Genomic DNA, 72,089 nt, shown 5'->3' with positions numbered 1-72,089 from the left:
ACTGGGATATGTCCACAGATATTGATTTTTTTATTCATCAATTTAATATTTGATTGTATGATTTTCAATGTGTCTCTAGGGATAAATCTGATCATCTTAAAGCAGAGCCATATAAAATGTGAAAACTGAACTCTCTCCACAAAAGGAATCTTTTATTTTTTGTTTTTTTAAACAGGCCTAGGTCCTGCACCAGAAAATATTAAACACAATATATCCATTAAGCACTGTTATTTTATAAAGTACACCACGCTGTTTAGTAACCATTTCTTCAACAGGACACTTTTGTGCTCTGGTTTCACTTCGCCCAAACTAATATGACTGAACTGACGCCATTCCTGTGACTTTTTATGTTGTCGTTGCAGCTCACTTTTTGTATCCTAGAAGTTCTTTGACTCATCGGTGAAATGGCTGACTTGTTCAGAGTGATGGTTTGAATTCCCTGTGATGATTTTGCTGATTTCTGGCTGTCTGTTGGGTTTCCATTCAGGTACTCCAGGTTTATGTTAAACGGCAGCTCTGGACTTTGGAATTTGTACGTATTTTTGCAAGACATATATTTGTAAAATAGTTTGGACACAACTGGAATAAAACAGAATCCTGTTTTTGAATAGTCTTATTCAGTCTGATTCTTTCTTACTCCATCCCCCTGGTTGCTCGGTCTCATATACTGGCACCCCAAGTTGGAAATTGTACAACAGTGTCATTGCCCGGGGTGTCACAGATTTCCAGAGCCATAAACGTCTGAAAACACTGCCTTAACATTGTAATGTGTATGTGCAAAAATACAGATCTCTAAAAATGCAGACTATAACCACACTTTGATTGGTTCATGCATATTATGTGTCCCTTCCCTGAGCAGATCTTGCGCATTTCAATGTCTCATTTTCTGAGTGGTCATCCTTCACAGAAGAAAACCATATTGTTGTGGCGATTACCTGTTAGGGTTGCCAACTGTTCCTTGTTTTACGGAATCGTTCCGTATTTGAAACTGACAGGTTTTGATCTGTAAAGGAACTCTTTTTGTTCTGGTATTTAATACAGTTCCAAAACTCCAAGGGACATTGACAGTACCAAGGGGAATCATCAGCCATAGTTCTTCAAAATCAAAGTCAAAGTGAACTTTATTGTCATCTCAACCATATACAAGTATACAGACAGACGAAATTGCGAAGCTCAGGGTCCACAGTGTAATGACATGACGTGCAAATAATAAACTAAAAATAGAATTAAAAATTTAAATTTAAATTAAAACACAAACAAGACAAGACATTGTGCAAAGACAAGACAAAGAAGTAGCAGCAATAATGATGTGTAAGATATGTAATATAATAAATAAATAATAAATAATAGATATAGATAATACAGAAATTATCAGTGTATGATAATAGTTGTTTAAGACATGTGTAAACAATGACAGGTCAGAATGTTTCACAGCAGAATATACTAAATATACAAAATACTTAAAGGTCAGTAGGAGATTTTCAGTTCTTTTCGACATGCACACTCATCTTTGCAGGACAGTGGCTCGCATGTATAAAAGTTCTGTTTTTAGAGGTGGTTGAGGACGTGTGGAAGGTCCCAGGGGGCAGCCTGGTGTTAAGGAGTCTAACAGCTTGGGGGTAAAAACTCTCCTGCAGCCTGGCAGATCTGGCTTTGATGCTGCAGTATCTTTTCTTGGATGGCAGAAGTGTGAAAAGTCCATGTGAGGGGTGTAAGGGGTCCTGCACAATGCTGCAGGCCTTGTGGACATTGCATTTGTAAAATATGTCCTGTAGTGAAGGGAGAGGCACCCCAATAATGTTCTCTGCTATCTTCACTATCCTTTGCAAGCACTTGTGGTCGGATATGTTGCAGTTGCCATACCAGACAGTGATGCAGCTGGTCAGAACACTCTCAATGGTGCCTCTGTAGAACATGGTGAGGATGGAAGGGGGAAGACTTGCTCGCTTCAGTCGCCTCAGGAAGTGTAGTCTCTGCTGGGCTTTCTGGATTAGTGATGAGATATTATGTGTCCACGTAAGTTCCTCAGTTATGTGCACACCGAGGAACTTGGTACTCCTAACAGTCTCCACATCTAAACCGTTGATGCTGAGTGGGATGTGGGCAGGATGTGATTTTCTGAAACCCTCATTCCAAGCACTCACCCATGTTGCTGCCTTCAGTCATTCCTTAGTTTTGTTTAGGAAAATTGGTGACCCTATTACCTGTATGCATCTAAATTATGTTTTGTACAATTTAAATGCACATATAGATGCACAAAAGGCAAATAAGTCACCAATCGCTACAGTTTTGAGATAAATTCTGTGGACAGTGGCATTAGCAGCACTTCAAGGATTTTTTTGTGTGCATGTCTAGTGTAGGCGAATTGTTGCTTCATATGCATTTTCAGCTGTTTTAGTGTGAACGGAGAAACTTTCATAAATGATGCAAAAAAGCTAGTATGAACAGAGATTCTTTTAATTATAAAACAAAGTAGTGTGGGCTTAGCTGGATTGTTATGTGAGGCAGACACACAGCCTGAATAAAAAAGCTTAAGGATGAAACCCAGGAAAAAAACTCAAGCAAAAAACTAAAATGTATTATGGCCAGACTCTCAAAAAGTGTCTACCCTTGGATTAACCTCCTTAGCGTTAGACCAGAGCATCACTCAGGCTGTGAAAACAGGGTTACTATTACAGTGTCACTCGGGCAACTGTATAGACACGCAGTTGTTAGACCCGAAGATTATTCAGGCTGTAAAAGTGCTAACCACATCAGTCTAGAGTGTTACTCGAGAAACAGTATAGGTGTGTCTTGTGTAAGTGTCAGGCCCGAGCATTACCTGGGTAACAGTGTAGACGCATCTTCTCATGGCCTCGTAATGACAATTAATAAGAAACTTGTTTCAGCAGCCCCGCACACACTTGACAGTGATACAAGCAGTGATGCTGAGGAGCCTCTCATCAGCAGTGATGACAACGTGAATCTGTCTTCAAGCAGTGAAACTGAAATGGACAGTGAAACCAAAAATGATTCCGATGAATTTTAAAAAGTGACGCTCGTGTTTGGGTTTCTGTTGATGCTGCTTCACATAAACCAGCACCACCTCGATTTGATTTTGTGGGGCAGCCAGGAATAAAAAGTGAACGTTGACAGCCATGATCCACTTACAGTACTTACTTGAAGATGACGTGATCAAAAGAATTGTTGTTGAGATGAACCATTATGCTGAACAGTGTTGGGTAAATGACCATACAACTAAGCAGTTTTCCCGTTCAAAGGTGTACCACACAAAAGACATATTTTGACAGTATATAGCATCATTATTATTATTCATTTCCTTTTATTATTATTATTATTCATTATTATTTGTATCATTATTATACCTTTTCACAGTCTTTGTACTTTTAGTGTTTTGCACGGTTCACAGTAGAAAGATTAGATTTAAAAAATGTAATTTTTCAAGCCAAAAAATGCAACATTTTTTATGTTTTTTTGAGAAAAAAATATTATACTAACGAGGTTAATAAATGGTTAAGCGCCACATGATCATCTGCTAAACCTGTGACCAAGACTCCATTATGTACAGTAAAATGCTATGAATAACTTAGCACTAATGATTCAGTGTTGTCTTACTGTATTACATGTATGTGTATAACTGATATTTATTTATAGCATGTAATTATTTTCTTACATATTTATTTTGAATTGCTATTTTTTTTTGTATTTTGTTCTTGTTGTGATGTTCTACCCTGCACCGTATAGCAGGTATCTGGACCAATAGCAGCAGCAAATACTTTTCGTTTTAGTGTAAGGTAAAGTAACAACAAATAAAACATTGCACTGCATTGCACTGAAAATTCAGAATTCAAAGGACAATAAGGATTCAATGTCAGTGTAGTGAGGATCCATAGTCATGTGACAGCAACAGTAATTAGGGGGCGTGGCCAAGGGCAGGACTAGTGACAGGAGGTGGACTGAGCAGGGAGGGTGTGTGGCAGAAGGTGGAAAAAGAGCCATTGAAAGGGATGAAGTGTGACAGCTGCCTTTACGAATTGTCTCACTAACTTGTTTTTTAGCCTCTTACAACAAAACAAAAGCAAACATTCTCTGGCTTTGAATGAAGACGTAGACATGTACTCCCAAGACAATAACAATGGAAAGCGTGAGAAAAGAAAGGGAAAATACAGAAATGCTCTTTCTGTGGAGTATATCGTAGGGAATTAAAAAATAAAATCAATCTGGGCTTTTATTTGTTTGTTGTCTCTTTCTTATGTTGTTAAATCTAGAAACTTGATCAGATAAGTTATTCAGAAGTTGATTAAGCAACATGCCAAAAATGGAAAAAAATGTGGTTAGTAATTAAAGTGGCTTCAGTGGAGACTTTTTCTTAAGAAAGACTGCATGTCCATTAATTTTGCAGTCAAGTAATGGTTGCTGTGCGCTGTTACTGTCACTGGACGTATATAACGAGAAGAGCATCTGGATGTAATGCTCAAAAATATTTTTGTGTCAGTTTAGGAAAGCAATGTTGTTAATAACACATTTTGTGTTCCCTTTATCTTCAGTAATGTGTATTGTTATTCTTTTCTTTAGGAGCTTTGGAACTGCTCCAGCCAAAGGAGGAAAAGGAGTTGCGAACTTTGCCCTTGTTTAACTATCAAGTTTTCAGGATCTCCCCAAGGATAAATCAATCATGGTTTCACATTACAATAATAATCTACATTCTTCATCCATGGCTCCCATGCATCTCTATACTTTCCTCACATTTAACCCATGCTGAAACTTCACATATGCTCTGGCTATGCAGCACACCTCAGACTGACAACTTAGATACATGAAACACAGCTGGTAGGCAACCTCACTGACCCTGAGTACAAAGGCATGGGCCCATATGGCAGTTGCATTCCCACTGCCTCCTTATAGATCTAATGTTCACAATAAGAAGGGGCTGTCCTCTCTTTCCCTTTGAATCATTCGCATTCAAGACTTAAATTAGCCCAGTGTGCGTAAATAACTTGTGACATTTCACATAACTTGAAAATTGCTAAATAGCTCCATTATTATTTACTCTTCCCTTCTTTAAAATATGTTTTTTAAAAGGTAGCAACTGAAGCAAGCAAAAGCAACTACTCTCAATATTGTCACCAAGGTCAGATGATGGATTCGACTCACTTATTATCCCAGAGTTCTCATTTTTCGTTAAGTCTTATAACCCATTCATGTTGTTGAAGTCTGCAGACTTTGAATATGTCACTATCATTCAATCAGCAGAATGGATTTCATTTATTTGTAAACTTTTTAAGTTATCCACTTCCAGTTTGGCAGACCTCAGCTCCTTTTATTCTTTTGGATTCATAACTTCTGACTGCTATAATCATTTATTTCTATTTACAGGTCTTGCTGCCATGAATTGAATTTTCATGAATTTCTTGATTTTGGGCTTTAAAGTCCAAAACAGAATTTAACATCTTCTCAAATAAAGTACCGTATTTACTATAAAGTCTAACAGTGTTTGTTTTTACTGACTTCAATCATATTTTTCAAACAAAATATTAGGCTTATTCCATAATAACACAGGTACATTTGAAAATGTTTTCATTTCAGAAGTTTTCTAATCAATTAAACATTTTCAGGTTATTCTTTTAAAGGTTTCTCAACCACGTTGAAATTGTAAAAATTCATACATCTTTCCTATTGGGGATGAACAGTGTCTCAGCTAAGAGCAATGTTTATTCAATGAGCAACCATGAAATAAACCATGAAATAAATGCAGAAAGAACAATGAAAACAAAGAGCACCAGAAGAAAACACTAAACTGGACTTCTGATTTTCAAGGTTCTAAATGTGTATAGAGTAACCAAAGTCATGAAAAATATATACAGGAGCTCCTACCAAAATAAATCTGCCCAAATATTCACGTTTCAATGGGCATTACAGGTCAGCCGAAGGAAAGAAGATAGGAGAGGACTATACCCACAATAAAGATGACATCACAAAGGGAACTATTACAATAAAACTGGTCAACGATTAATCACATGACAATTATACATCAACGTTTTTAAACAGCTTAATTGTTTTGAGGCAGTGCATCTGCAGTACATCTGTGTTAGTCTAGACTAGATTTTAGTTTTGGATTAAATTGTTAGGAATCTAATACATATATGAAATAGGTTGGATTTGAGCTAGATTTGCTGTTTCCCAGTCAGGAAGAGTTTATCTGTTTCTCTTAAAGCCTTCAAAATTCAGCCAAGAAGTGGGCCTGGATCATCAATGGTCTGTTTGGAAGAGACTCACTTAGTCCTGCCAGACCAAAATCCTAACTCCTGACTTTAGCTGGAGCAGTGTCCAAAAATGGGATGTTGAGAAAACAACTGTAAACATCACAAAAATAAACTAAAATCCCAACAAGGAGGAGGATTGTGGTAAACCTCCGACTTGACCACATAAAGGGCTACACAGAATGAAAGGTTTACTACAAAAAAAAGTACAAAAGATCAAAAGAGCCAAACAAAGCACTGTAGCTGCATTTTCCCAAAATTACCAAAGTTCAGCAGCTCTAACATAAAATATGGGATTCAACAAAAGCTTGACGCGTCAAAATTATTCCATAGACAAAATATCTTCGTTTTTAAAAGTTTTAGTTAAAATTCAAAGTAAAACAGTTCACACAAAAAAAGAAAAAATTAAAATAGCAAAAATTAGAAAAGTTCCTTTTAAGAGAAGCTTATAAATCTTGTTACATTTCTAATCATTACAAATCACTTCTAAACATTTCTGAACCATTTAAGAATGAGTACTGGGACCTGTTCTAAACAACAACTGACTCAATTGTCACCCATATCTTAATTAGAGCAAGAAAGTTCTACCTCATACTAACTTACAGGGGGGAAAGACTATATCATTGTCTATGGCTATAAATGAGCAAACACTAATATGAATTTAACTTAACTTAAAGCATTACTTTCTAATATTGGCTCTTACAAGGCACAAATGAGTTATCTGAAATGATAATCCACATTAACCAATTCCCAATACATTAAACAGAAGTCAAACTCCTTAAACAGAGTCCAAAACAATTTAAATAGCTAGAAAATCCAAAGAAACAATAAGTGTAAAGAGGAGTGCTCACCAACACCAAATGCATACAATGTACTGAGAAGGGATTGCAATTCTCATAACCCTTTATAGTGCAGGGAACAGTCCTTCAATGGAGACTAACAGGTAGCCTGACTTCTTGGGGAACCACCCCCTAAACACAAGGGACGTTCACTTATGCAAACCAATCAAAACTGATGTAAAAATGCATAATTATACAAAATAATACACAAACAACAACAATAATGTAAATCATATTAATCAAAGGAACAAAAATGAAGAAAAAGGAAATACGTAAATCAGGATAGTAACCTTGGATTAAGCATAACATTATCAGGCACCAGCCTGGGAGAGAAGCAGGAAAATGAGCAAAAAAGAGGAAAACCCACAATGACAATGGCAGATGTATTTGGTGCCCTAGACATGAACTACCTGCAGACATGAAAACAGCAGATGGAGAGGCCAGCAGATCTTCTGACTATTAGGGAGCTGCAGATGTTTTCTAGCCAGAAAAACCTAAGTTTGGTTATGCTGTAGGTAATGTATTCAACTATATACAAATGTGGACACATTTGTTGGTACCCCTCCAAGAAAAAACAAGAACCCACAATTGTCTCTGGAATAACTTGAAACTGACATCACTGTTTATTCCATATTTAATGAAAAACAGATTTTGCTCTAGAGTTTTGATTCAACAGAATATTTGAAATAATAACACAAATGAAAATGGCATGAACAAAAATGATGGAACCCTTAACCTCATATTTTGTTGCTGTACCTTTAGAGGCTATTGCTGCAATCAAGCGATTCCTGGAGCTCTCCATAACATTTCAGATCCTGTCCACAGGTAGTTTGGCCCACTCTTCCTGAGCAAACTCTTTCAGCTATGTCAGGTTTGAAGAGGGTCTTCTCCAGACTTCATGTGTTCTTTCCATAGGATTCAAATCAGGGCTCACAGAAGGCCACTTCAGAATAGTCCAATGTTTTGTTCTTAGCTTTTCTTGGATGCTTGTAGCAGTGTGTTTTAGGTCATTATCCCGTTGACCTACAACTGAGATGGAGCTTTCTGACACTGGGCAGTATGTTTCATTCCAGAATGTCTTGATGTCTTGAAGGCTTCCCGTGTCAGATGCCGCAAAGCAGCCCCTAAACATAACCGAGCCTCCTTCATCTTTCACAACAGGTATGTTGTTCTTTTCTCTGGAAGCTTTATTTTTTGTATTTGGACATAGAGCTAATGTGATTTGCCAAAATGCTCCAGTTTTGTAGCTTTTCAATATGCATTTTAACAAATCTCAGTCTGGCTTTATTATATATTTCTTTCAACAGTGGAGTCCTTCTGGGACTTCTTCCATTGACCCCACCATTACTCAAAAAGCGTTGAATGGTGTGATCAGACACTGATAGACCAGACTTTGGAGTTCAGCTTGAATCTCTTTGGAAGATGTCCTTGGCTTTTTTCTAACATTCTCACTATCCTTCTACCCACATCTGGGGTTGATTTTCCTCTTGGAGCCGCATCGAGGTATGCCGTCTACAGTCCCATGGACCTTAAACTTCTTAATAATATTTGCAACTGTTGTCACAGGAACATCAAGCTGCTTGGAGAAGGCCTTCTAGCCTGTCTGAAATTTTCTATCTGATCTCCTCAGAAAACTTTCTCATTTGTTTTCTCTGATCCATGTTCAGTATGGGACACCCGAAGATACCAAACAGCAGAGTGGCTACTTGCCTCCATTTAAATAGGCTTAATGACTGAATGCACGTTTGGAAACATGCATGATATTAATTAAACAAAAAAGCTAGTTTAAAAATTTACCCTAATCTAAATATTTAGGATCTTTTCTAGATAAATGTGTCCAGGCCATTTTAAAATATACAGTGGAACCTCGGGTCATGAACGTCTCAGACCACGTACAAATCGGGTTACGACCAAAAAGTTTGCCAAACTTTTGCATCTGTTCACGACCACACACTCGGGTGAAAAACAAGCCAGTTTCCATTCCGGTTTGTACGCGCTGATGATTTCTGCACATGTTCAGTCTCTCCCTGTGCATTCCCTGTGGAGCGAGCGAGCAAGAGAGAGAGCACGAGAACGCGAGCGAGCGAGAGAGATCGAGAGTGAGCGAGAGAGAGAGCGAGCGAGAGAGAGAGCGAGCGAGCGAGCGAGAGAGAGAGAGAGAGCCCAAGCAGAAGAAGTAAACATTACAGAAGAAGTAAACATTTAGTTTACTATTACACTATGCATTCTATGGTATACAGTAATCCCTCCTCCATCGCGGGGGTTGCGTTCCAGAGCCACCCGCGAAATAAGAAAATCTGCGAAGTAGAAACCGTATGTTTATATGGTTATTTTTATATTGTCATACTTGGGTCACAGATTTGCGCAGAAACACAGGAGGTTGTAGAGAGACAGGAACGTTATTCAAACACTGCAAACAAACATTTGTCTTTTTTTCAAAAGTTTAAACTGTGCTCCATGACAAGACAGAGATGACAGTTCGGTCTCACAATTAAAAGAATGCAAACATATCTTCCTCTTCAAAGGAGTGAAGCAAACAAATCAATAGGGCTTTTTGGCTTTTAAGTATGCGAAGCACCGCGGCACAAAGCTGTTGAAGGCGGCAGCTCACACCTCCTCCGTTAGGAGCAGGGAGAGAGAGAGAGAGAGAGAGACAGAGAAAAATCAATACGTGTCCTTGGAGCTTTTAAGTATGCGAAGCACAGTGCAGCATGTCGCTTCATGAAGCAGCTGCACACAGAAGGTAGCAACGTGAAGATAATCTTTCAGCATTTTTAGACGAGCGTCCGTATCATCTAGGTGTGCGAACAGCCCCCCGGCTCACACCCCCTACGTCAGGATCAGAGAAAGTCAGCGCAAGAGAGAGAGAGAAAAGTAAGTTGGGTAGCTTCTCAGCCTTCCACCAATAGCGTCCCTTGTATGAAATCAACTGGGCAAACCAACTGAGGAAGCATGTACCAGAAATTAAAAGACCCATTGTCTGCAGAAATCCGTGAACCAGCAAAAAATCCGCAATATATATTTAAATATGCTTACATATAAAATCCGCGATGGAGTGAAGCCGCGAAAGGCGAAGCGCGATATAGCGAGGGATTACTGTAATTAACTATTTTTGTGCTTAAAAATCTTTAAAAAAATATATATTTACATACAGCTCATATGGTCCGGAACAGATTAATTGTATTTACATACAATCCTATGGGGGAAATTACTTTGGGTCGTGACCCGAGGTTCCACTTTATATGTAAAGTAAGCAATACTTTATCTTGTTTCACACTTTCTTTGCTTTAATTCATGAGATAACAAGGGCATGATGGTATACATGGGACAATTGCTTTCATTTAATTACTTTTTCACTTTTTCAATGAGCTGTTAGGGTACCAGCAAATTCGCCCATGTCTGTGTTCACTATGTATGCAGTGGTTGAGTTCTGGGTCTCTAACGTAAGACAATGATGGATAAGCAGATAGCATGAAACTCCACAGCACTCCTCTGTTCACAATACAAATAAAGACCAATAAAAAGGTTTTCAGTAGAACATATTCAACCCATCTATCCATTTTCAAACCAGCTTATTCAGGACTTTGTTGACTTTTGCTTTGTCCTTTAATTTAAAAATTTGCCTGAACTTTGCCCTTGATAAGGAATTCGTCAAGGCACCCTGCCTTTATGAAGGCCTAATCAAGAAATTAGTTAAGGTTAGGGCAGGCTGTCACCTAATTTTACATAAATTAATCACAGGGTCTGCTGGGCGTTAAGATAATAAGGGCAAAAGGAATGGAGTGTGGAGAATTTGGCAAGGGGGTATTCCAAAGATGGTCTTAGCTTGGAATTCAGATGCATTGAAGTCCCCTTCTAGTGCTTTTGCCCCATTGGGTGATGCAAGTGTTGTGATTAGGCAGAATTATGTTGCACTGTAGGTCATGCAGTGGGTGGATGTTGTCAGTTTGCCAAGACTGAGAAGAAGATTAAAGTAAAAGGTCCAAAACACTGAGATGTTTATCAGCATTCTTTCACAATAAGCTGGAACTTTTAATGACTCCTTTTTAACATGGAGTTTGACCCAAGTGATATCAAACAGGGATCAGGGTGAATGGTGCAGGTGTTGAAATGGACAGTTCACTGTTCTGTGGGATGGTAGTAATGCTTATCTTGTGATTTATCCCATCTATCTATGAGTACTGATGAAAATCTGACATTTAAAGATGGAAAACTGTACTTTTATGGTCACTGGAGTGATATCGCAGTGTTGTTGACAGTGGAAAATAGAAAGTCCTTGGGAATTCCCAAAGGCTGTAATTGTTGGCCCAGTTCATCATGGACCAGAACTGATACATCTTTGTCACGGCATATTAAACCACACTATTCAGAGCCTCATTCCACTTATGTTAAGTGATGCTCCTCAGCACTAATTACACTGAAATTACATGGTGGGTGGGACTGGAGTCATAAAATGGAGCACTCGGGCCTTAGGCAGTGCACAAGTATCTTCTGGTTCCTGCCTCTCCCTTTCCCTTCTGATTCACTGATTCACGATAGCTCTGCTGGATAATTTTTGTTGGGAATTCCTTGCTTATTACATTTGTTAGTTGACCGAACTGTTAAATGCAAAAGCTTTCCTTCTTGGCTTAGCGGTTTCCTTATTTTTTACGATTGTATTAAGATTTTAATAGTTTTCTTTTGTCAAAATATGCTATGTATTATTTTTTTCATTATTTCTAGCTTATCTATGCTTAGCTTTATTTTTGTCAATAAAAAAGATAACCCTAATTTCACTATACTGCCCTAGCCTACTAAATATTCAATGTAATCATTAAGAAATAGTGGCTAACTAAGTAGTGGAAAAAAGCAATAGGATTTGTTTTTCTTAAACTGAGGCAACAGTGTGCATCTTTAAACTGACCCAATGCCTTTGAGTGTGCCCTCTGATCAGAGGAGGAGCCTTGGCTTGAACCATTGTTCAGACCCCACCCTAAGTGTTCTGGGAGAACCACAGAAAAATCAGTATATAATTCAAAAGCTTGGAAGTCACTTAAACTTGAACAGGCTCTACACAAAAACAGCAGAATGGAGAACAGACGAAAGTACAGAAACAGCTTCTGAGATTATGAATGATACAGAGAGAAATGGAAAGAGTATGCAATACCAAAGTGCAAAGTTCTATCTGATAGCTATCACAGCACAGCATGCCATGTCAAGTTAAATAACAAGATAGTTCAGGTGTGTTGGTGGGCTATGCAGCCACAATGGACTGAATCCTTCAGGTAGATTCCAGAACCTTCTCAATCCATTTCAGGGTTGGTGGGGTCAAAGGCTGTCTCATCAGGATTGGACAAAAGACAGAAAACAGGCCTGGAAAGGTCAATAACAGGAACCACTCACACAGGCCTGTGATATAGTGGGTCCACGGCTCAGAAGGAAAGGCCAGTTTTTAAATAAGTAATTGCCGCACTTGGGTGTGATAGTGTGGCTGGAGCAGTTCCCGGGCAAGATACTGGCTTGGGCATTTCAGCACTGAAGTGCACAGGTGTGGGATTGCCCATGTCCGTAATTGATGTCAGGACCTGCTATTCACAACACCTGTGCCACGTTCAAATTATAAATAGTAGGAGTGCGAGTGCGGAGGGGAGATCGAAAAAGAGAGTGGAGGTTAATGGAAAGAGTGAGAGAAGAAGGCAGGAGGCGAAAGAGCAGGTGCGGGACCGAGCTCGTTGGTGGTTGCAGGCAGCCGGGAAGTGAGCCCTTGCGGGGTGTTTGGCCAGCACTCGGTGGCGGAAAAATTGGGTAACTCCTGTTGAGTTTTTCAGAGGAGCAGGAGTGACTAGGATCAAGGAAGGCAGTGGGAGTTGTGGTGGCTTGGGAAGGAAAGTCCCAACGTGAGCACCCTGGTCATTAGTCCGCCGGATTACCCATATGGAACCAGGGGTCGGAAGGCTACTGGAGACAGTTTAGAAGACAGCTGCACCTGCAGGTAGGACAACTCCCCTGTTGCAGGGCCAGGATGGGAAAAACAGGGGAGCCGCCAGCTAAAAGAAGGCAACGGCCTTTTAAAGGACTGCTTTCAGCCATAGTATTTTAACCTTGTTTTTAAATTTTGGAATTATTTATTGGGATTTTAAAATCCACTTGTTGTTTTAATGGATTATTTATTTATGGATATTATGGAAACTGCACTTTATTTGGAGACTGTTTGGGATTTTGGTCTTTAATAAAAGCACTGTTTTCACTTTGCACCTACCCCTTGCTTTGTTTGGTGTCCTCATTGTCCAGCTCATCCAGTTACATTATTGATGGTGTCTTGTTCAAGAGGTTCCCAAAAACCCACATTGTCACAAGGCCCATAAACACACACATACACACACACACTAACCACATACTTATTATACACAGTGACAATTTGCAATTTTAAATATTATAACCTATATTAAAAAAAAAACTTTAGCAATTCCTTCTTTGCTTGAATATACCTGGCCATAGTATTTGTTTTTGAGATGGGACTTGCAAAATTGTTAAGTTATGGCAAATGCTGAGGAATAATAGAAGTTAAAGAAAAACTTTATAACAGGACCGTGAGTGAACATTATGGATATCAGGTAAATGTGGCACTGTGATGGTAAGTTACCATGCTACTGAAATAGCGAATCACTATAATCCGCAGATGATGCAGCTGTGAGACTGTTTTATCGTAAGTCTAATACTCGGTACATGTTGATTTATTCAACACTTACACACCACAGGGTCCTTCATTCATATCTAGATAAACTTTTGTTTTCCTCCCTTGCATTTTATACCTTTACAGTTATGAAGATCATTTAACTTACCTGTTATGACTCAAAGCATCAGGAGGAGCTTCTCTTCCATTTGCACTCAAGCATGTGGGAAACAGAAACAATGCAGAGGTGCGCTTAACTGAACTTGCAAATGTAGAATTGCTGCACACACAGAACCAGCTCGTGACAGTGACTTCCTACCCCGTGCACGCAGTCTGCTGGTGTTTCATGAGCTTGCACTGGAGATCTGTCTGCCATCAGTAGCAAGTATCAAAGGTGAAAAAGAGGAAAATATACAAAATATAAGTTGGTGTAACTGCTGTAAAGGTAGAATTGAAATAGTAAACCAATTCGTAGATGAAGTTAAATGAAACATTTCTCTGTTTTAAGATAGACTAGGGGGTTTTGCCCCCTACTCGCTTTGCTCGCCAACCCCCTGGCCTGCGCTACATGCCAGCCACTTTGCGTCTCTGCCACTCGCTTATGTGGATTTCACTTTCACCAAACAACAAATCTTTTAATTCTCACAGATACGTTTCTTCATTGGGAAGAAACACTACTTTTCCCTGATGGCAACATGAAACAGACGATCTACAAGTCTCTGACTTGAATATATTCAATCTCTATTCGCTGTTCCGTTATTTCACCAAGTAATAATTTCAATTCGGTGGCATGGTAGCGCAGTGGTAGTGCTGCTGCCTCGCAGTTAGGAGACCCGGGTTCACTTCCCAGGTCCTCCCTGTGTGGAGTTTGTATGTTCTCCCTGTGTTTGTGTGGGTTTCCTCCCACAGTCCAACAACATGCAGGTTAGGTGCATTGGCAATTCTAAATCGTCCTTATTGTGTGCTTGGTGTGTGTGAATGTGCCCTGCAGTAGGCTGGCGCCCTGCCCAGGGTTTGTTTCCTGCCTTGAGCCGTGTGTTGGCTGGGATTGGCTCCAGCAGACCCTAGAGACCCTGTAGTTAGGATACAGTGGGTTGGATATTGGATGGATGGAATAATTTCCATTTGTTTGCACTAATGCGATCTTTACTATAATTTTTTTGAGACTTTCGAATTTTAGTACTTTCATTATCTCTAACCTGCTCTGCATGTGTATTGCTCCAACGTTTTTGAATTCTTTATGACATTCTACTTTGTCATCTACTCTTTGTCTTTTATTTCCGGCCCTGGGCATTGTTAAATCTCTTGCCACAAAGTCTCGTCTCGCGATTATCTCTCTGAAAAAGTCACGTCTCGTCCCAGGCTAAAAAGTCTTGTCTCATCCCAAGTTTTTTTTATATAATAGAGAGACAAGCCTGCATATTTTCCAATGCTTTTTAAAAGGAGATGTTGAAATTTCAAAATTGTGTACAATGTGATCTATTTGAAACATCACAATAAAAATTAAACTGTCTTGACAATTTTTGCCACATTGTGTGCCACATTTCAACAATATCAGTCCATGGGGCAGAGTTGTTTCATGTAGTCGGACAGACTGATTGATAGGCAGACATGGCTATTGCAATAGTTGTTTATCACATTATATGCAAATGCACCTAAAAACAGGAAGAGTCTGATGTTTCAGCTCTGTATTTTGAGAGTGAATGGAGAGAAGGAAAAAATGTTTAAAAACATTATCCTGGCACGTAATTATTTACATAATGTAAGGTATTTTCAGCTGTTAGGGTAAAAATAAATGTGAAATAATTAAATAAAATAAAAATTTTAAAATTTAGTTTTTAGCAGTTCGTGGACTCTTTTGTCAAGCTACTTTACCTGCTGTTCAGTAGGCACACCGCCCACTTAGTAACTGTGCAAGCTTCTTACCACTTCATTGCCATATGACCTTTGCGAACCATGGGACTTATAAACAACAAATTTCTGCTCTGGTATGTAATGCATAGACATCTCTCTATCAGTGTCTCAAAGAATGATCAAAAAGGAGCTTTTATTACAGTACAAAAAATGACAGGAGAGTTGTTGTGAACAAAATGCAAACACCTGACAAATAAGCTGAACTATTGTTTCACAATGTTTTGTTGACCAGTACATTTCAGTTTCATCCTTTTGAATTACTCTTTGATATAGAATAGGTGCAAAGAAAACCAGCAACAGTCATAACTGATGCCAAGACAACGTGCAGTCTGGAATTCGGTTACAGTGCGTGCTGTTGGATCAATTGTTGCACATGTCTCTTGGGCCCAGTCACAATTAATTCTAATATATGGCCACTTATGAACAGATTAAAATACTGTAAAGGGTCATCAGTAGATGAAACATGCACCTTGAACCCAGGAGATCCAATGAATGGCACCTTTGAAAGTTGTCCAGCACTCTTGGAATACCACACACACATTCAGAAGAGTGTACCATTAGTCAACCACATGAAGGTGATAATTTTGCAAAATCCCTAGTACTAGAATCTATAATACTGTTACTGGCCATTTGTAAAGAACTGTCACTATTATCACACAATAAATTGCTTTCATCTTGACATGCTTTATGCTCTGATAGTCCGTATTTAGCTCTCCTGCTGCCTCAAGTGCTGTTTCAACAGTTGCCCTGTGCCACTACTTGCATTTCACTGGAGATGACTGTGTGTGTGAGACTAGCAATGGACAAGTTATCTCAGGGATAATGGCAAAGAGGTTAAATTTACATTGTTTCATAAATCTTGATTTATTTATAGGCTGTACTTGCGATTTACTGGTGCCATGTCCTTAGTTTGCTCTTACCTCCACATTGATTCTAAAGGGATAATCTCTAATCCAATGGATGATGGATGGACGAAAAGATTATCATATACCAGGAAGAAAGCTGAGGAAACCATATTATTTATATTTGGTGTAAACAATTATCCAGATCAATGACATTAATTTTATGGAAAGTAGTTTTCCTGTTTTTTTTCTGGCTCTGCTCTGTTACATAAATCTGTTCCACAATGTCAATGCACATGTCATATTCAGGAATCTGAGTAGCAGAAAGATTTTAAAGTTGGCATTATGGTCAAACAGCTCCTTGATTTGAGGAGTGAAGTGGAATTTCTCACTGCATTTTATTTAGTAGTTAAAAGACTTCCATTAACTCTGTTAAAGTTCTCTCCAACTCACTATGAAGACCAGAACAGGAGCAAAGGGAAAACCCTGGGCTCGAGTAGAGGAACTCTGTGTACCTCAAAGCAAGTCACTCTTTTTCTCAGGTGAAGATCAGAAGCCGGTCAGAGTAGGCCATCCCCAGGAAGGTCAACAAAGCCAGGATCTGTCCCATAATGTCTGCAGAGGGAGCGGACAGGGCTGCTTCTTCCAGTGATCCAGGATGGCTGCATAAAAGGACACAGTGGATGATGGCTAATTAGCTCTGGTTTGGCTACTGATGGACCAAGAGCTCCAGCCTTTAATAGATATGAGATATGTGACCAGACATCTAAAGATAAAGAAGTCTAGGAGAGACAGATTCAACAAGGACTTCTGAACATTGCATGTCCAAGATAGATTTGGTGGTAAAGCCTAAAAGGCTGAAGGTGCCTCCTTTTGATTTAGTTTTATTTATTTCTGTAGTACTAGAGTGTTGTACCATGTTAGCCATTATTGATGCAGTGAGAAGTCAAGCAAAATGACACCCTTTATTGGCTCACTAGAAAGATTACAATATGCAAGCTTTCGAGGCAACTCAGGCCTGAGTTGTCTCGAAAGCTTGCATATTGAAATCTTTTTAGTTAGCTAGTAAAAGGTGTCATTTTGCTTGACTTCTCACTATTTGTTTATAGATAGATAGATAGATAGATAGATAGATAGATAGATAGATAGATAGATAGATAGATAGATAGATAGATAGATAGATAGATAGATAGACACTTTATTAATCCCAAGGGGAAATTCACATACTCCAGCAGCAGCATACCAATAAAGAAACAATATTAAATTAAAGAGTGATAAAAATGCAGGTAAAACAGACAATAACTTTGTATAATGTTAACGTTAATCCCAGAAGAATGGAATTGAAGAGTCGCATAGTGTGGGGGAGGAACGATCTCCTCAGTCTGTCAGTGGAGCAGGACAGTGACAGCAGTCTGTCGATGAAGCTGCTCCTCTGTCTGGAGATGACACTGTTTAGTGGATGCAGTGGATTCTCCATGATTGACAGGAGCCTGCTCAGTGCCCGTCGCTCTGCCACGGATGTCCAACTGTCCATCTCCGTGCCTACAACAGAGCCTGCCTTCTTCACCAGTTTGTCCAGGCGTGAGGCGTCCCTCTTCTTTATGCTGCCTCCCCAGCACACCACCGCATAGAAGAGGGCACTCGCCACAACGGTCTGATAGAACATCTGCAGCATCTTATTGCAGATGCTGAAGGACGCCAGCCTTCTAAGGAAGTATAGCTGGCTCTGTCCTCTCTTGCACAGAGAATCAGTATTGGCAGTCCAGTCCAATTCATCATCCAGCTGCACTCCCAGGTATTTATAGGTCTGCACCCTCTGCACACAGTCACCTCTGATGATCACGGGGTCCATGAGGGGCCTGGGACTCCTAAAATCCACCACCAGTTCCTTGGTTTTGCTGGTGTTCAGGTGTAGGTGGTTTGAGTCGCACCATTTAACAAATTCCTTGATTAGGTTCCTATACTCCTCCTCCTGCCCACTCCTGATGCAGCCCACGATAGCAGTGTCGTCAGCGAACTTTTGCACGTGGCAGGACTCCGAGTTGTATTGGAAGTCCGATGTATATATGCTGAACAAGACCGGAGAAAGTACAGTCCCCTGCGATATAGAGTATGAAGTCCAACTTTCACATAGTTTGGCATTCGTTCTGTTCCAGGTGGTCTGTGTACCCCTGGTTCTTTTAAATTTGTAATAACATACTCTGTAAGTATAATCATTTTCTTAGTACCTCTCATCATTTAATTAGCATCATAAGACTTGCAATTTTGGAAGTCTTCCATGTTCCTTCTTTTTTCTTATGCTTTCTGTCACAAATATATTTTGTAAACCTTCTGTTTATTAATATATCTTAAGTTATTCACACTGGTAAGGTTGGCTATTTCCTGCTAGCAGCTGTTGATATTAAAATTCTGTCACGCAGACAACATGATTGTACAAAGTTTCATATTATTTGCCAATTATGTTTATCATGCAAGGGATAGCCAGTCCAGTTATTCAAAGGTTCTGTGAACAGGTTGCATGTGGCTGATGCTGTGTGATTTACTAAAATTATATCTGTAAATTGTAATGTGCAGCAGGTGCTCACGTGTTTAAGGAAATCAACAGTCTAAGGTAGGGATGTCGAATTCCGGGCCTGGAGGGCAGCAGTGGCTGCAGGTTTTCATTCTAACCTTTTTCCTAATCAGTGACCAGTTTTCACTGCTGATTAACTTTTTTTTCCTTCATTTTAAAAACCTTCTTTTTAAGGATTCAGTCCTTTGAATTTATTCTTTTCTTTATTAAATGACAGCCAAACAGAAATGAAATGTGAAACAAGCCAACAGATGACCAGCTCAACTGGGGCTTCAAGCTCCAACCAATTTCACTCCAGTCTCTTAATTGAGAAGCTTATTCTTGCTGTTAATTAAACCAGTTGTTTAATTCTATGGCTTGTTGTTCCTCTCATTCTTCCACAGCAGACATTTCCAAAATTGTTGATTTTTCTGTTTTTCCTAAGAACACCGTCAAAATGTTTTGATGACCTGAGAGATCAACCTTACACAAGACCTTCACCTTTCTTTATTTTCAGATATTGTGTGATGGGCACAGGTGAGCTGGTCATGTGGCGGCTTGTTTTGTGTCTCATTATTGTTTGGCTGCTGATTAAGGAAAAAGAAACAACTAAGGGGCCTGAGTCAAGTTAATTAAAAGTAAGGCAAAAGAAGTTAATTAGCAGCAAAAACTGGTCACTAATTAAGAAGATGGTTAGAATGAAAACCTGCAGCAACTGCGGCCCTTTATGATCAGAGTTTGACAACCGTGGTCTAAGGTGTACAACATGGAGGAGCAGATAACAAATGAGATGACAGAAAAAGGGAACAAAATATTCAAATATGGCCGAATACTTGGCCAGCGCATGGAGTGGATCAACAAGGTGATTACTTCAGGTAGCACTTTGATCTGGGTGGCATTTTTAAACAAGATTATTTTTTAATATCACAAACAAATAATATGAAAAATTAGACTTCATTTTTCAATTTAAAAGTTTTGAATATCTTAGAACTGCAATTTATCATTTTGCAAGGTTCCGAGCATCAAAACAGCACATGTACATTTTAAAGCTACATGTCAGTAACTGGGTTTGATGTTCACTCTTCTGATTTTTCACATACGGTATTGTGTATATACAGTATATATTGATTGAAATTTTGTTAAAGTTTGCTAATTTATGTAAAGATATTTGTGTTGATGGCGAAATTTTGCCAAAGCGTTTCCCTCATCAAATTTATTGGGTTTGCCAATGACCTTGTTCATGAAATTTCTCCCTGAAAATTCACTGTGTGGCCAGCTTAAATAAACTTTTTTCCCAACACCCCATGATGCTTTGCAAGGCTAGCATGATCACTGAACTGTAGCAGCCATGTTGGATGGGCATGTCACTGCCCGATCTGTGCTACCTTGTGTCACTCTGCATACTCCACCTCACACTTTGTAGTGCGGCCCAGTTTGTTTCACACATGTATGCATTATTTGTGGTGAATACACGCGTGCGTCATGCTGGTAATTCAGCCTGAGTGTTTAAACAATGGAAAAAGCTTGCAATATTTTCATTTGTGGGGTACATTAGCTGACCGTAATTAGAATATTATAAAAAAGACTTTATTATTCTGCATAGATTCATTGTACGTTGTGTTTTCACTGATAGATTTAGCATATTATGCTATATAGTGTAAATCGGATAATGACAGGTACATTTCTCCAAATATATTATACTGATCCTTTGCATCACAGGGTCTGTGGGTGTTAGTTGCAGTGATAGGAGCTCAGGAGACACAGATAGGGGTAAAGGACTCAGAGTATACTGGGCTGGGAATATAGTTTTCATCTCAGGGTCGCTGTAGTGGTTAGTATTGCTTTCTCACAGCTCAGGTCACATTTTGACCACCATAACTGGTCCAGCACAATTGGCAGATGTCTCCGTAGTCATCAGGGACACTGATGGTCCTTTAACATTCAGTTATGGGATACACTGGAGGTAGTAATGAAGGAGAGAAGTAAAACAAAAAGTGCTTTTTATGAATAACCCTACACATCCTCAATATCACACTCTAATACTGAGGATTATTAGCAAGAAATTATTCGGCAGAAGTGTGTTAAGAAACGCTGCAGTGGCTCCTTTTTAACCAGCAGCAATACGCTTGCATAACACCTCACTGGAACTGTGACTGTCAAATCATAAGTTTTCTTTCTTTTTAATTTCCTTGGTTTTTAGTCATTCTGGTGTGTGTTCAGACCGTAATGTACAGTATGTGTATGTAAATATCTACCTATCCGCAGTATTTATTTAATGAACTTCCATAAAAAGCCAAGTTCTATCTATTTATTTATCTCTCAATCTGTCTCTCTATGTATAATCCATTCAAAACTAGTTTCTCCTTCGTCATTGACAAGTTTGCCTAAATTCCTGACCACTTCTATGTTTTTCACCGATATTCAGTAGAACTGAATTCATTGGGGTTCACTCATCACTAAATGTTATCATGGTTTCAGTCACAGGTACAGTGTCTGTTAAATGACTCTTAATTTTGCAATATGTGAGTTTGTTAAGAAATAGCCAGCACTTTTAAGCCAGCAGGACAAAGTCTGAAAATGCCAATGTATTTAGAGAAGCATGCAGGGGGAGCGATATAGCCAAGTTTCATTTATATTTATTTTCACAATCACAGCACTCAATAAAAATGTATATTTGTTTCAAAGAAAAAAGATAAAAAAATGTATACATTTGTATTGTTTTTAATGCCTATTCCGTTTGTCTTGTTGATTTTAAGCTGATCCTTTTCATTTGTTTCACATTTTGTTTAAATAATGTTATCTAATATTTTCACCATTGTCCCGAGGAGGTACTGTATCATGGGAATATTGTTTTAAAAATCCTGTATGGCAAGATTTCTTGTTTGTCTTTCTCAAAGCAAAAAATGAAAACCTTATATTAAGAATTTTACAAACATGTTCCTCTTTTACATTGATGGTTTCTTGGCTGAAACACACATCTGCCATGAAGGAAATGAATCAGTGTCTGTCATCTCATGGATCACACTGTGCTTATCTCTGTCACCTTTCTCAGGTTGATAGATGCTTAACCCAAAGTACGATTATCTGTAGATGTAGCAAATGTTTTCTGATAGAGCTGTGTGAGCCCTGTGTGTGTGAATCAGTGGGCACTGCAGAGGACTGGTGCTGTGTCTAAGGGTGGTTTTTTCTTGAGCCTAATCCGAGTGCAAACATTACACAATCATAGCTCCAGCTGGGAGAACTAGACAAGGCATCCCCTTCAGAGAGAGGACAATGCAACATTAACATTGATTTGGTTGTTATACTCCTCCTGCGAAATATCGCCTGTGGTGATAACCGCTTGTGCTCAGGTAATCCTCCAAGGGGGTTTCCTTTTAAATGAAACACCAGGCAGGCACTATACCTTTTATTCTGCTGGACTCCAGGCACTTCCAGGCACTTGGCACAAGTGCATTGAGAAGGGTGGAGACTACATTGAGAAATGACTATCAGTTTTGTTAAGGTTCGTTCCATTTACTAATAAATCCCAGTTTCTAACTTTAGCTTGACTCCCCCTCATACAAAGACATCCATCATCACTTCTAAATACAAATTCCTGGCCATTTTGAAGGTAACATAAGATAATAAGCAATACATGTGTAGCAAATACTTGATTTTGGGTTGTTACCACCTTAGCTACGAGTAAGAATGAGGAAAACTGACATTTTCATCTCAAACCTTACTTCAAATAATATTCTGAGCATGAACAATACTCATATCATGAAACAAACATAACCCATTTATAAAAATGTTTTTTTTTTCAAAATGGTATTTTTCACCAGATTTGATATCACGAGGAAACAGTTTGTGGTAGTGAAATACCAATTTCAGGAATTGATTCAGCACCCCTAAATCTATAGAGCACAATACTTTTTTGCTGTGAGGATTTTGGTGCAGACCAGTGTTATCAGATTCCTGCAAGGACTGGAGAAATTAGCAGACTCCCCAAATTTTTCTCATTGTTTCACTTAGTTTACAGTTCACATTCCTTATTTTACCTCTACTGTACAATTGTCTTTATAAACAGAAGTAACATAATCTGTTTTATCTATACTTGCCCTTTGGTTAATTGTGTTCCTAAACTTAATTTTTACAGTAAATTACCCATGTACACTTACCAAATTAATTCCAACTAAAAAAGAAAGGGAATTAATGCTGACACTTACGTTGATTTTCCAGTTGTCCATGCAATTATTTGCTGAGCTGTGATCAAATGTTTCCAGTATACCTTAATAAATTACATTAATTTGACCCTTCAATAAAGAGGAAAGACCACCTGCCACCACTATTTTAAATGTACTTGTTCATCTTGAATTTACTTCTTTATATTGTATTATTCTACATCTGCATGTATGTGATTCCTTGCTGTATACTCCTGCAGTAATACTGTACTGTATTAAGTATTTTGGGTATTTTTATTGTTCATATGACCTTATGTAAGTATGTGAATAATTTACTTCAGCACTAAAATTTGGGTCAGAGATGAATAGAGCCAAGATGTGGAGTGCTTCAACGTTAAAGAAAAGAATTCCACTATCCTGGAGTAAAGCAGCCTTACTGAGATCCATCCAGAATGTCCCGATATGGTGTGTGCTCAAAAGTTACTGTGCTGTTGATGATATTAATTTGTTATCTGTTGTTTTTTTTTCTTCTTCTTTTTTAATCTGAGAAACAAAAATTATAATAACTTATTTGTCTCATTGAAAATATTGTGTATGTAGAATAAATGCATTTTCACATCTGTAAGAAAAGAATACACGGTCATGAACTTTGTCAGCTTGGTTTAAATTTTCTAGTCACTTTGTTATCACAATTTTGCTTTTTATGTATTTTTGTAACCACAAATCATATTCAAAGATAACCATGATAACAGAATATAATTACAAGTACTAATAGTTATACTGATACTAAACAGGGCAACAAAAACACAAAAGGATTCACCCAAAATGGCAGCCCGCATCAAACAAGTATACAATACGTAGGCAGAATCCAAGAAACCAAAGCAAGAAAATCACAAAAAACATTAGCTTCAAGGTGATAATGATACTTACAACTCCTCCAACACAAGTGCTCTGCCGCTAAGTCTGTCTTTCATGACTGAATATAAATCCAAAAGCAGGATCCACCAGTGGTGATGTCAGGGTGGCCCCACCTCCCGAGGCTCCAACCACAAAGTACTTGGAATGGATGAACATTTCAAGGTAAAGAATTCAATTACTAAATCACAAACAAACATAACAGAAATTACATAAAAACATGAATAATATTTCAAAAACAAAACTAACAACAAATATATACAAGCCAGGGAAACAAATCCTCCCTGGTTGTAACATAATACCAACCTATACCCTAAGCCTGGTACACTAAGGGATGGCACTTACCTTGTAAGGTGATGACTAAATAAGCAATATGGGTAAGGCCATGGTGGGCAATTTAGCCAGGATATTGGGGTACACCCAACTCATTCCAAAGATGCCCAGATTACTTTTATAACCACAAAGTTTGGGGACCTCGGTTTTGGGTCACATCAGAAGAACATTTTTTGCAGCACAGTGTCCCCATCACTGCACTTAGGCATTTTCCACACACAGACCACATTATAAGTGCCCCCTGATGGTCTCACCAACATCTCTTCCAGCAGCAACCTACCTTTTCCTAGTTGGTTTCCCTCTCAAGCACTGGCCAGGCCTAAACATGCGTATCTGCAGGTAGCCTACCTGTTCTGAAGTGCAGGTTGATCTAGCAGCCCCTAGGACTCCAATGCTGCCCTCTAAAAAACAATGGGACTTTTAACAGAGTTCTATCATCTTCTCTTCCCTGCCACTACTGTTCCCTGAGAGCACTCCAGTCATGACTCTGATATATTAATCCTTTCGACTGCCGCAGCTGGGCAGTCCTCCAATACCAGAACCATCTTCCCATTAGTACCTCTTGCCGATTGCTGTACAGGTTGCTGTACAGGTTGCTTATCAGCTTATTTAATCCATGGAAGCATCATCTGAAAAGCTATAAATTATGAACAATGTTGGCAAATTTGTTCTTACAATACAGTAACACCTTCATTAGGTGATTTGTCTTTTACAGCACATTTGTTTTGTCACGTTATCCGAAAAATGTCGTATTGGGAGACCAAATACACCAAAATTAATTAGTATCTTATGGAAATACAGAAATTACAGCATATAAGAAAATGACATTTAAGCATCATCAAATAAATGATCTTAGTCAAACAGACTCTGGATCAAGTGGTACAGTAGAAGAAAAGCGACACCTCCTCAATCAGAGATACACTTGTCAATGTAAAAATAGTTCTTAAAACTCTTAAAAAGAGAGGTAATTATATGTTTATTGATCTTTCCACCCATTATTGGGCTTGCTTAATATGCCAGACAGGAACCAGGCCTGTATATGGTGCCTTTTTACTGATTTAATGTCTGTGAATTGAGTCATCAGGGTGAGCATGCTTAGCCACTGACATGGCCGAACAAGTGGAAATCCAGCAAGCTTAGAGTTAAACCTGCGGCTGACATCTCAAATGCTCTCTGTCTACTTATGTTTCTGCTTGTGGAATGATTAGGAATTCTTTTTGGCATCCAAAGTTTTATCAGCATGACATTTAAAGTTGACATTTCTTGATGGATGGCTTTGCAAATAATTTCATTGTAACAAATTGTGCACATTTGTCTGTATGCTGAGTGAAATATCCACCACTTGCTCCAGTGTTATGCAATCTTTGGTTTCCATGCAAGCATGTTTAAATTAGACGAGACTTCAGACACTGTTAGCCCTTTTATCAAAGTTTAAGTTAGAAAGTAACATTTTTCTTTTACGTAAGTCAATAAGGTGTATCTTTTTCCTTTTCATACTAGTTCTCTCTTTATCTCTGAGAGAGAGGGGTTAAGAGCACGCGCTGATACAGCACATTGCCGCACCCACCTCAGGATCCCAGATTAAGACCCAAGTGCGGCCATGCAATGGGTGACACCTCAGCACCACACTAGTTCACATGGAATGGAACAGTGTGAGATTTTTACGTTGGCTGGAGTGCCAATTCTGCCACCAGCCCCCAAGTTTTCCCTGCAGGTTGGAGGGTCTACGTGCAGGGCTGGATGCAGGTTATCGTCATTCCCAGGATGGAGCAATTGCAGGTTAAGGGCCTTGCTCAAGGGCCCAATGGAGTGGAATCACTCCTGGCATTTACGGGATCTGAACCCGTAACCAGGTCCGCAGCCTCAGAGGCACCACTCCGCCCTTTATCTCTGGGTATCCCAAAAATATGGGTGTTAATTGGAAATTATAAATCAGCCCCATGTGAACGTGAGAGTGAGTGAGTGTGGTTGTGGATGAGGACTGAGATGGACTGGCGCTCTGTCTGGGGTTGGTTCTGAGGAGGAGCAGCAGCTTCCACTGAAGGCTGAGGGATGGCTGCGATAAAAAAGAGCAGGGCCCTCAGGGTCCCTGCTGAAGGCCAAGGATTTGCAGCAAGGGACACAAGCCAGATATAATAATAAAATAATAATAATTCATTACATTTATATAGCGCTTTTCTCAGATATAATGCTTGACCGTGTTTATTGCTGGGAATCTCTGTAGGATGAGGAGATCCTGTTGGGTGAGCAGCAAAGACGCATTTGGGATGTAAAAACCACAGCTTATGACAGATTTCAAATTACAGATCCTGTCAATGATTTTAACTTCATTTATATTGTTGGATTAATTATTGAATATTTATTGGATTTTTACCATCCACAAGTGACACTGGTCACTGATTAATTATTATTTGAAGAATATTCGCTATTGCACGTTGTTTTTGCTGGATTTTTTTAACTCTTTGTACAGAAATACAAAATACCAAACTAGATAAATATTACTAATACTAAATACTACTAAAATACTAAAAGCACTGTGTACACCACCTCTAGTTGTTATGTGTCCATAATCGGTTTATGCCTATCGATGTCCAGGGTTCAAGGGAATGTGCCAGCTGCAGTAAACCCAGACAGCAGAATGGTTTTATGTTTGCTCTCTTTGGGTTACTATCCTTTGGATAATTTTGTGAAGTTTTCTTGTGATTTTGACAGCATGCTGGCTTTAAGATTGCAGTTGTATTCTATACTTTTTTTCATAAATTTTTAAATTTTGTAAGATGAGAGTATGGCATCCTTAAAAGTCTCATATTTCTATGTCTGTGGCCTTTCTACATGAGGAAGTGGGATCCATTGTTTTCTTCAGGCAGGTCGAAGTGTGTTGGCAGTGATTCTGGAATTCATTTTCACATGTATGGTATGTTGAATCCTAAATAAAGTGGCGTGACTCCGTGTGTTTGTGGAATGAGATGCCGGCTGATCAGATGACATGGTAACTTTACAGACGACACTGGCCAGTGCATATGCTAGATGACAATACAATATGCTGAAATGCAATGTGCAGAATGCTGTTTGGCTTTAGTATTAATAACACCCATGGGCACTGTTTCCAAATTGAACTCTAAGAATATCATTAGCGGTAACTACATAAAAATTTAAAAATAACACATTTTTTAATGTTTTTTAACAAAGTATCCAATTTTATTTACAAATTCCCCTTTTGTAACGCTTCAAAACTGCACTTCTCGTTTGTTGTAAAGATGGAGCACAATTAAGTGCATTGTTCAGGGTCACATAACAAATTAGTCATGAGGATTGTGGTTTACTTTCCATTTCCTTACCTACAACAGTTTTCAGATTTAGATGACGGAATAGTGATTTTATATCATTATACATACACTGTTTTGAATAAAAATGCTACAGGTCCTTTCAGAGAGGGTGGAACTTTTCTTTATCATGTTATTAGATCACCTGTGATGTGCACCTAACTCGAAACTTACCAAAAGAACCTCTTAGGTTCTTTTATTAAAAAGAACTGTCACCTGTTACCTCTTAGCTGTCTCAATATCCTTATTGTACCCTGCATATTCAACTCTGGGCACCTCTAATGGCAAGCTGCATACTGGCTGTGTTGTTCTTTTATTTTTCACGCTTTTCCCTCAACCCAGTTTACCACCAATAGAGGACTTCACAAAGTGTCCTTTGTACCCTTAAGGGACTGCAGCTAGACAAGGAATGAATAATCATAGACTCCCTGCAATGGTAGTAACCAAGTAAACTGAGTGTTAAGTTTTTACTTAAAATGATATTTATTTGCATTATCACCAATAGCAGCAATTATAAGCAAAACAAATAATTATGCAACCTGGGTGGGTTTATGCAGTCATCAAGCAGTCCCAGGTGACATTTCCCCTTAAGTTTATATATCCTTAATTGAAACATAAAGAGAAAGATCACCTGTTGGAAACAGAACTCCTTTGCAAGTGTCCAGCAGCTTAACAACAACAACATTTATTTATATAGCACATTTTCATACAAATGATGTAGCTCAAAGTGTTTTACATGATGAAGAAAGTGAAAAAAGACAAAATAAATAAGAAAATAGAATTAGGGAAAACTAATTAACATTAAATAAAAGTAAGGTCCAATGGCCAGGGAGGACAGAAAAAAAAAAAAAAAAAACTCCAGACAGCTGGAGAAAAAAATAAAATCTGCAGGGGTTCCAGGCCACGAGACCACCCAGTCCCTTCTAGACATTCTACCTAACATAAATGACCTCAATTGGTCCTCATTGTATTCAGGGTTCACAAGAAAGAACTTGATGACACCTCAGCACAAGTTCTCTATTTCTATTTAACCCTTTAACCGCCAACTCCCTAAATATTCCCCACGCCAGGCGAAATCTGAACAATTTTCGTTTTTTTACTTTTTTACATTTATTCAAGCAGTATTGACCACTAAATGTTTTGCAAGTTCTAGAAATGGGCAAACACATACAACTGGAGTACCAATTATCCATCCAAATGGTGTACCCATTGTCCAATAGTGGTAGGGCAAGGTACACAACAATTTTCTCTGAAAGTCCAAAGTCCTTACATTCATCTGGCAACACTGCTGAAATACTACTCATAGGATCCTCTTTGCCAGTGTATACACGAAATCTATAAATGTAACCTGAATTCTCAGCTAAGCAAAACATCTTGATACCAAACCGTGCCCTTTTCAATGGTAGATACTGTCGAAACTGTAAGCGGCCCTTCCACAACAATAAACTTTCATCAACTACAACTGACGGTCCTGGCATGTAGGGCAACTGAAATGTTTCAAATAAATGGTCAATCAAAGGATGTAGCTTGAACAAGCGGTCGTGGTTTGGATCTTTCTTATCTGGCTCATTTCTGTTGTCATTCAAATGAAAGAATTTCAGCAGCAAAGAGAATCGGTTACGTTTCATGATAGCTGCAAAAATATGTGTTGCATACATAGGATCTGTAGACCAGTACATCTCAATATCTGGTTTTCTGATTATTCCCATCAACATCAAAATCCCAATGAATTTTTTCATTTCGTTTTCATCAGTGTCTACCCAAGCACGAACACGGGAATGTGGAGGTAAATTGGGATTTTTCTCAATAAACTGTGCTGCATACAGATTTGTCTGATGAACAAAATGTCTGATCAAATCAGGTGACACAAACAGCTCATAAAACTGCTCAGCAGTGTAATTGTTTACATCAACAGTAAAGCCACACGTTGCCTCAAACGGATGCAGAAAAGGTAGTTCACCATGGGCAGCAGTCCAGTTGAGATGCTGGGGATACACCCACTCATCGCCGTCATCCGATGTGTCTTCATTCACAGTATCATGCAGCGCACGTTGCTGCTCATCATTGTCGCTAAAATCTTCTTCAGAACTGCTACAATCATGATCAGAATTGTCCAAAATCGCCTGCAAAGCCTCACTTGAAGTCAGTTTACGTTTCGCCATATTCACAGCTGTCACTTCCGAATCACGTCACATAACCGGCCAAAACAACCACAGAGTTGTCGAAATACAATGTAGTAATAATACCCACGCCAAACCGTCAGTTATACTACGCCCCAGGCATTCATATAACCATAGGCAAATGTGTCGGATAATTCCAGCAGTATGGTGTTAGCAATAAAACAACGATGCCGGATATATCCGGCAGAGGGCGGTTAAGGGGTTAAATCCGTGTCAGAAAGGCACCAACTGAATTAAACACTCCATTTTGTAACAAAGCATCACCTGAACTGAAAATAAACTAAAAGTTGAATGAAATACTTGTTTAACTTAAAAGTAGTTATACTTAAAAGACAGCCACTCTACCCCTTCTAATCCAAAATGAGCACATACCTGACTTACTATCCGCTAGCAAAGCAGCTAACACTTTTACAGTTTCTCAAAACACAAGAAAGTTATCTGACAAGCTCAAAGCTGTGCTAAGCTGCAGACATTCTGGTTATACAAAACATTCTAAGGTCTGGCTTTGCTTTTCAGCTTTTCCAGAATACATTTCACTGCTGTCCATCTTAACAAACCTTTCGGGCCTCGGCCGTCTACCTGAAATCTGTCAATTGAAAATCTGTTCACTATACAAACATTTCTGCATATGTGTGGCTAATTAAGCTCTTTATGAAAGAGAAAACTGCTTTATAAATAAAATGTATAAATATAAATAAATAAATACAAATAAAATAATAATAAGTATTATTATTATTATTATTATTACCGCACTAGAAGGTCACAAAGATGAAGAATTGCTTTTGATTTTTAATAACTTTGCAAAACTTTCTAAAAACAGGTTTTCACTTTGCCATTATGAGTTATTGAGTGTAGATTATTGGGGAAAATGGCAAATTTATTCATTTAAAATTAAATCTACATCACAATAAAGTGTGCATAAAGTGAAGGGGTCTGAATCCACTGTAGGCGCAGAATGAAGACGGATGAAGCACTTTCTTTTTTCTACAATTTTAAGGCAAAGCGGTTTATTTTATTGAGTTCACCTGCCTTGTTTTCAGAGTGAACTCAGGCTGAACTCCTACTTAGGAATCATTTCCACTTACGTGTCAGCAAATAAGTGCCATACACTGAGCAGCCTTTCCATTTTAAACAGGCACATAGGTGATATATCCGTGATATTCAAATATTGATGGAGTTTTGGCACTCGATGATGTACATTACTGTCTTTACATAACATTTAAAGTTAAGACACATTTGACATTTTATTTCTGACAAAAACACACTTTTAACTAGAAACATCAGACTGAGACCTCTCCAAACATTAGGACTAGCCAACTAACATCCATTTTTTGAGAACTATAAGTCTGTGTTATTATCAAAAATTATGGTCAATAATATCAAAGTTCAGGATGGCAGCTTGTGATGGTCCGGCTCAGCTCCACTCTACTTGGTTGCTTCCATGAGTCACTTGAACCCGGAACAGCTGATGAGTTGGGCGAACGAGGACAAACACAGTAAGCAAGAGGCGATGCAAGTACTTAGTGCCTTTGTTTACAAAAAACAAACAAACAATGTCCAAAGTGCAGTGAATTCCAGTAAATAAATAAAATAATCCATAAAATCAAGGAGGTTGGAGCTTAAAAAGTTCAAACAATAAATATTCCTAAAAGACGAGGTTAATCAAGGGCAGTCCTTCTTTAAAAACCACAAACCTTGGTAGCTCTCTCTAAAACCAGCATCTCCTCGGCTTACCCTTTCCAGATTTCTGAACACGAGGACACATCCACCAACCAGACGCAGACATCCTTTCAATCCAGCTCAGGTCCCTGTTACCAGTCCCTCTGTTTTTGCAGGGCTCCCCGCTCCTACCAAATCACAGTCCATCGGGCTTCAATGGGAGCCTCCTGGAGCACTTGATTGCTCCTGCTTCTTAGGGTGCTCAATGGAATCGGCCCCTTTGCCTCCCTTTTGAGTGTCTTGCCATACGATGCATTCATCGAGCTCACTATCTGTCCACCTGCTTCCCTTCTCATACAGCACCAGCCTCTGTCCTGTTCAAGCCCTTCTTTCCTTTCCTTTAGCATCCATTCCTCATCGTTCTTTTCTTTTCTCTTCCACTTACCCTTGTGCCTCAGCTCCATTTTAAAACCCTGTGGGATGTAAGTGCAGCAATCGTGGCTCCAGTACTAACGAGGGATCAGGTCAATCCATGAATGTGGGATTGCCCACTCCCACGCTTGTCTCCAGAGCTGCTCCCCCACCCTACCTACACCACCAATTTTTAAATGGATGTTTCATCATTATTTCTGCCTACTCCTATTTTGGGGTCTCCCATCTTTTGTGAATTTAATGTTCGCATTCATTTTAATGGGAAAATGTCTCAGAAACAGAATAGACGATGTGGGAGCCTGTGCTGTTCCAGGGGTACAAAAGTTGCCTTCTATCTCGTTGCAGATCTCAATAGTTTAATCCTCCTGTTCTTAGATGGTAGGAGTTGAACCTGGCATAGCCAATATGTTTTAAAGGCCCATGTGTTGTATACTTAGAGGTCTTATTTGGGTATTTTAAACTTTCCATTTGTACAATTCTGGACGTTCTCCTCTGGCCTTTCTCAATAACATGATATTTCCCCCGACAGGACGTCCTGTTCCTGGATGTTTTTAGTTTATAACTTTGGAGACAGTGGATCAAGAGAACTCAGAGATGTTTCGGAGATGCTGAAACCGTCACATCTTCTCACCAAAAGTAACACCATGAACAAAGTTGCTTAGATAATGCATGTTGCTCACTGTAATGTTTGGTCAAACAACAACTGAACATCATGCTGTGTATATTTTGAGTTATGGTCGCATGATTAGCTGATTAGCTATAAGGAATAACATTTTCTTCATTAAAATTAGTTATCAACACTTTGAAGTCACTTCAATTTTTTTTTCAGATGCCTCCTCATTCACTGAAGTTTGAAAACATGGGAATCGGCAATATGGGCATGTGGAGTGTCATTTTATGGTATTTCGAGGTTGCTGGTCAAGAATATGTTAATGTTTTTGATATCTGATTCTTTACCGGTGGTCCTAGCCCTCCAAGATCTACTCCTAAAAGGTAAAAAATGACAAACATAAGCATATGGGGAATTGTTTTAGACTATGTCAAAGTCAGTGATTATTAATGTTATTTTAAATAATATACTAGGGATCTAGTCCTCTGCAGATCTTTATCAGAAGGTGAAAAATGACAAATTTCTCTTAACCATCAAAAATATTTAGACTTAAAACATTTAAATTGAAGCACATATTTTAATATTTTGGATATTCAACACAACTATTCTTGCTTACCCCTATGATGGATTGGCACCTTGTCCAGGGGGATTGTTCTTGTGTTATGCTCTTCACTTTCTGGAATAGGCTCCAGTCCCCAGAACCCTACTCAGTATTAAATAGGCTTAGAAAATAGTATTCTATAGTAATGTATTAAGTAATTCTGCCTCATGAACTAAATTGTTTCATTTCTTATAAACACCCCGAATTAGGACAACTTACGCTAATTCAGACTTTTTATTTGTTTTACCAAGCCTGAAACTGAGGACAACGAGAGTACATTGTGCGCTTATCTTTCTGAGGTTTTTAGGAGTACATCGGTTTTCTCCCACACTCCTTAGGCAATTCAGCTCCTATAGAAATGAAGAGGTCTACTGAGCATCAAGAAAGCATTTCCCCCGCCATTAATTATCCACCAACAGCCTGTACTATTGACACAAGACAGCATGGATTCATAGGTTTATTCTTTTTTGCCAAAATTTCTAACCACACATTCAGTACAAATTCAGATTCCTTGGAAAAGATGATACTTCATCAATTTTCAGTTGTCCAGTTTTTGTAATCACATGCCCACCATTACCTCATCTTTAAGTTCTTAGCTTATATGCAGGTGTCCTATTTGAATTTTCACACCCTACAGCGTGTGGAGAATGACCGGGGCTCTTGCCCAGCCAGGGTGCCTCCACACTGGAAGGACCTGGGGAGCAGGCATGGCCAGAATGTTACCTTCCCCGAAATGTTAGATGGCAGCCCCCCTGGGTTGCAGAGGTGCCTCAGACTCCTGCAGACTTCATGGAAGTGGGAGTTTGGTGCTGCCCTGTTGGGATCTGTGGGTAATGCCAGGGAGTGCTGCAGCTGAGATAGGTGTTGCTGAGCCTTGGAGAGCAGCACTTCCACCCCACCCAGGAGTGCTGCTGGAAGTAGGTCAACGACCACCTGGAGCCCTTCTGGGTGACCTATATAAGGGGCCAGCAAGCAGTATTCCAGGAGCCAAACTCAGGATGAGGAAGATGAGGATGATGATGATGATGAGGAGGAGGAGGAGGAGGAGGAGGATGATGATAAAAAAGCTTGCTGAGAGGATTGGAGGAGAAAAGAAAAGGACAGAGATATTATAGAAATTATAAAAGCAAAGATAAAGAGTAAAGAAGCTGTGTGTTTGGGTTGGGCTGTTGGGGACACTGTAAAATACACAAGTGTCTAGAGTTTATAGAAAATAGTGCGCTAAACAACAAATGTACAGTGAGGAACAGTGCGGATGAAAACACATCGCTAATGAGAGAGAGAGAACAACAAGACACAAGATAAGAGAAAGACCACAAGTACATACAAAAAGGCTCTTTGCGGTAGTGGGTTGCTGAAGGTCAACTCTAAATGCACAAGGAGGTTTTTCAGAGGACATTGGTTTCTTGCCACATCCCAAAGACATGGATCGTAATTTTAGTCTACGCTACTCTAACTCTGGCATTGTAAGGCTATTTCTGACATGCTGTAATCTTTGTTTCCCAGTACCCCTGAAATGAAATAAGTTGATTATCAAACAAGGTATCAGCTCATGGTATCTATTGTAATGAAGAAAGTGCTATGAATAGGTGAAAATTCCAATATAAAACAAATAGACCAAAGGTCCTTCAACCATTCATTTGGGACTCCTTTAAATTTGTGGATCTCTCTTCTACGGGATCAGGATCTAGAGTGAACGCCGGCTTCCAAGGCCTTTGAGATTTATATAAGCAATCGTGTGGAAAGGGCAGAATTTTGGTCTGAGGGTGGACTGTAAAGTCCTCTTTCACTTTAGAGGAGACAGCTAGTGATTGTGTTTCACCATTATCCTTTCCCATCTTTACCTCCTCATAGCCAGGACACCTCTCTTGCGGCTGAAGTGTGTTACACTTATATCAAACAGGAAGGACAACAGTTCCAGAGTTGAGTTACCACCCAGGTATACCGCATTTAATGATAGAAAAAGAGAAATGTAAACACAAATAAACAGTAACTGCAGTAACTGCCATGGTTCAGAGAACACCTGGATCTGTAGAGTGCAAGAGGTCTGTCTCTCTCGGATGCAGGTCAAAAATAAATGGCCACTTCCTGTAATTGTTCAGCATATATGCAGATTATCCAAGAAGGGGCGGGACTTCTGGGGTTACACAGGAAGTGAGGTCAAGTGTCTTCTTGGCTTTGTTTCTCAGAGCTATGAACAGAAAAGAAATGGAACTCATCTTATCTTACCTCACCTTAAAGGTGTCCTCTAGGTACACGTCCGTGACATACAGTTTTTCTATATAAACTGTTAGGTTTTTGTGGTTTTACCTGTTAATTTAGCCAATATGAGTGGGTAGTCAGAGTACTTCTTGCGCAAGGTGACAGCAGTTTACAAAAAAATTCAGAATCCAGGAAATCGCACGGATAAGGCAGAATGTACACATGGGTTGTGACCAGGAAGACGTCAAATAACAAAGCTCAGTACATGTAGCAAGAATCGTAGTCAGAAAAATTCAGTCTTGGATGAATTAGGTAAGCGTGACACCAGTTTTTTAAAACGTTGCGTAACCTCTGAGAATCGTCTACTAGCAACGTGACATCACATTCTACCAAACAGTCTCTGTCCACATGGGAAAAAGACAGTGCTGTGGAAGAATGTGTATCATTTGTAACAACGTTAAACACCCAATAAAGGAAAGGATGAATATAACCATCAGATTTCTTGGCCTCTGAAACCCCAAAAATCATATTATGACAGTCAGGGGTTTATACTCCTTTCCTACAATCTGGCAAAAGTTCGACAATTAACTGATTAAACAGATATTGGTGTTATTCATTTATGTTAATTAGTTTCTTTTTTTTGTTTTTGATGTACTTGAACAAATCTGTATCCTCCATTGTGAAAGTTCTGTATTTAGTGAGTGGTATAATCTATTCTTGCATTTTGCCTGAGAAGGCATTAATAGATCTAGCTTATTGAAGAGGATTATTTGTGTTCTGTGTATTGTATTGTATTTACCCCATTTTCTGACTCTCATTGCACACCCAACCTACCTGGATGGGGGCCTCTCTTTGAATTGCCTTTCCCAAGATTTCTTCCATTTTTTCCCTACAAGGGTTTCTTGTTTTTTTCTTAAGGTGATAAGGCTGTCAGAAAACAGGGCCTGTTAAAGCCCATTGAGACATTCCTTGTGTGATTTTGGGCTTTACAAAAAATACATGGTTGTTATTATATTCTGATGTTCAATTAATATTGCTTATCTCAAATAATTAATTTAGTATTTTTATTGAATTTCTAGCTTTTTAAAACAGAATATAGACATTTCACATAAAATCCCAGCAGAGCTCTAAAGCCATAATCAGCTTACTGCTATTTTCCCTCTCAATTAGGAAAAAAATATATTTTTTTTATTTTTAAAGAATCCTAAATACAAACTACTCTTCAATACATGTTTAATGTTATTTTACCTTTCCCAATTCTTAGTTACAGTTGATTAGCAAGAATGAACATTGTAATTAAATATTGGCGCGCGGCAAGCAAGAAACCTGTCCGTTAACCAGAGCTGGCAGATTATTTTTCTTGAAGACGTCTGAACACTCAGTGAGTTTGTGTTGCTCAGAATGTTTCCCTACAAAATGCCGACAAATAAAGGATGTACTCCTGACCTTCGAAGGGAAGGGGTCAAAGCAGCAAGCAGCTGCCACCACAGAAGATAAGCACTGCTTTAAACCCTAAGAATATTAGCTGGATTAGTTACAGTCAAGGCAATCAGAAACTTAATGCATCCAATTAAAGGATTATGAAATGATAATGAAACATCACATTACGCCTTGATGATTTCATATTAAACATTAACTGTAGTGTGTTCGTTTTGAGTGCATTGATTAAAAGGATGCAAGACTGCAGGCTATGATTCCAGTAAATATGTTTCCCTTTAGGAGTATATTTTTATATTACAAGGGAAAATGGATTTTTTTTATCACCACTTTCTGTGGCTATTACAAAATATGTGCATGGCTGAAAGTTTATGTTACACAAGGGCAGCTTGGACACTGGAGTGCTTATAAACCATTTGCAGTCTCAAGAGTGGAGTATTTCTAAGGCTCACAGACTGATTTCTGATGCCTGCTTCAATCACTTAGAGATCTGCTCTGCATGGACTTGATGACACCAGTAACACTACTGTACTGTAAAGTTGAAACAAATGTGTCTAGTTTGCACATAAGAAGCTTTTTTTCTCAAATTTTGAAATAACCCTTATTATATTTTGGATTTTTTAGTCATTCATATTTGTTATGATTTGGTTTCATTCTTAATTTTTCTAACATGCTGTGGTATTTCTAGTCTTTCTTTGCCCCTTTGGATGTTTTGATGCATGGAGATTTAACTGTCAAGATAGAAAATGTTGGTAGACTTAATATTTTCAGGTCTTTCGTGATGCCATGCTTCTTAGTTCTGGTTCCAGCATTTTATGTACATGACTACAAATAGATAGATAGATAGATAGATAGATAGATAGATAGATAGATAGATAGATAGATAGATAGATAGATAGATAGATAGATAGATAGATACTTTATTAATCCCAATGGGAAATTCACATTCTCCAGCAGCAGCATAATGATACAATAAATAATATTAAATTAAAGAATGATAATAATGCAGGTGAAAAACAGACAATAACTTTGTATAATGTTAAATGTTAACGTTTACACCCCCGGGTGGAACTGAAGAGTCGCATAGTTTGTGGGAGGAACGATCTCCTCAATCTGTCAGTGGAGCAGGACATTGACAGCAGTCTGTCGCTGAAGCTGCTCTTCTGTCTGGAGATGACACTGTTTAGTGGATGCAGTGGTTTCTCCATAATTGATAGGAGCCTGCTGAGCGCCCTTCGCTCTGCCACAGATGTCAAACTGTCCAGCTCCATGCCAACAATAGAGCCTGCCTTCCTCACCAGTTTGTCCAGGCGTGAGGCGTCTTTCCTCTTAATGCTGCCTCCCCAGCACACCACCGCGTAGAAGAGGGCGCTCACCACAACTGTCTGATAGAACATCTGCAGCATCTTATTGCAGATGTTGAAGGACACCAGCCTTCTAAAGAAGTATAGTCGGCTCTGTCCTTTCTTGCACAGCGCATCAGTATTGGCAGTCCAGTCTAATTTATCATCCAGCTGCACTCCCAGATATTTATAGGTCTGCACCATCTGCACACAGTCACCTTTGATGATCACGGGGTCTATGAGGGGTCTGGGCCTCCTAAAATCCACCATCAACTCCTTGGTTTTGCTGCTGTTCAGTTGTAGGTGGTTTGAGTCGCACCATTTAACAAAGTCATTGATTAGGTCCCTATACTCATCCTCCAGCCCATTCCTGATGCAGCCCACGATAGCAGTGTCATCAGCGAACTTTTGCACATGGCAGGACTCTGAGTTGTATTGGAAGTCCGATGTATATAGGCTGAACAGGACCGGAGAAAGTACAGTCCCTTGTGGCGCTCCTGTGTTGCTGTGTTCAAATATGGATGACTGTAAGGTGAGCGGTTTTTGACGTCACTGCCACAGTGATATAAATGGTATAAAGACCCGCACCATGTACATTTAGTTATCTGAGATTGTGGATGTAGTGAGAAGTCAAGAAAAATGACACCTTTTATTAGCTTACTAAAAAGATTACAATATGCAAGCTTTCAAGGCAACTCAGGTCCCTTCCTCAGGCATAAATAAGTCAAGTAATACTTGTCAGTGTGGGCAGTAGGGGGCACTCCAGCTCCAAAACACCCAACACAAATAGGCATAAGACACAAATTAAAAGCCAAAGAGTCTTTATTGTGGGAAACTCTTCCCCAAGTGTTTCCCACCACAGACACAAGCATGCACAAGCACAATAAACAGTACAATACAGTAATACTTTGTCTTCTCTCTGTCTTCTCTTTATCGCTGTCTCCTCCACGCCTCCCCACAAGCTTTGTCCATCTCCTCCCAACTCTGGTTCGATGATGTGAGGCAGGCAGCTCCTTTTATTTTAGCTGCCCCAGTAGTGCTTCCAATCTTCCACACATGTGGCCTATATGCACTTGCATGTGAGGTGGAAATCCCACAACATAGGGATTCCCCAATCCTGCAGCTAACCCTGGTGGCACCCATGGGATCCAACAGTGTTGTCCCTTGGGACTACAATACCCAATATGCCCTTCGGGCACCCACGTGGGGATTTGACCCTGGGCTTGCTGCCATCTACCATCCTGGGGAAGATAAAGCCCTGTGTAAGCCGTTTCCCCTTGTCCTTCCATCCTAAGGGTGTCCTGGGCTGGGTAAGGAAGCCAATCGTCCTTCACATCAGTTAATAAAATATGTTTAGTCTTTATATGCTGTAAATTAAATAATATCCATGCCCTTTTTCCATCCCCAACCTGAACTTACTGGTTTGATTTTAATACATTTTCAAAACTTCCTGCAAACATGTTCATTTTGTCCTTATGGGTTATTGAGTTTATATTAGTGGGTAAAAATGGCAAATCTATCCATTTAAAATTAAATCTACAACACAAAAATGTGTACAGAAAGTAAAGGCGTCCAACTACTTTCTGAATGCACTGTATTATGCATGAGTGTATAAGTTAAGGTGTGATGACTAAAACTGTAAACACGTGATATCTCATTTGTTGAAATGTGCTCAGGAACTCGTCTAGATATAGCAGTTCATAAAAGATCTGAAACGCTGCAGTTAGCACTGTGGCAAACAAAGCATGTTATTTTTGGTAGAAACTCTTCACCAGGTTTTCAAGTAAAAAGTCAACATTATTGTCCACCTTTTAACGTGATCATTTCTCCTCTCCCCTTTCCTCATTTTGAATCACTTTTATAAGCAAATCCAGAAAGGAATAATCTATCATATGTGCTAAAAAGAGTCAAAATATCTACATTTTAAGGCTACTTCAGAGCTTAATGAGCAGTGTCAAGAAATGCTGCCATATCCTATAGAAGAGCTGGATGAATCGCCATTAAAGGAACTTTACAACTCATACAAAACTATGTAGAGTGGTTCTGGGGTGGCTTTGCTCCCAGATGTTTCATGGCAGGTAAGATGCCTGTTTTATTCTGTGTTACTGATGTGTGTAATGCAGTGAGTTTCACTTCTATATTATACTGTCATTTTGGCAGGAAGTAGAATGACTTATTTCCAGCTTTTTAATGCACAGCTCTTCCCTGTCTTTTACATGATGCAGCACAAGAATGTCTTAAAATAAATGTGCTCTTCAAGCTCTTTCAAGAGTGATTTTGGCAACCAAACCTTGTTATTTTTTAATATACGTCACCATTTTCTTCACCTAATGACTACAGATCAGTGGCATTTACGTCTCACATCATGAAGACCTTTCAGAGACTGGTCCTGGACTATACGAGTCCTCTTGTGATAGACCACCTGGACCCACTGCAGTTTGCCTATTGGACAAAGACTCAAGTGAAGGATGCAATTATCTTTCTGCTCCACAAGGCTTATTCTCACCTGGAAAAAGCTGGCGGCATTGTGAAGATTATGCTTTTTGATTTCTCCAGTGCTTTCAATGTCATCTAACCATGCCTGTTAAGGGGAAAACTCAGATATATGCAGGTGGATGAGCCTGCGATGTCCTGGATAATGGACTATCTATCAGGCAGACTGCAGTTTGTGAGACTCAAGGACTGTGTTTCTGATACGAATGTGAGGAACACTGAGGAACTGCAAGGAACAGTCCTGTCTCCTTTTCTCTTCACTCTGTACACCTTAGACTATAAATATAAGACCAGGTCATGTCATTTGAAGAAATTCTCTGATGATTGTGCAGTTATGGGGTGTATTGATAAAGCAGGAGAGACAGAGTATAGATGTCGGGGAAGAACTTTGGCTCTTAATGCAAAGACAATTGTCTACAACTTAACATCGGCAAAACCAAGGAAGTGGTTATTGACTTTCGGTTATCATTTTTTTTAAATTTATTGATTTTAATTAAAAGCAAATAACACATACAATCAAGTCAAACTAAACAAACAAACTAAAATTAATCCTCCACCCAAGAGAAAGAGAGGAAAGCCAACAACCAGAGCTAATCTTTAAAAGCAGCAAATAAGGAAGAGCATCCTTTTCAAAGAAATAGAAGCTTATACTAAAATGTTATTGATTAGACCCTGCCATGTGTAAAAAAAATATTTGAACAGAATTGCTAAATGAGAATTAGATTTTTTCCAGTTTTAAATAGTATAAAACATCAGTTACTCACTTACTTAAAAAAGGTGGGCTGGGATTTTTCTAGTTGAGCAAAAAATAGTTCACGTGCTAGTAGTGAGGTAAAGGCAATTACGATCTCGTTGTCCTTCTCCACTTTAAGCCCCTCTGGGAGTGCACCAAACACAGGTATTAATGGGTTAGGAGGGATTGTAACACCAAGGTTGTCTGATAAGCATTCAAAGATTTTGGTTCAAAATGTTGTTAATTTGGTACACGCCCAGAACATGTGGCCCAGTGAGGCTGGAGCTCGTTTGCAACTTCCGCAGGTTGAATGTTGTGCCTGGAAACATTTTGGAAAATTTTATGCGAGATAAGTGTGCTTGATAAAAGATTTTAAGTTCAATAATTGAGTGCTTTGCCCATATGCAGCTAGAGTGTATTCTGTGTATGGCTGCTTTCCACTCCTTTTCAGAAATATTAAGCAAAAGATCCTTTCCCCAATGTACTCTGGGATCTTTGAGAGGAAGGGACTTTAAAATGTTTTTATAAATTGTAGAGATGGTATCTGAGTCTTCAAGACTGATCAGTATTTCTTCTGGAATAGAAATAAGTGGGAGGTGAGGAAAATTGAGCAGGTTCCATTTAGCAAAGTTTGTAACTTGAAAGTACTGGAAGAACTGTGATGGTGAGAAGTTAAATTTGAAGCTTAATTGTTCGCAGGATGCAAAGACATTTTCTATGCACAAGTGTCTAAGTGTTTTAATCCTGCACATTTTACAAATATTAAATACTGTGTACATTTGAGCGGGTGGAAAAAGGTGGTTGTCATGTAGAGGCACAACAGGTAAAAAATTTTCTGTGTTAAAGTGCTTCCTACGTTGTTTCCATATTCTGAGAAAATGAAGGGCAGTTGGATTATGAGTTGTATTAATGATAATTTGCATTTACTGGGGCATAGAACAGGTAATATAAAAGAGTATTCCAAGATTTTAATTCTACTGCAGACCAGTCTTATGTATATTCATTGATTGTATCGATGTGCAGGGTTTTATAACTTGTGATTTCTTTAGACGTGAAGAGGTTATATTATGATTGCAAAACCTGTCTTTAACTGGTTATTGACTTTCACCACACCAAACAGCCTCTGTGTCTGGTCACTATTCAAGGAGTGGATGTAGAGGTTGTCCACGTCTACAAGTATTTGGCAGTCCACATCAATGACAAGTTGAATTGGTCTCAGAACAAAGACGAACTATATAAGAAAGGGCTGAGCAGGCTGTTTTTTCTTAGGAGGCAGCATTCCTTTAATGTGAGACGTGATATCCTTCACATCTTCTACAACTCTGTTACTGCCAGTGCAGCTTTCTATGATGTGGTGAGCTGGGCTGGTAACATCACTTCAAGATGCCCACTGAATGAACAAGCTAATTAAAAGGGCAGGCTCAGTTATAGGACACAATCTGGAGCCCCTGGGGGTCGTAGCAAAGGAGAGAGTTAAAACAAAACTGAGTGCCTTTATGAACAATGCAGCACAACCTCTCTCTGACACACTAGCACTGAGGACTTGAAGCCAATAAATTATTCAGCAGAAGTGTGTCAAGAAGCACTATGGGGCTCCTTTATGCCAACAGCTATACTCCTGCATAAGGACTCACTGACTGTGATTGCCAAATCGAAAGTTTTCTTTATCTTTTTAATTTTCTTACCTTTTAGTCATTCTGTAATAATTTATTTATTTAAAGAGCTTCGTAAAGATCCAAATTTCCCACTTGGGACGAACAAAGTTCTATCTAGGTGTTAAATCCCAACTGAGTTACATTACAGCAAGGCTTCAGTGGCCTATCGGACTGGCTGGTGTTTTGTTTCACTATCCCGCTCTCAGGTGTCATCTGCTTCATCCACATGTAAATCATTGTTAACCACTAACCAATTTCAATTTTAATCCTACTGGTCATTTGTTACATCTCACTGCACTACATACAGTAATTACTATAAATCTACTTTATTATTTACAAGCTGTACCCCGTGGCTGCACCCACATAGTAATGAAACAGGACAAATTTTAAAAATCAATAGACGTTGGCACTGTATCTGATTGTGTTCAGCTCTGACGGGAGAGCGTTCCCCATGAGGGGAGAAAAGCACCTTGCCGTGATATCTCTGGCAATCAGCAGCTAACGTCTAAAACACATGTAGCTTTGATCTCTCTCTCAAAAACGTCAAACGTTACTCCTTAACATTCTGTAGATGATAATGTCTGTTGAACAAACAGGTATCGCTAGCTAAGCAGAGGCAAGGTGCTCTCCAACACGTGGCGAGACGTAGACTTACTCGAACAGAGGCTGGCGAGTGAGTGAGGAAGGTCCTGCCCCCCTGCTTTTGGCCCAAAGCCACTCTCTTGGATTTGCATAAATACATTGGTACTGCAACCGAACTATGGTACTTAGTGCGATGAGAAAAGTCACAAAATCAACCAGAAAGTTCAAGAAAAGTCTAGAAAACAACTAGATCTAAATCTGTTCAATAATTCTCTTATGAAAAACAGACAGACATACAGGCAGAACGCGCTTGGACCACGAAATTTTTAAAACTGTTTCTTAGTGAGCACATATGGGCCAAAGGTAATCTACATGCCAAATTTCAAGTCCCAAGTCCTCATGGTTTGGGAGATTTCATGATGAGTGAATCAGTGGTATTTGGCTTTTATATATATAGATTATAAAGTGCAAACACTTGACTAACACTTCTGCAGAATCATATTCTTGAGTCTGAGAAGAGTCCGGAGTGGGACCAGACCAGGACAAAACAACAGAAGGTGTAATTGATTTAATTTGGTCCCAATGATAGTGTATTTGTCAAAATTTATTAAGATTTGCAGAAGCATTCTTTTCCATTTTTGCAGATACTTGTAAATTATTGATCAGTTACTACAAACTGAGAATATAACCTTGTAGGCATTAATTTCATATGGTAGATGACAATGTAACTGTGCTATATTGGCTAATGTAAAATGTAGACTTAGGAGTGTTTTTCTAGTAAGAGATATTACAGATCAACCATACAAGGTGATGTTTGAATATTATAATGACTGAACATAACAAAACTGCCTTCTCAAACCAGCTCACTCCAGTTCAGGGTTATGAGGGACTCAAGCCTGTCCCAGCATTGCTTATCATAAGGCAGGAAACAGCTCTGGATTAGGCATCAGTCCGTGGCAGGACACACTGCCAGTTTAAGGCATGAAGCACTTATGGGAATTTGCAGTGGTAAGAAAGGGCAAACTGTAACTAGCATTATGGATCTTCTGGGTTTGAGAATTGAAGCACCATGGCCAGGAGTGAGAGAAGTGGACAAGAGCAACTGAAAACAAGGAACAAGAATGAGTGGATTTAGTATAAGGCATGGTACACAGTTATTTGTTAAAGGGGTGCTCCTCTATTTATAGTTTCTGTGTGTTAAATAGAGGACATAATAAATAACAGATAAAAAACCCTTATATTAAAAGACCCTCCTCCTTCCACTGGCTGTAAATTCACCTTGCAAGTCAAGTGATGGCACCATTTTTTTCTTAATAATTTGGACTTAAAACTTCATTATCCTGGGTAAATTTATTTGCAGGATTTTCAGTATATAAACCAACAATCTAAGAAAGAGAAAATGGCATACATTGTTTGACACCTAGGAGGTGTTCTGCAAGACTGTAGGAGAGATGTATCAGTCCTGACATGGTGGATATATAATTATCTCTTTTGCCCTCACTTTCACTGTTATCAGAGTGAATTCTCTTAATCCTTATCTCAGTGAGCAGAATGGGGAATCCTCTTAAAACATATTTTTCAGGTGGGGAGGTTGCATATAGTGTCAGTTAGCCATATTGGGGATGTTCTTCAATAAATGAACCAGCCATAGCCTCAATTACTGAGTTTTGTCTTGAAATTTGCCCACAGGTGAACTGTCCTTATGGCTGTCCCATCCCTTTTGATCACCCTTTGGGGCCACATGACCACGAGGGACATTTTTCTCAATCTTTTTGGTAGAGGCCGATTCCTTGAAACATCCTCTTGGACATGTTTTGTCTTACATGTTTCTGGTCTCCTCCTCCTAAGTCTGCCATGAAATCCTTCTCTGAGAAGGTCACACCTTGTCCACTTCTGTCAGGATCAGCCTTCCATGTCACCTGGCTCCTGTGAACCTGGAGGTATAGAGGTAGCGCACTTAGATCCTTCTCAGGCGGCGAATCTTCAAAGGATGTAAAACTAGCAATCCTGAGGAGCAGTCTCACTTCCATATTCTGTATAGTGCTTGCACTTTTAATTACTCAGTTTCAACTCACAATTCATACTTATGGATTAGAATGGGGTAAACAAACCAGTTTCTCTGACAAGCTTAAAAAGGTAGCCAGTCGATCTCATGATTTTCTCTTGCTATCACTCAACAACAATAACAATAACAAAATTTATTTCTATCACACATTTTCATGCAAAACATGTAGTTGAAAGTGCTTTACAAGATATTAAATAATATATTAATTAATTAAAAATAATAATTTTTATTAAATAAAAAGTAAATGAATGAATGAATAAGTAATTGTAATGCCAAAAATCTATCTACTATATAATAAAATGCTAAAGTCTTTGTGTTCAGTCCCTCTGAGCAATCTGATTGGTCAGTTTGACTTTGGTGTGATTGGTCAGTTTGGCTTTGGTAATGTGATCAAAAGAGGAAGCTGGGAGCATGAGATGCACAAGGACGAGTAAAGGCATATAAGCCATGCTGAGAAAGTCGCCTTTAAAGATGACAAGTATAAAACCAGACAGGAGGCGGGAAAAACATTTCAAAAATAATGACAGAATCTGAGAGGCTGGCTTTACAGGAACACGCTCGAGAGAGGGAGCTGTGGTAAAGCGCGGATCAGATACATGAGGATACTGAGGAAAGGTGCTGAAGGTACAAATTAGGCAAGATATAGCAAATATGTTAAAGTTATTCTATTATCTGTTTTAACAGGTAACATTGCTAATAACAAGTAAGAATACATCAATATCAAGTTACACAATACAGATAAACAAGTAACATATAAAGTAGAGTCTTTAATTATGGATTAAGTTGCTAGATTAATTTTTTAAGTCTCTAATGATTATAAGGATAAGTCTGATGCTCTGGTCAGATGGCCAGTGATGACAGATAAATAAAAAATTTTAGCCAGGAAAATACTGGAAAAAAAATCTGCAGGGGTTCCAAGGCCAGAAACACCATTCAGCCCACAGAGGACATTCTACCAAATGTAAATGTTTGTATAAACTCATGAAGAAGACTTCCATTGATATGTTCTAAATAGTTCATTTTGTACTTACTTTTCCTAATCTGTGGTGATTTCCTTTTTATTTTTTGAGCAGCCTTTATACATGATATTCTTTTTCCTATACCTTTCCAATACGTACCTAGCATGACCCTGAGGGCTCCTTTTACCTTCATTTCTAATGATTGACTAAATAGAGTTTTGATGTCAAACGAGATCAATCACACACTAAGGGCATCCGATAAATACTGACAAATTCACAGGAAACTTAGGTGAGGTATAATTATTCTGTACTTTTATGGGACAAGTATGGAATTCTTTCCTTTACTTATTGTTTTCCAACACATCCTTTACAAAAAGACCTGGAGTCAAGATTTAATTAATATTGATTTTGCAAAAAATTAACTGTACTTTACAAGTTGTCTTTAAGTCAACACTTTCTAAAATGATCTAATTCATCCACTTATTTGTTAATCCTGTTTATGGTGTTTGTTAATCCTGTTGATGGTGCCAAACTATTAACAGACAAAAGGTAAAGCTTGGACTGGGTGTCAGTCTTAACCTTTACAGTATTTTGTTTGCCTCTAAAAAAATAAGCCAATAACTTTTAATTTTTTTTCAACAAGAAAAAATGTCATTACAGAGAGTGTTACAGAAACATCTAAACACCAAAATATCAATATAAATACAGTAGAAAAGGTAAGTCTGGAGTCCACTGCTGTACTGATGCACATTTAGTACACATCCGTCTTGTGACATATTTTGAGATGGTCACCAACGCACAGCCCGACGTCAAAATCAGGACAGCAGAAGTGTGTTTCTTTGCACATTTCTCTTATATTTTTTCTGTTGCTTGCACATGATAGGTTAGAATGTCAGTGCCTGATCCACATGAACAACACCTCCCTTGTGTTATATTAACGTCTTGCTTGTCATTGCATTTGATTGCAATTATTATTCCTTTCTGTCATGAAGCTACTGTCAAACCACACTGAAGCTTCATGTGATTGAACTCTCTGATTATATCACAGTGGTGCAGTCGTACAGTTCCATATCATGCATCAGTTTAACATTCTCTGTCAACATCTAATGACCAATTGCCTAACCGTAACCCTACCCCTAGCCCTAATTTGAGCAATGGTTCAACTTCAGTTTGTTCGAAAACTGCCTCTACAGCTTTTCATTTGCCATTGTGTTTTTAGTTGGAGGCTCCACCCCAGTTATGATTATTCATGAGTTACCTTAGTGTGGCTAAATACATAAAAATATTTGTGTTTTTTCTGAAGTTGTATGTTATTTCATCCACTACATGGCAGCAGAATACTGTCCCAAGCATTATTCGGGCTTAAAAATGTAAAGCAGATCATTACCCGTCACCCCAAATCTGACTTGAGGTTAACCATAATTGTATAGAATGCCAAGCATGAGTCAGGTCCGGAGTTAATGCTAAGGGGTTAATGTGGACATACATACAATGTCATGCTGCCTACCTATCACAGCAAACTAACAAAAATGATGAGGAGAGCATGCACTCTTTAATTAATAATCAGCATAATTTTATATTATAATTAATAACAATTAATTACATTTATAAAGCACTTTTCTCACTACTCAGAGTGCTTGTCATAGACAGAGGAGAAGCACTTCAACCACCACCCAATATGTAGTATCCACCTGCCTGATATAACAGCAGCCATTTCTGTGCCAGTACACTCACCACACAGTAGCTATTTGGTAGTGAAGGTGTGAGAGAGATAGTTAGCCATTTAGAGACAGGGAATGAGCAGGGGGTCAGAATGCACAAGTTCGCTGGTGGGCAATTTAGCCAGGACATCGAGGTAGACCCTGCTCTTTTCTAAAGATTCCCAGAGATCTTTTATGATCACAGAGAGTCAGGACCTCAGTTTTGCATCTCGCCTGAGGGACAGCACCAAATTTTATAGCACAGTGTCCTCACACACAGATCACAGGGTAAGCGCCCCATACTGGCTTCACGAACACCTCTTCCAATAGCAACCTGGTTGGTCTCCCATCCAAGGACTAGCCAGGCCCAAACATGCTCAGCTTCAGATGAATTACCTACATGGCATGACTGAAATTTATACTAAAATATCTTTGACAAAAAGATGATTATTAACATCCGGCGCCGCCGTGAGTGGCAGCCTTTTCAGCAGCTCCGTGTATGACTGTATTTGTATGTGTACTTTTCTACTTTTATTATTCTATTTTTATTTATCAGTATGCTGCTGCTGAAGAATGTGAATTTCCCATTGGGATTAATAAAGTATCTATCTATCTATCTATCTATCTATCTATCTATCTATCTATCTATCTATCTATCTATCTATCTATCTATCTATCTATCTATCAAGTGAAATTCAAAGAGCCATTCACAATTCGAGACACTGAGATTTACTAATAAGCAAAACAGTGAAGTTTTGATTTGTGCACAGTTTCTCAAAACTGTTTTAGTTTCACAAGCAATTATGAAATTGTAAAACGAAAACTAACTAAAGAGATTTGTGGCATTTTAAAGGGTTTTTTTTTTCTTGGTGGAAAACTGCTGCACAAAAGTAAAATCTGTTTTATTTATGACTTTCATTTGTGTGTGTTTTTTTTTTAAATGTGACATGCTGCATATTTTCCACACACTAAAAGGCACCATCATGCACATTATTGTGTTTCCTCCGTAGGAAAACTCACCACACTGCCAAACCCCTCCCCTCACCCTGCTGTTACCTAGCAACTGCCTTGTCCTAGTTGAGCATATGCACACTTACAAGGATTTTCTCACCAGACATCTTTGGAAGCAAAATTCAGTTTATTTTGTGGATATTTTTGTGACACAAAATACTGAGTTTTGCCCAAATTCAGTTTCGCTCATCACTAGTTTTCAGTCTTTGAGACTGCTGCCAAGTAGGTTATGGCTGAATTAAGCTTTCTGTGTTGAATGTCACACAGACTGGAACAGAATGGACGCATGAGCAACCAAACAGCATTTTACAGTCACTTCAGATCAATATTATGATATAATGATATTCTTTGGTTCATGATTATTAGGGGTGAGTGAACCCCACTAAATTATCTTCAACTCTTGTTCTGCGAAAACAAAGAAATGTTTGGGAATTTCGTCAAATTTGGTGAAATGTATTTTAGTCAATGGGGAAAAAGAAATTAAACTAGTTTTGACTGGATTATGATGGTGAAATGGTCTTTTAAATATCCCCAAGGGCTAGGGAAACAACTGCCAGCTATGCTGGAAAGGTTATTGAGGCCAAAAATGTGACCTGTGCCACTGTGCCTCCCTGACATAAAATTATGTTTCAAGCCCACCATACTACGAGTCTTTATCTGTCTTTTTTATCCCCAAGATCACTGCAATTAACTAAAACCCACAGAGCCTGAGATGCAAAAGATTAGCATTATATGCTTGGATGGTCCCTGTCACTGCCTGATCTGTGCTACATAGCAAGGAGTATAACATTCATAATCTAACAGTGAAAATGTAACATGCCATGAATCTAATCAAATTCAATTTTATTTGCCACTTACAATTATGCACATAGTGCAAGTTTAGTGAAATTCTTAGTTACAGAAGTTCAGGAAAAATATAAATATTATATAAAAGAAAACGCCCACACATAAAAAAATATTTTAATGTTATTCTCATTATGGTTTGCTAAAGTACCCCTCTAATGAAAATGATGTTAACACATTGTTCGAACTGCAACACTGCGCAGAATGACTTTGCATACGTCTAACTCAAACAGTAATTAAAACAATACAACACACCGAAACCAGTTCAGACCTGTTGTAACTGGTCTACAGATGTGGTGTTATCCCCATCACAACAATGTGCACATAATCTGAACTCTCACTTTCCTGCTATATTACAATTTCAGGAGGTTTTTGACTGCCCCTCGTACATGGTTAATCTTCAGTGGCTCCAAAACATCTTACATTGGTCTTTGCTTACTTTTACAGTTTATAAACCCTGCCTAACATTAATGAGGTGCAGGACTACATTTGGATGCTCCCTTTAATCACTTTCTTCCTTTCCAACAATGATCATCTTATACTGTATATTCAATCTAGGCCTCAGTAAGAATACCTGCTACTTCAAATGGCCATGAAGAACTAGGCTTGTTTGGACCAGAAATCAATCACTCGTAATGTCTAGCCTGTATATTTACCTCTAGTAAAGCTGTAGAATATTAACTCTTGTGATGACGGGTGGCTAATTTCCAAACCAGAAGGATGAATTACACAAAACACTCAGATGCCTTCAGGCCTCCCCACAGCCAAGAAGAATAATTTTGCATACAGAACAGCCGGAGTTATTTAGCAACCTGTAATCCTAGCATTCTGGCAAAATTTCACGCTTGCCATGTTCCCAGAAAATCCCTTCTAATACCTGGAACAAAATTTGGAAAGTGATGAATAAGGCATGCAGCTGCAAAAGTGTTTATATTCTTGACAAAATCCAATGCATTAATATACACAGGTATTTGAGGAATATTTTTAAAATATTAGAAACTATAAAGTGTCAGTACATCAATGTTAGAAGGTAATCTGACTGTTCAAAATACTTAAAGTGCATACACAAAGTATTCAGAGTCATTCATATTCTGCATACTTTATGTGTTGGAGATTTCATTTCAAATGGATACAGTTGCCAGTTTTGTCAATCAATCTACACTCAATAACCCCAAATGACAAAGTGAAAAATGTTTTTAGAAAGGTTTGAAAATGTATTAAAAATCAAAAGCTGAAATCTCTCCTTTATGTAAGTATTCAGACCCTTTGTTGTGGCACTTGTAATTGTGATTTTCTTTGCTTTAATTCTCCTTGAGATGTTTCTAGAACTTGACTGGAGTCCACTGTGGTAAAACTGAATTGATTGTACATCATTTAGAAAGGCGCAGACCTGTGTATAGAAGGTCTCACAATTCACATTGCCCATCAGAACAAAAACCAAGCCACGAAGTCCAGGGAACTTTCTGTAGAACTCAGCAATCAAATTATTGTGAGGCTTAGATCATGCAAAGGTATAAAACAATTTCTAAAGCTTTGAGTGATCCCAGCAGCACAGGAACCTCAATAATTTGGAAATGGAATACGTTTGGAACCACCAGGACTTTTCCTAAAGTTGGCTACCCAGCCAAACTGAGTAACCTTGGTAAGGGATCTGACCAAGAACCCAATGGTCACTCTAACTATACTTCAAAAGTCCTCTGTTGAGGCGGGAGAAGCTGTCGGAAGGGCACCCATCTCAGCAGCACTCCATCACTCAGGCATTTATGGAAGTGTGTGGATTGTACTGTATGAGGCAGCTTTTACTTTGAAATTCTGTGAGTCATAATATGGTCCATTGGGCTGTTAGTTAACTGTGTAGTTATGTTCTGTGAGTAATGTGATAAACAAGGACCTCAGAGCATCCTATGTGTCTGCACTATTATTGAATGTACATACTGTAATAGTATCAGTCTCTCTAATTGTTATGATGTTCGGAATATAACAACTACACACACATCACAAACAGGTCTTATTTTAGAACATTTTCTTCCTTTTCAGAATAAGCATGGATGATTTATATGAAAATGTATGCATGGCCCTTTTTTTCATTTTTACTCTATTCTCTGGTGTATATATTTCCAGTTTGACATTCCAACAGTAAAGGAGTGTGTTATAGCAGAGTTGGAAAAAGCCAAATAGACTGAGATATAGATAGGTCCATAAGTGTTTGGACAGTGATGCAATTTTCTTAAATTTGGCTGTGTGCACCACCATAATGGATTTGAAATGAAGCAATCAAGATGATATTGAAGATACTAAACTTGCAGTTTTAACGTAAGGCATTTAACAAAAACATTGTATGCACCATTTAGAAAATACAGCAATTTTTATACATGATCATGTCATTTTCAGGGCTCAAAAGTATTTAGACAAAGTAACATAATCAGGAATATAATGATCATTTTCAATACCTGGTTGAAAATCCATTGCAATCAATGACTGCCTGAAATGTGGAACCCATGGCCTTCTCCAAGTTCTGGGTTTCTACCTTACAGTTGCTTTGCCAGGCCTTTACTGAAGCTGTCTTCAGGTGCAGCTTGTTCATTGGACTTTCCGCCTTCAGTTTTGTCTTCAGCAAATGAAATGCATGTGCACATGGGTTGAGGTCAGTTGATTGACTTGGTCATTATAGGATATTGCACGTCTTTGCCTTGAAAAGCACTTGGTTTGCTGTCACAGTATGCTTTGGCTCACCGTCCATCTGTACTGTAAAGCACGGTCCTATCAGTTTTGCCGCATTTGGCTGAATCTTGACAGATATGTAGTATAGCCCTATACACTTCAGAAATTATCCTGCAAGTTTTATCAGTAGTCATATCATCAATAAACACTAGTGACCCACTTCCATTGGCAGTCACGTAAGCCCATGCCATTTCACTGCCTCCACCATGTTTCACAGATGATGTAGTATGCTACAGATAATGAGCAGTTCGTTCTCTTCTCCATATTCTTCTCTATCCATCATTCAAATACATATTGATCTTAATTTCATTTGTTCAAAGAAAACTGTTAAAAACTGGACTTTTCTTTTTAAATATTTCCTGGCAAAGTCTAATCTGTCCTTCCTATGCTTGAGGATTACCAGCGGTTTGCACCCTTGTGGTAAACCCTGTGTCTTAATTTTCATGAAGTCTTCTTTTGATTGTAGACTTTCACAATGATAGGTTTACTTCCTGGAGAGTGTTCTTGGTTTGGCTAAATGTCATGAATTGGTTGTCTTCCATGGTTGTCCAGGTCTTCTGTGTTCCTGAGTTCAGCAGTGCATTCCATCTCTTTAAAAATATGCCAGATGGTTGATTTGACCACTTCTGGGGCCTCATGTATAAATGGTGCGTACGCAAAAAAAATGTTGCATATGCCCATTAGCACGCTGACATCGCGATGTATAAAAACTAAACTTGGCGTAAAGCCACACACATTTTCACACCATGTCAATCACTCGCGTACACAAGTTCTCCGCTTGGTTTTGCAAACTGGTGGCACCCAGCATCAAAGCAGTGCTACTGTTCCTGTGTGGTTTCCCTTTTATTTTTAGATTCACATCCCTAACGTGGCTTTATCAAATACACTCAAATTAACCGCATCTCATTTATAAATTTAACGCATCTGATTGTAATCAACCTGTAACAATATAATGGTTCATGGAATGGCCAAACTATTCCAAATACAATAGCTGCTTTAGCGTTGTTACTCTCACTGCACCACTCAAGTACTGTATTTTGACCCACTGTATCTAATTGTGGAATCACAGCTCTACAGCAGCCGATTGGAAAGCTCTAAGGTGGGCTGTGCTGAGAGAGCAGTGGATTATTGGGGTACAGCATCTACCCTGGAGAACTTTTATAGCACACGCTACCTCAGCCATGCGCACAATCTATTTAAACCACTCCCATGTTCTTATTGAAGAATTTATTTTAAAACAACAACCAGGATCAACCATATTAATTCCTTTCATAATGTTAAACATTTCAATCATGTCCCCTATTAATGTCTGTTTGCTTAAATTGAAAAGGTTCAACTTCTTTAGTTTCTACTCATAGCTCAAACCTCGTAGTCCTGGAGTTATCCTTGACACTCTCCTCTGGACTTTCTGTAGCACTGTTGTGACTTTTTTGTAATAAGAGACCAAAATTGAACTAATTAGTGCATTATACTGTATAACTTAAGCATAACCTCCACTGACTTGTACACCACACATCGTGATATATAACATAGCATCCTCTTAGCTTTCTTGATCACGTCTGAACACTTTCTGGATGTGGACAGTGCTGAGTTCTTTTTGACTTGAAGGCTGTTTTCATAAGGTGTGCTATCAAGTTTTGATCCTGCCATTGTAGATCCTAATCTAACATTTCTTCTTCCTACATATAAAAACATACATTTACTTCAATTTCATCTACCACAAATCTGCCCAAGATTGAATGCTGTCCAAATCCCTTTGTGACAATTTAGCTCATACTACATGATCATTATCACCTAGTTTTGATATTCTCTATTCCTTTCCAAATCATTTATACATATCAAAAAATAGCAGGGGCAGTGCACTCCACTTTTAACATCATCTAATTCTGATAAGGTTCCTGTGTTTTAACTAATTCTGCACCCATCTACGTGCTACCCTCAGCTCCTACTTAAATGGGACCTTATCAAATGTCTTCTGAAAATCCAGATAACTAATAGCATATGCACGACTCCAATCATATCCATTTGTTGCTTCCTCATAAAATTCCAGCATATTAATGAAATTCGACATCCCCATAGGAAAATGTTACTACTCAAAGCTTGATCTTTGATGGCTCATGAGACTTAAAAGAGATTCTCATTAATGTTTCATTTAAGAATCAACTTTGTGTCATATGTTTCTATCAAAATCCCTTAGGAGAAATAGCTTTAGACAAAAAGGAGACATAAGATACAACTGAAGTAAAAGAAGATAAAATTGAGAATTTGGTTTGAAAAGCATGTTATATTTTGTGAGTTCTCTTTCTAGTCTTGTTTTAATAACATTTAAGATTTTATCATTTTTACTTATTATTGGATTGATGCCTTTACCCAGGTGAAAAATAGTATATTGAAGTGTACTAAATGAATCAGAATCAGAATATCTTTATTGTCATTGTAACAAATACAATGAAATTTGGTGCAGTCCCTGCGGTGTCAAAATATAAATAAATATAATTACAAAAGGATAAGAAAGGATAAGAAGAAATAAGGTAGAACACAAACATTCAACATAAGACCTTCATTGCACATGAACACTATTGCACACGATGTCATCTATTGCACTGCTGCATTGGAGGTGATTAGGTGGCATTCAGTGCCCTAATAGCAACAGGGTAGAAACTGTTATTCAGTCTATTAATCTTTGTTTTGATACTCCTATATCTTTTGCCTGATGGCAACAGTCTTTTAAGATATTTTCTCCTTTCCTGAGGCAGCGAGAGCTGTGCAGTTCATCCAGAGAGGGTAAAGAGCAGCTGATGATCTGCTGGGCAGTCTTTACGATCTGCTGAAGTGTTTTCCTCTGTGCTGTTGTGCAGCTGGAGAACCACACGCAGAGGCAGTAGCACAGGATACTCTCGCTAGAGCAGCGATAGAAGGACACCAGCAGTTTTTGGGGGATGTTGTTTTTCCTGAGGTCTCTGCTGAGCCTTCTTCGCCAGCTCAGCTGTGTTCAAACCCCAGGACAGGTCTTCCATGATGTAGACTCCCAGGAAGCGGAAGTCTGACACCCTCTTCACACAGTCCCCTCCGATGTAGAGTGGTTTAATGTCCGTTTTCTTTTTCCTGAAGTCCACAACGAGCTCCTTGGTCTTACTTGTGTTCAGGAGCAGGTTGTTGTCAGTGCACCATGCTGTCAGCCACTCCACTTCATCCATGTAGGCGGACTCATCCTCCCCAGAGATGAGCCCCACCACAGTGGTGTCGTCTGCAAATATGATGATAGTGTTGCTGTGGTGGGCGGGGGTGCTGTCATGTGTGTACAGCGTGAAGAGCAGGGGGCTCAGCACACACCCCTGAGGAGAGCCAGTGCTGATGCTGATGGCCGAGGAGATGTGAGGGCCCACCCTAACCCTTTATGTGCGATCTGTCAAGAAGTGTTTAATCCATATACAGGTGGAATACGGGAGTCCCAGGGCTAGCAACTTGCACACCAATCTGTGAGAGAGGATGGTGTTAAAAGCAAAGCTAAAATCAATAAAGTGGAGACTTGCGTGGCTACAGATGGGACAGGGTAGCATGGAGAGCAGCAGCAACAGCATCCTCAGTAGACCTGTTAGCCCTGTAAGCAAATTGGTGTGCATCAAAGGTGGGAGGGATGAAGGACATGATATGACTCCGGACCAGTCTCTCAAAACACTTCATCAACACCGGGGTAAGCGCTACTGGCCGATAGTCATTCATGCAGGTTTTGGGTGATTAGTGTGCTAAGAAAAATAAACTTGAGGCAGGACTAATTATAAATATATTTTGAATGTGTTACATTGGAATAATTAATTTCGTGCTAAATGTATTTACATTGTACCAAAATTGTACACAGTTTGAACTTTGTGTTAAATATACTTGAATGTACTAAATTAGTATAATTAAATTGCATTGCTTTATATATATATTTAAGATGCACTTTTTGTCTATTACAAGTGCACTATTATTACATTTTTTTTAATAATAAATGTATCTGAATAGTTAACATATATATATTATTATAAAAGTTATATACTTACAATAAACTTTTTTTCTATTACATGATGAATTTAATTATATTTTAAGTGAATAATAAATGTCTGAAATAGTTTAAAAAAATTATAATATAATTAGTACATTATAAGTAAGCTTTGGTTGTGTCTTAAAAATATAGCTAAAATTGCACTTTCTTTATGTTCCAAACATGCTGAAATGTATACTGTGTAATCTGTTAATGCAATTATTTTTATAATATTGATACACTAACAATTTCAGTCTGGTAAAATATATTACAAGATAGATAGATAGATAGATACTTTATTAGTACATATGAAAAAATCCGCAAATTTAAAAAGAATGAAAGCCAACCTTTATTTTACACTAATTACCTCAATTACAGTATTTATAATAAAACTGAGGGCATTTAGCTTCAGTCCCAAAACATAACAATATAAAGCACAACAACATAAATTTAATCAAAAGTCAAGATAACATGTCTAACCCTTTTCTTAAAAAATGTCCATTTATAAAGAAAGCTCAACTAAATTAAAAAGCATCTCAAATAAAATGTCACTTCTTTCTAGAAAACAGTTAATTGTTGATTTCGGTTGTATGTACAATGCAAAACATGAAAATAAAAATAGTAATGATATTAATAACATTGTACATTTTTGCACATTTTTATGTTGCACAGTTACTGTGTGATGTTAGAGAGCTTGATGGCGAGCTCCTCCTTTACCTTCCACATTACTATCATTGTTGTGCTGAACTAATCTGTAATGGAAGATGGAATATATCAAAAACATATAAAAGTACAAGTAGATTGCTCCACTATCTACTATGTGTTATGTGTACACAATACTCGCTGTTGACAAGTGCATTCTGTTCAGGAAGGTTCTGCTGGGGTCCCCCCGGGTCCAGACCTACTGCCACCTGTTAAATAATAATAATAATAAATAATAATAGGTTGCACAAACTCAAGGTCGCTTTACATACAGAGTAAAAAAAAAAAAACAAAAAAAACCATTACATATTTAGCAATTCATATGACAAACTTTGACAATTATAGTAAAGTGAAAGTAAACTTCCCAAATGCGTACATCAGTCTATGTTCATAGAGAGGACACTGTCATTTTATCTTTGCCTTGACAATGGCTGCAATAGTCACCAGCTACTTACTTGGTGTTCGTGGCAACACTAGTGGTTCTGGCCCTGCTTCGTTCAGAGAGTCAGTATAACATTTGGCTTATCAGTAAAAATGCCAGAGTCCTAGAAGAGTTGTCTCTAAAGAATTACTAAATGTAATTTAAGAATTGTTTTAATATTGATGTGTATTAAAATCCACAGTGTTTAAATTGTTGTTAATCTTTGGTTTATCGGCAGTGTTTGTTTCACTTAACATTTTCAGTGACCCGTTTTTGCTGGTAAGTTGGCCCAATTTAAGCCCCTTACTTACTGTCAAAACATTTTGTACTTCACGTCAAACTGAAACAAAATTATTCATTAATGCACCCTATATTGGGATAATAATGAAGAAACTATTAGAAGCACATGTTATTAATTTTTTAAAAGTTTTATTTAACACTTCAAAAATTATTTTTAAAGGAATTTTTAAAACTGTTGTCATAAATGAAACTGGTATATACTTAAGAAATGGTATAATTCTTACTAAATGTACCTTAACATATTTAAACTATTTAAAATGCACCTTCCTTAAAATATTCAACACACTTTACTTGTGAACTGGTATGCTTAAGTACACAAAAGGAAATTTACACTTATAATTAGTAGCCATCCCCCATGTAGTAGTGAAACAGGACAAACTTTAAAAATCAATAAACAAACAGGTATCGCTGGATAAGCAGAGGCAAGGTACGCTCAAAAACGTGGCCAGAGGTAGAGCGATTCGAACAAAGGCTGGTGCGTGAGTGAGGAGGCCCCCTCCCAGCTCCTTACTCCTGATGTCACGCTTCCCCCTCCCCTCAGCCCGCAGTGCCTGTCTCGGATTAGCGCAAATAAATCGCTCCTGCAAGCAAACTATGATACTATGAGAAGTCGCAGAATCAATCGGAATGTTCAAGCAAATTATAGAAAAAATCCCGATCTGAATCCATTAAGTAGTTCTCTTGTGAAAAGCGGACAGACGTTGGATTTTATATATAACTAGCCATGTAAGCCTGTGCTGTAAAAATCCCGAGGTCTTAGAAACTATTGAAATCATCAGTAAAAAAACTGAAATGTAGAGATGTTAGGTAATTGAAAAGAACTGCTCTGGGCATCTCTCTCCTAGGAGGATTTGTTTTGCCGACGTGCTCACATCACTTGTGGATGCGCAGCAGGAGGAAAAGTAAAAGGGATACCGTTTTGCTGATGTTAGCGGCTAAGTGACTTTGTCTTTCTTCGGAGGTCTCGTTTTGCTGATGTGCTCACCTCACTTGCGTTATTAGCGACTAAGTGAGTTTCTCTTTCCTCGGAGGTGGAGCCCTTGCCCCGACTCCACCTCTCACTTCTGGGCCGGACAAACAGACAGACAGACAAACAGAGAGACAGACAGTCACCCACACTTCCACGCGTAGACGTTTATATATAAGAAGAGATTTTTTTAACATGTACAAAAAATACACTAAACTGTACTTTCAAACAAGTATACTTCAATTCAAGTATGCTTAAATACACTAAAATGTGTTTCCATTTAAAATATACTTTTTTTACAAAATTACAATTGAGGCGTGTTTGAAAAAAATGCACTTAAAATATATTTTTGTTATACATTATTATATATTTTAGCAGGCTATTTTTTCACTTGGGTATCCAGGTTGGTGTAGAACATTTGAGATACAAGTGGTTATGTTTCTTTTCTTTTTCCAGTTGGAGCACAGGCAGGTGAAGTGACTTGCGTAGGGTCACACCATGTCATTAACAGCATTTGAACCCGCAACTGCATGGTTTGAAATTTAAAGTCTTAACCACTACACCACATGGCCTGCCTTTTCTTCCAGAATGACTGTGATCTACTTGAAGCACAGCAATATCAATCTGAGCAACTAATAGTATAATAATTCAGAAGCAAGGCCAACAGTTTTGTAATCATAATAAAGTGTTTTATTACCACAAACAACTGTCTATACATTTCACCAGATATTACAGGACATACAATGCAAATCCTTTCAAAATGCAAAAAAAATGTCAAGACACTACTTGGAAGATTTGAGTCCATTGTGCAACATTACTGAGATCTCCGCTGAAACTCAGATGGAGACACTTGTGAGACTACCAGGGTCTCAGGAGAAAAATCTGAGAAACCTGAGTGAAAAGTACATGTCTCCATTTTATTCCTTTCTGATCTCGTTGTTGTCTAGGAGAAACCAAAGGGATATTAAGGAGCTCTCTTTTTTTGATTTTTCATTCTTACATCTGAGCCCACGTTGATTGTTCACTAACACTTCTGTTCTCGCCATATGCTGTCTAAATCTTATACTTTAATAATTCCTTCCATTAAGTTACTCATGCTTACTGGCTATAGTTCCTTGGACCTGCCAGATCACCCTTTTTATATAACGGGTTCATATTTACTGTTTCCCAATCCTTAGGAATTCCCCCACTGCATAGTGACTTTCAGAAAATATGCGTCTTGGGTTTATAACTGCACCCTCTAACCCACATTAAGCACTCAAGGATAATCAAGCCATGTAATCAGTGTGTATTCCATGTTCAGCATCATAAATAAATGAGTACATTATCTTCTCAGAAGTTGCTTGGATCTTGTTGGACTTGGAGTATCATATTTTGATTGTTGTTTGGACACTGAATCATACTGATGTATCCAACTTTCATCCAAAGTAAAGAAATATTTATCGAAATAACATTTTAAACAATTTCTCCTAGTGTCAAATTCATTAGCTTGAGGTGATTTTAGTGAACCCAATTCTTAGACTGTTCAATAAAGAGAAGTTCTATTGATCCTTATAAACCCAAAGGCACAGTGAGAGTGATCACTACACTGATTCCTGTGCTCAGTATATGACAGTCTCTTTGAGTTAATATGTACAGATAAAATGATTAAATGGAATCACTAAGAAAAAACTGTCAGCTCCTCAATATTTAGGTGGTCATGTATTGAGTAAGCGGCACGGTGGCGCAGTGGTAGCGCTACTGCCTTGCAGTTAGGAGGAGTTAGGAGACCCGAGTTCGCTTCCTGGGTCCTCCCTGTGTCTGCGTGGGTTTCCTCCCACAGTCCAAAGACATGCAGGTTAGGTGGATTGGCGATTCTAAATTGGCCCTAGTGTGTGCTTGGTGTGTTTGTGTGTGTCCTGCGGTGGGTTGGCACCTGCCTTGTGCCCTGTGTTGGCTGGGATTGGCTCCGGCAGACCCCCGTGACCCTGTGTTCAGATTCAGCAGGTTGGATAATGGATGGATGTATTGAGTACAAGCCCCCATTTCCTCTGTAGTTTTTGTTTTCTTGTTGTGACTTATTTAAAATGTAACTTCATCAAAAGCAAAAATAGTTTTCTTTAAGCTTTGTTAGAAGCATCACATTTTGATAGACTTTGAATTAAGTTAATACCATTTTTCTTTTATTTCTGTTTAAGGCTGACCATCAGTAGTATGCAGTTCCACAGTGTGTTGATAGATGGCAGTGTAAAGATTCCTTCATCACTAAATTTGTGCAAGTAGTAGCTTTCCTGTATTTCCTATGAGACACTAATAACCAAGTCAAGTGAGGAAGTAATAGCAAATCTGCAGTACCTACAAAAAAATAAAATTAAGGGACTCATCAGATTAACTAAAAAAATTGAAAACGTAATACTCATTAACACATAATAAAAAATCTCTTTGGTGAATAAAATAAAGGTAGACTAATCAATATGCTTATGCCAATTTCCCTGTTTTAGGTTTGCGTAGGAGAACCACAATAATAGTTTAAGCCTTATTGTTTTATTAGCTATAAGCCCTTTAGTTACATTTTCCTCATGTGGGTGAGAGTTAAAGCAAAGACGCCTTCGCAATGAGTTGAAAAACGATATGCAATGAGTAATACAATGGAATTTTGAGTGAATAATCCGTAGGTGGAACTCCTTCTTGTGGTACCAGTATCTGCATTACTCAGCCTTTTTGAACAGTGATTAAAAATTAAAATAATTTATTTGTAAAATAAATTACTTTTATCATGGTATAACCAAACTAGAGAAATAATGCTAAAGACAGCGGACCAGTGCTGCTGATCTGACTTCATCTTGTTCAGCAGTGGTATCTGTGTTTACAATTTTAAGTCTAGGTGGAACAAATTGGAAAGGTGTATGGGATTCTTTTAGAGATCTTTTCACTGACATTTGAGTACTCAGGCACTCCAGCATGTCCTTAACATCTTCTTAATAATGTAACTGCACCCTAAAATTTGAGAAAGGTTCCATATTGGCCCTTGTTAGGATATCCAGTTTGTGTCATTGGTTTTTAGGTCACAGAAATAAATATTACGGAGAACGGTACACCTGACACATCTAGTGTCAGCAGGCTAATAAATTATAAGCCAGTCTCTTTCATAATCTTAGGATATGTTTAGCCCAGGACAAACAAGCCCAAAACTGAACAATAAAAAATGTTATTGCATGTAAGAGAAACCTGTAAGTACCAAAACATCAACATACAGTAGGAAAAGTATGTCTAGTGTCCACTGCTGTACTGATGCAGATTTTGTGGACGTCCTTTATGTGACATGTTTTGAAAGAGTCACCAATGCACCACCCGACATTGCAATTGGAACAGTAGCAGCAATTTTCTTTGCACACTTATCTTATAATATTTTTCTTTTGCTTGTGCATGAGAGGGTAGAATGTCAGTGACTGATCCCTACAATCCACTCTATTCATTCTGTTATTGAAGGCTACCACAGCGCAAGGCTTAGTGACTTTCACATTTCCCCTGATATGAACCTTGACAGTTGCTGCATTGTAAGCATTGCTTAGGGGGTTAACATCTTTCTTGTTTATCCTCCCATTTGTGATCATTTTGCCTTTTATATATCCCTGCAGCTTTACACAACTGAAGTGACCACAAATATCAAGGCGGTTTGGTCCCAACCTTGGTCATGCAGTAAATTAGGTAACAATTTCATTATCCATGTCAATGTCTGATGACCAATTCACTTTGTCATCACTATCACTTGATTCAATCATTGGCTCAGTTTCAGTGTTTTCTAAAACTGGCTTTACATCTACTCATTTAAATGCCAGTTGCGTTTTGGCTGAAGGCCCTGCCCCACTCATGAACATTGATGAGATACCATAAAATGACAAAACGCATAGAAATATTCATGATTTTTTTTCCCCACCATGATTTGGTCTTTACAGTCTAGATTGGATCAAAACTGCTCATACCGTGAGACACTAGGGCTTAACAGTTTTTACTCTCAATTTTGAGCCGACACACACTTGGGGTTTATGTCAAGGTGGTTTAAAAGTTCTCCTTGTGTTATGTTTAGGAACAACAATCACTGTGAACTGGAGAAATTCAGAAGGAATGGAAAATGGCAAATATTATCCTGTTATTTAAAAACTGTGATTGGACAGATCCAAGCAACAATACAGTCATATGAAAAAGTTTGGAAACCCCTCTCAGCCTGCATAATAATTTACTCTACTTTCAACAAAAAAGATAACAGTGGTATGTCTTTCATTTCCTAGGAACATCTGAGTACTGCGGTGTTTTCCAAACAAAGATTTTTAGTGAAGCAGTATTTAGTTGTATGAAATTAAATCAAATGTGAAAAACTGGCTGTGCAAAAATGTGGGTCCCCTTGTAATTTTGCTGATTTGAATGCATGTAACTGCTCGATACTGATTACTTGAAACACCAAATTGGTTGGATTAGCTCTTTTAAGCCTTGAACTTCGTAGACAGATGTGTCCAATCATGAGACAGGGTATTTAAGGTGGTCAATTGCAAGTTGTGCTTCCCTTTGACTCTCCTCTGAAGAGTGACAGCATGAGATCCTCAAAGCAACTCTCAAAAGATCTGAAAACAAAGATTGTTCAGTCTCCTGTTTTGGGGGAAGGCTACAAAAAGCTATCTCAGAGGTTTAAATTGTCAGTTTTAACTGTAAGGAATGTAATCAGGAAATGGAAGGCCACAGGCACAGTTGCTGTTAAACCCAGCAGGTCTGGCAGGCCAAGAAAAATACAGGAGTGGCATATGCGCAGGATTGTGAGAATGGTTACAGACAACCCACAGATCACCTCCAAAGACCTGCAGGAACATCTTGCTGCAGATGGTGTATCTGTACTTCGTTCTACAATTCAGCACAATTTGCACAAAGAAATCTGTATGGCAGGGTGAGATGAAAGAAACCCTTTCTGCACTTACGCCACAAACATAGTCGCTTGTTGTATGCAAATGCTCATTTAGACAAGCCAGATTTATTTTGGAACAAAGTGCTTTGGACTGATGAGACAAAAATTGAGCTATTTGGCCATAACAAAAAGTGCTTTGCATGGCGGAAGAAGAAAAAAAAACACCTGCTACCTAATGTCAAATTTGGTGGAGGTTCCATCATGCTGTGGGGCTGTGTGGCTAGTTCAAGGACTGGGGCCCTTGTTAAAGTCAAGTTATCAACAAATTCTTCAGGATAATATTCAAGCATCAGTCACAAAGTTGAAGTTATGCAGGGGTTTGATATGTCCCAACAAGACAATGACCCAAAACACAGTTTGAAATCTACAAAGGCATTCATGCAGAGGGAGAAGTACAATGTTCTGGAATGGATGTCACAGTCCCCTGACTTGAATATCATTGAAAATCTATGGGATGATATGAAGCAGGCTGTCCATGTTCGGTAGCCATCAAATTTAACTGAACTGGAGAGATTTTGTATGGAAGAATGATCAAAAATGCCTCCATCCAGATTCCAGACATTCATCAAAGGCTATAGGAGGTGTCTAGAGGCTGTGATATTTGCAAAAGGAGGCTCAACTAAGTATTGATGTAATATCTCTGTTGGGGCGCCCAAATTTATGCACCTATCTAATTTTGTTATGATGCACATTGTATATTTTCTGTTAATCCAATAAACTTAATGCCACTGCTGAAATACTACTGTTTCCATAAGGCAAATTATAAATTAAAAGGAAGTTGCTACTTTGAAAGCTCAGCCAATGATAAACAAAAATCCAAAGAATTAAGAGGGGTTCCCAAACTTTTCATATCACTGTAAGCCAGTAAGCTTAACGTATATCACAGGAAGGAATTATTAAGGATAAGACTGTGCAGCACATGGCAAGAACATGAGTTTTACTGAACAGTCAGCATGGGTTCAGACAAGGGAGGTCATGTTTCGCTAACATGCTAAAATTCTATAAAGAAGATGCAAAAGAATTTAATTAAAGATAGTGTGTACTGTACATTGACATTCAGAAAGCATTTGATAAGATAACACATGAAAGGTTGGGCATCAAACAAAAGAAGTGGGAGTTCAGGGTGATGTTTGTAGAAGGGCACAGAATTGGCTCAGACACAGGAAGCAGAGAGTGATGGTGTGAAGAACCTCATCAGAACTGGTGATGCTCCACAGGGGCCAGTGCTAGGGCCACTGCTATTCTTAATAAATAAATAAATAAATAAATAAATAAATATATATATATATATATATATATATATATATATATATATATATATATATATAAATGATTTGGATAGGAATATAAGTAACAAGCTGGTTAAGTTTACAGATGATACCAAGCTAGGCGGACTGGCAGATAATCTGGAATCCATTGAACACTGGCTTGGGTAGATTTGCGGCAGATGAAATTCAGTGTAAGTAAATGTAAAGTATTGTATGTAAGAAGTAAAAATGTTAAGTTTGAATACAGTCTGAAAATCGAAAGAACACCTTTTAGGAAAGATTTAGGAGTCGCAGTGGACTCTATGCTGTCAACTTCCAGGCAGTGTTCAGAAGCCATTAAGAAAGCAAACAGAATGTTAGGTTATACAGCACGATGTGTGCAATACAAGTCTTAAGGAGGTTATGCTCAAGCTTTATAACGTACTGGTGAGGCCTCATCTGGACTATTGTGTGACTAGACTAGAACTAGAACTACTGTATGACTAGACTAAGACTAGAAAAAGTGAATACAAGCAAAAGGAGATTACGAGGAGACACGATTGCAGTGTTTAAAGGTATGAAAGGAATCAGTTCAGTGGATCGAGACTGTTACTTTAAAATGAGCACAGCAAGACCATGGGGACATAGTTGGAAACTTCTTAAGGATAAATTTCACACAAACATTAGGAAGTTTTTCTTTACACAGAGAACCACAGACACATGGAATAAATTACCAAGTAGTGCGGTGGACAGTAGGACTTTAGCAACCTTCAAAACTTAACTTGATGTTATTTTAGAAGAATTAAGTAGATAGGACTAAAGAGCTTTGTTGGGCTGAATGGCCTGTTCTCATCTACAGTAGATTGTTCTAATGTTATAAAAAAAAGGATGAATTATGTGGTGCTACAGGGATTTAAATGGAGGGCTGCTTGTTATTGTAATCAAAACATGCATAGAAAGCATTTAACTAATCAGGATGAGAACATGCAGATAGGCTGGATTAGGTTTTACTGAGAAACGAGCAATGAGAACTACGTTAAGACAAATTATTTGTCTAATAGTGTAAACAAAAATTGCTTCAGTATCACAATACTTGTGCTAGAATTTTGCTCAAAAACGTCAAAAAATGTGGCCAAAGAAAGTAGCTGAAAATGCAACACAAGGGTTTCATTCAATAGAGGAATTAAATTACAATTGAACTTGCGACAAATATTGAAAAGTTGATCGATAAACCACCTTACACATATTTAATCTTTACAACCTGCATTTACCTTGTTGTGTTCCTGTGGCGTTGTGTTTACAGGATGGAGATTTATTTGCTGTAATCTGTTACATATTGCATATTTGATGTAAAATTAAAATAATGTGAGCTTTATTTGTACTGTAATCATGCATTACCCCCTGTGAAAATCCAGCACCCCATTGATAAATTAATCAGGTTTACTCCACAGTCAAGTTATTTAACGTATTGTAATTTTCAGTTACCAGTAGATGGAACATGGATGTCAGAAGAGTCCAGTTTCCAGCATATTTTACTTTATTAATTAGCTTAATAATATTAATGCAATTCAAATACTTTACTATACTATACTTTACTATACTATTACTAATAGGGTTAGTAATTTTTATATTTTCATCAGAGGATATGAAATGCACAAGGTATATTTTAAATGTTTAATGAGATATTTTAACATTGGAAATCTGGCTTAAGAAGCTTAACATTTTAAATGTCAGGTAGTGTGGTGGAGCCATGATGAGAGACAATTCAAACCACAAGCTCACATATTAAACTTCTGATTCCACTCACTGCATACAAGTCTACGATTGAAGACGCTTTAATGTACACTCCATTCCAAATACAGCTGAAGTAAGGCAGTAATTGTTACATTTTAATGGAAATGGTTAAACATACTTAATATTTTCCATACAACTAATCAATTTTCAATTAATATAGGCTAACAGGATTTCAATTAATTATAACTAGCAATCTCAGAGGACTCGTTAATCATGGCCATTTTAATTAACATTTTCTCATTAAACATAAAAAGAGAAGAAGATGAAGTAGAATATGGCCATTAGTTATACATCAAAATTGTCATACAAGAATTCCTGTAAAGAAAAAAAGCTCCAATAATGGCTTACCAGATGAAACAGTATCAGTGCTGAATGAACTAATGAACTGAATAACAGGATTGCTGAAATGCTGAACAAATCGGTGAATAGTTGCTGCCATGACCAGCTACCAAGATCAACTCAATCTGAGACAACAGAACAACATTCTTGTTCTCACCAACCTGAATCATTGATCTTACAGACTGTTTACAATTCATTGTTTTTCTTCTGTCCAATAGAAAATTTTTACTACTACTTAAGGTCGATCTGTGATGTCTCATGAGACTTGAAAGAGATTCTCATTTATGTTTCTTTTAAGAAACAAGTTTTTCACAGATGTTTCATCTAAAATTCCTTAGAAGAAATACCTTTTCACAAACAGGAGACACAAGATACAACTGAGGTAAAAGGAGTCAAAATTCAGAAATTGTTTCAAAAAGCAGGTTAGGTTTTGTAAGATCTCTTTCTAATCTTGTTACGATCTCTTTCAGTACTTTATATTTTTTACTTATTATTGAAATGATGACTCTATCCAAGGTGACGGACAACATCTGAGATATGATTCTTCTGTTATTTCAATTAGAACACAGGCAGATGAAGTGACTTGCTTGTGGTTACATGGTGTCAGAAGTGGGATTTGAACCAACAAATTCAGGGTTTGAAGTCCAAAGTCTTAACCACTACGCCACACTGCCTGCCTTTTCCTCTAGAATGACTATGATGTAATTGGAGCTCAGCAACATAAATTAGAGTGACTAATAGTATTATTCAGAAGCAAGGACTACTGGTTTTGTAATCATAGTAAAGTGTTTTATTACCAAAAACAACTGTCTATACATTACACCAGATATCACTGAGCACACAATGCAAAAACTTTTAAACTGCAGAAATAAGTCAAGACACTACTTGGAAAAGCTGGATCTACTGAAATTCTAGAAGAGACACTTGTGAGACACCGGGATATTTTTTCTCCGGAGAAACACCTGAGAAACAAGAGACAAAGGGAAATGTCTCCATTTTATTTTATTCTGATCTTGTTGTTTGTGAGAAACCAAAAATATATTAATAAGATCTCCTTTTTGATTTTTCATTCCTGTGGGGTGAGCTGGTAGTGTGGTGGTGAAAGTGGGTCGGTTGAGATTTTTCTTACACAGAATTAAACACATCTTGCTGAAGGTCCTGACTATTCAAACCAGAATACACTTCACTGATACACATCCTCAAGTTTCAGTTCCCATTGAACGTGTTGATGTGGTACAGGAGGGTGTTGCATTCGCTTTCCACTTTGATGTCCAGTGACCAAAATTAACATTTTACATTCACTAATACTGCGGTGGGCTGGTGCCCTGCCCAGGATTTGTTCAAGCCTTGCGCCCTGTGCTGGATGGGATTGGCTCCAGCAGACCCCAGTGATCCTGTGTTAGGATATAGCGGGTTGGACAATGACTGACTGACATTCACAAATAAAGATGACACATATGAGTGATCATTTCTGCATTTATGAATGGTTTAAATGAACCCACTCTTTACTTGAGCATCTAGGAGTGTCATCTACTTGCTGCTCTATCTTATAATTATGTGAGAGTAACCACCACTGTTCCATGGTTTTTGGGTGAGAGATAGAGGCTTTTGAAATATCTAAAGAATACCCTAATTGACAGGCAAATATTTCAATGGAAAAATCATACCATTTACCACACCACTGGCTGTTTGCATCTCCTTAGACGTGAAACGGCCAAACCACATTTTTACAAAAGCCTGGACAGCAGTAGAGTGGTAAGGATAAATTACACCGAATTCTAATTATTTCTTTGTTTCATTTTTTTCTCATGAAATGGTATTAAAGACAGCCTATAGATGCGTTTAGTTTTACAATAGGAAGTTGCAATGATTTATTTCTTGAATGGCCCAAAAATCACACAAGGAATGCCTGAATGGGCTCTAACAGGCCCTGTTTTTTGACAGCCTCCCAACCTTGACTCTATAAGATAAGAAAAAGCACCCAAAAAAAACTTGTAGGGAAAAAAATTGGAAGAAATCTTGGGAAAGGTAATTCACTTCTTCCAGGGAAGTTGGGCATGCAATGGGTGTCTGGTGATGGTAATTGTCCACCACTCCAGGGGATGGCTCTGTGTGATTAACGCCTTCCCCTTTCCTCCCTCAGCACAATGGAAGATTGACGGCTTTTCCATCTCTGATGTCACATCTGGCATCTGTCTACTTGGAGCCACCTTTTCCTACTGGGACCACACATATCTGGAAGCTCTGCCATCTTCGAGTAAGTCAGAGCCAGACTCGCGTCTGAAAAGACGTTTCTCGAATGCTTTAAATTACTTTTGTTTATTTTTTGAAAATTCAATTATACAGGGTTTACCCACAGGTGCCCCAACCCTTTATTTGTGTCTTCTTGTTCTTAATATCATATAATAGTGACATGGCTGCGGAGGCCTTGACTTATGTCACTGTTCTAGGATAAGCCAACAGGAAGCCTTTTTCTGATTTAGAATATACAGTTTTGAATACCACTTCCTGTGGATTACTTACACCTCCAGGCTTTGACCCCATGACTATATGTACAGTATATATATAAAAATCCTTATGTATACGGTATATGTTGATCTCCATAACCAAATTGACTTGCACTATTTTTGTCTTCAAGAGTTGGCCTTCTTGTCATGGAGAATAATGTCAGAAGGTTGCCTTGCGATAATGACTACTTTTCTGGGTATTGTTAGTCCCCAAGATCATTGATAATCAAGAATTCACATTATTTGATATTGTCATTGTAAATGATAAGAGATAATAAATAATGATCAATAGTAAATATTTTCACAGTTCTATCTAAGCTGTTGTCACTGGCTAATAGAGTTATAGCATTGAGCTTCTGGACATTAAGCACTTATTCCGCCATTGTACCTTGCTGTTTGCTGCAATTTTAAACATTTCTCAGCTTAATACATTTTTGACTATTCTTTTGGTGCTATTTTATGTTGTTACATCAAGGATTCTGAATTTCACATAATTTTGTTGATTTTAAGTCATTTATTATTAGTTGATATTTTTTCACTTGTTGTTTTCACACAACATTATTTTGTTTATATGGGAAGTGCCATTTTGACTCACTTGTTGTTACGTTAACAAAGGCAGGTTGCTGGGAGCATATCCTTGGAAGTCTTATCAAATTGCATCATTGGCGTCACGGTTTATAAGCATCTCAAAGTATAAGGTCATGGTTCTCAGCGAGAAAGGGTGGAGTGCTCTCTCCAAGTTGGGGATGTGGTGTTGTTGCAAATCAAGGAGTTTAAGTATCTCTGCTTCTTGTTCACAAGTGAGGGAAGAAGGGTGCACAAGGTTAACATGTGGATCGGAGTAGCATCTGAAGTTTTACTGCTCAGTCATGGTAAAGAGAGCTGTGTGTCGAAAGGCAAAGGTCTCGATTTATGGTTGATTCACATCCCTGTCCTCAACTATTGTCATGAGCTTTAATTAGTGACTGAAATGACAAGATTCTGGATATAAGCAGCACAAATGAGACTCCTTCCAAGGATGTCTAGGCTTAGCCATTGAGATGGGGTGAGGAGCACAGACACTGGGGAAGAGCTCAAAGTACAGCCACTATTCCACCACATCGAAAGGAACCAGTTGAGGTTGTTTGACGTATGATTAAGATGCCCCCTGGGTGCCTCTCTGGGCAGGTGTTTTGGAAATGTTCAACCAGGAGGATACCATGGGACACACTGGAGAGATTATATCTCTCAGATGGCCTGGGAATGCTTTGGTATCCCAGCAGAGTAGGAGGTGGAAGAGAAAAGCGATGTCTGGACATCTCTGCTTAGACTACTGCCCTCATGACCAATACCTGGATAAGCGGTAGAAACTGAATGGATGGTTTATAAAATGTCATTGAGGGGGAGTCTTTGTTCCAAATTTGCAGATACTTTGTAAAAGCTTTGTGCAATTTAATACAAATTTCTGGCCAACTAATCCTAGCTCTTTTTGTTGTGACTATATTTTTAATCTTTGGGTTTTGACCCCTGTGTGCCATGATGATTTGGATTTTGTTTTTAATTTTTATTCATTTATTTTTCTACAGGCCTCTAAAAATAACGGAGGTTGCATTTTGGAGGTTTTAGAGGTCGAGGAATTTAATAGTCTATTTTTGATTTAGGATGTTTCTGAAAACATCAGTTTTGAAATGTGTCATCCTGAGGCACCGGTTTTGTTGATTCCATCCTACTTAAAAGCACTGCTGCTGCCCTGTACATTCATTACATTGTGGGGCTTAGACTTACAACTTACTTCCTGGTCCGCTTTACCTATTCAATCTACACCTTTCCACAGTGCTAGAACATTGTGACAGTGTTTTTC

Source organism: Erpetoichthys calabaricus, chromosome 6 (genome assembly GCF_900747795.2).
Source record: "Erpetoichthys calabaricus chromosome 6, fErpCal1.3, whole genome shotgun sequence".
Taxonomy (NCBI): domain Eukaryota; kingdom Metazoa; phylum Chordata; class Cladistia; order Polypteriformes; family Polypteridae; genus Erpetoichthys; species Erpetoichthys calabaricus.
Note: the sequence above shows the minus strand (reverse complement) of the source record.